We start from the raw sequence: 72,089 nt of genomic DNA on the forward strand, positions 1-72,089 counted from the left end.
TCAAGGGTAATCAAAGTAAATAAAGAGAAGGGATGAAGCTAAGAATCAGTTAATTAGTTATAAATAGGCGGTTAGAAATTTAATATTATGTTAAGTGAGTCAAGCCGGTTAAGTACAGCTAAGTAGTTGATATATCAGTATACTATATATAGAGGTATTGAGCTCTATGCTAGAAAGTAATACACATATTTTTTATGAATCTTTAGTGTGTGTTTGGATATGTTTTGGCAATCTTTATATTAGAATAGGTTATACTAAAATAAATATTATTTAGATTATACTACATATTTAAAATTATTTTTAGATAAAAAATTATTAAAAGAGATATTAATTTAAATAATTTTTTATATTATTCTATAAGTTTATTTTAAATATTTGAATAGAGATTAATTAATTTTATAATATAATTAATATTTACTTATTAATTAAAGTAACATATAAAAGTTGACAAAATATATTTTAATACATAAAAACACTAATAAATATTAAATTAAAAAATAAAATACTAATAAAATACATAAAAAATAGTATTTTATACAAAATTAGTACATAAGAACATTATTATTTTTACTACATATGAAATAAAAATCAAAATATAAAAGAGAATATTAAAAATAATAAAAAAATTAAAATATTTATTGAAACAAATTTAAAGATTTTGATGAAAAAAAAATTGAAATAAAAAATACAACGAACTACTATAAAAGTTATTTGGTTACTTATATCTTTTTAGAGAAGAAAATGAAGAGTAGGACTAATAGAAAATGAATAAATTTCTTACTTAATTTTTTAATGGTAATTAATCTTTTCCAACGTGAACGCAGAAACTACAATTTTTAGCTTTACGTGAAGATGCATTCAGAGGTAAAAGCACTTCTCTATTCAGAATTTTAAAAGGTTGCCAAATATAAAAATGAAACATTCAAGACACTCAAAGGAGCTTTTCTCTTCTCCAACGTAAACTCTCAAACACATCTATAAAAGTTGGTTAGGGTAGTAGTTATGATTGCAGTGTAAGGAAAGGAAGACACCTCATGTTGATTCACAATGATAATAAGCGTCTGGTTTTTGTTTTATTTTATTTTTTTTAAGGTTTTAAAATATTTGGCACTCAACTAACTAACTACCCGTAACAAACTTAAGCAAGTATAGGAGTTTTAAATTAAATTCCACTTATGTATATATAACAATTTATAAATGGACTTCGGATATATGAATTAATTTTTTACCTATATAGCGAGTTAGAAAATACTGTATAAAAAAATATGAATTACACTTATTTTCTCTATTAGAATTACATAGAATCACTATTACATGCATATAGTTAAACTAAGAGTATATAAATAAAAAGTTATATTAATTAAGTATATAAATAGCATTATTAATCAAATACATGAGGTGTCTTCCTTCCATGCATAGCAAAGATAATAAGGAGAATCAGGCACATAAGTACATGGTCCATATTTGAAGATTTCCCAAGTGCAAAGATCGCAATCTGCTTTATACTCCTCATTTTGATTGTATATATCAAACCAATTGCAAGCACCTGGCCACTGAAAGCTACAATAGAAAAGTGTGCCCCCAAAAATATTAGGTCGAAATTCAAACTCAAAAGTTTTGAGATGCTTCACATTTTGCTCCCCAAGATCATCATCTTTGGATTGGCAATGAAGTATTAGATCCTCTTTTCCTTCCAAACAATTTTGGATGCTCACACGTGTTCCTAATAAGAAAGTGTTGCCTAAAAGAAGAACTAATAGCATGACAAAACTTGTAGCAATACGACCCATATTATAGTACTAGCTTAGTAATGATCTAGAGATTATTATTGCAAAAGTTTGTTATATATATATAAGAGCAAATAAAAATAATAATATAGAGTGATATGGAGATTATTGAACTGAGAGGCTAAAAAACCTGCATAAACAATGTAAACAATCTTGCTGTATATGGCAACACACAAAGAAGTGCTAATCAGAGAGAATATTTAGGATTAAATAGCATAGAATGTCAGAATATAATTTTCAAGTTTCTTTACACAGGCGTTCATATTCTTACTAATAAAAATTTAAACAAGCAGGAGAGAAAGTATATAAATAATTTAATAAAGAAACGGATTAAGAATTCAAGATAAAAAATCAAGAAGAATTCGTTACTGCTGTAGCTAGTAGTTCGTAACAGATTAACATAGCTTCGCATTTTTATATATAATAAGAAAGCTAAGCTGACGTCACTACAACACTATAATCTCATATATGAATTTCAGTTTAGTTTCAATTCACAAATCTCATCCTTCTTCAAATTCACGCATCTCATACTTGAATCTCTTCATAGTGTCGAAGCTTCAAGTTGAGAATCCATGGCTGGTGCTCTTATTCCTCATCAATCACACACTACAACCAATTCTGGTTTTTACAACACCAATGTTAGATAAAATGGATGAAAACTCTTTCCAAACATGGCAACAACTTGCCTTACACGTTATCAATGGAAATGATTTGGGAGATCATCTTCTTCAATCAGAAGCTGCAAGGATTCAAGGCACAAAATCAAAAGCATACGGAGAATGAAAATTGAAGGATCATTAATTAGTGACACGGTTACTCTCTTTTATTCATTCCTCTTTCAAGAGTCGAATGTTAGAATGTAAATTTGATCACCAGGCTTGGACTACAATTCCAGATTATTTTTTTAAAATTTCCAAGATCAAGATTTCCATACTGAAAACACAGTTGAAGAACATAAAGCATTATATCCTGAGTTATGACCAAACCAGATTCAATCTCTCTTGTTCGTTGAAGTTGAAGCTTTGTTACTTGCTCATGAAGATTTGAATGAAAGATTCAGAAAAACAGACTTAGGATCTGTTCAAGCAAATTATACACAAGCACCTACCCAATAGTGTGAAAAAATTTGTACAAGATAATTCATGCTTTTTTGAATTCCATGATCATGAATGTTTTGTGAAATTTTGTGTCATTGGTACACGAAACTGGCACCGCACGTTTCGTACAGATAGACCGGCAAGTATATTGAGTCGTCTAAATAATACCTCCGGTGAGTGAAGGTATATTTCACGGAGATTGTTGGTTTGAGCAAGCAGTGGTTACCTTGCAGATCTTAGTTAGGCGGATAGAAATTATAGTATATCATGGAAAACGCATAAAACAAAATAAATAAATAAAACATTACTAGATAGGTGGGGGAATCAATGGTATGAGAACGGTTGATACTTCGGAGATGCTTTGTCTTTCTGGATTAACTTTTCTTATTGTCCACTTCAATAACTTTTTTATTCCTTCAATGACAGCCGTAAGTGATTAACTCATGTCCTCTCATCAAGTTAACCTCCTCCACTACAGCAATCCGCCATGTTGCAAGTGACTCATATCCTCTCATCAAGCCACCGCTAGGTTTTTCACTGTAGCAGAAGATGAAGCTCTAAACAATCCACTCCCCTTCATGATCCTACTCAAGGTGCCACAAACAAGACAGATCTTCCAGATCAGGGAACAATGCTTCTCAGACTCTAGCCTTAGCGCCACAGAGACCTCATTTACCCACGGTCAACGGGATTTCATATCACGTATCCAAAGTTGCCCAAGTACTCTATTGGAATCCGCAATGCAATCTCTAGCTTTGGTTCAACGTTATCCGGGTCAGGACTCGCACGAAACCCATATATAACAAGGGTGATTGTCACGGGTCACCCTCAATTCATAAGATGAAGAACGAGAATGCATAAGAGAATAGAATCAAACATATTGAACTAGAACAGTAATATTATTGAACCATGAAACTCAGCAGAGCTCCTAACCTTAACCTTAGGAGGTTAGTGACTCATGCTGACAGAGAAATACAATGGAAAACGTAAAAGTGGGCAAGAGTCCTCTAACAAGGGTGAACTCTTGTCTATATATACTATTATGTTAACTAAGAATTACAGAAATAAGATAAACTAGTCTTGCAGTGCAAAAATTCACTTTTGAGGTCCACTTGGTGAGTGTTTGGGTTGAGCTTGAGTGTCTCCCACGAGCTAGGACTCCTTAGGGGTGTTGAACGCTGGCTTGGGACTCCCTTTTGAGCGTTGGACGCCAACTACTCCCCTGTGGGCGCTGGACGCTAGGAATGGGGTTGGTGGCTGGCGTTGAACGCCAATTTTGAGCCTTCATTTCCAAAGCAAAGTATGGACTATTATATATTTCTAAAAAGCCTTGGATGTTAGTTTTTCATATCCATTGAGATTGCACCATTTGGACTTCTGTAGCTCCAGAAAAGCTCATTCAAGTGCACAGAGGTAAGATCCTAACAACATCTGTAGTCCCTTCTCTGTCTCTGAATCAGACTTTTGCTCAAACTCCTCAATTTCAGCCAGAAAATACCTGAAATAACCATAAAATACATCAACTCAAAGTAGAATCCAAAAATATGAATTTTACACTAAAACCTATAAAAATATAATAAAACTTAAACAAAACATAAGAAAAACTACATGAAAATGACGCCAAAAAGCGTATAAAATATCCGCTCATCAGTCACCAAGGAGATATTGCTCTAAGAAAAATCTAGGAATGGTGTTTATAAATTTGATCATGTTGTTGTTCTTAAATCAAATCTTGAGCTGACCTCTACTACTGATAAATTTGTTTCCAATGTATCACAACCTACCTCTTTTGCTCCTTTAGCCTTTAATTCTCAGGCAAATTTGTATAATCTTTGCCATCATAGACTTGGCCATTGTGCCACAAAAATTATAGTTTCTGTTATGAATATGTGTAATGCCCTCTTGCTACAAATTCAATAAAATCTGGTTTGTGTGACTCATGTTGCAAAGTTAAAATACATGATATTTTTTCTATCTTTAGATTTTTTTTTTTATTTTATAGCACCTTTGAAAATGATTTATTCTGATTTGTAGGGTTTTGCACCAATTTGTTCTGATCATGCCTTTAACTATTACATTTTATTTGTTGATGCTTTCACATGATTCACTTCAGTTTTCTTATTACATTCAAAAAGTCAAGCTTGTTATGCTTTTCTTCAGTTTCAAACAAACATTGAGAGACATACATGTTTAAAGATCAAATCACTTCAAACTAATAATGGCAGAGAGTATCTCTCTCATTCTTTTACTCAATACCTTGCTACTCACAACATTACTCATTGATCCTCTTGCCTTTACACCTATCAGCAAAATGGAAGGGTAACACATTATAGAGACTGCCTTGGCTATGCTACCTGCAGCTTCTCTACTCTTGCTTCATTGGGATGATGTTGTGCTACTTTACTTTGATCCCTCTCTATCCACTTGGAAATAGTCAAATTTTTCCCCAACAAACTTGCCGTCCCCACGCAGTTTCAAGCATAGTCGCCCACCGACCACCGTCGCATGGCCTCCTCCTCACATGTCACCGCCGTCCTTCATTGTGACTTCTTCATTGGACACGGCCGCCGCCGCCATGGGATCATCATCCCGATGCGTATCGCCGAACACCATCACGGTAAGCGATGGCAAACGGACCTAAATCTGTCGGACCAACCCGCGTAACTTGCCAAAAAAGGCAGATCGGGATGGAAAATTGAGACCTCCATGCATCAAAAGTCCGCCTAACCCGCACCGCTTAAACTTTGGGCTTTGGCAGGACGGGACGGCCTTCCCCACTGGGCTCAGGATTTTTTTGAAGATGTTCTAATTTAGTGTTTTGAATTATATTTTACGTTTGATTGATTATGTTTTAAATTCATAGATGTTTAATTATATGTTTTAGACAATATATATTTATTTTATTTTGGACAATGTTGGTTTTATTATTTTGTTTTAAAAAACTTGGTTTATGATTATGTTCATACATATTTGTAATTATAAAAACTTTAATGTTTATGAATTTAGAAATTATAATTTTTTGTATCTTTAGAAATTATAAATTTATTAAAATAGTTGTGAAATTATATATATTATTTAATACTTAATAGTAAAAAAGAGAAAATTTGGAGGGTTTGGCCCGTCAGCCTGCCAGCCCGCTGTTAGGCGAGGCGGGATGAGGTTTCAGGATCACCTCATTAGGCACACGGGCTTTTGGCAGGACGGGCTTCCCCACTTATCACCCCTAATCGCAGCCCCATCCGTGCCGCCAGGCAGAGCAGAATCTGCACCCCACGGCTCTCTATCAGTCGCAGTGCAGCCACCATCGGGCTTCCGTTCTTCTTCTGAGTTCTTGTTCTGCTTTTTATATTTTTTCATTTCGTTAATTCTGAATAAATTTGATATAAGTTCATGTGTTTTTAGATTTTTTAATTAATTTTTTATTCATCGAGGAATTTAGGATAGTTTTGAGTTCAAAATTTCAGATGTAGAGTTCTTCAGTTCTTCTTTTTCTGAGTTTTTGTTCTGCTTTTTTAATTTTTTTTTATTTTGTTAACTCTGAATAAATTTGATATAAATTCAATTTTGGGACTCTTGAACTTTAAATTTTGGTATATTGAATTTTGCTATATAAGTTCATTTTTGTTCTGTTGAATTCTGCTATATTGAATTTTGGTGAATTAACTGGATGAATTACTGAATTAATTACGTTGCATGCCGTATGAATGATATGTCATTTGTTGGCCGATCATTATGGATTTCTGGATTCTTGATTGTTTTTATTTTTAATTTAGATAGAACAACCACAAAATGATCAGCAACCACAATAAAATGCCGTTCAAGAAAATCACAAGGCGCAATAAACATGTATCTTTGTTCAATGTTGTTTCTTTTGGTTGTAAAATATTTTTTGTTTGACATTTATGTGCATTTTGATTTTCTTTAGTTATAATTTTTTATATTTGAAGTTGTTTATGATCTTTTAACCAGATATTATGGATAATTTATTTTGTAAAATTATCAAATTTTGAATTTTATTAGTTTAAAAATGATTGAATTTAAATATTTAAGATTATATATTGAATTTTTATAATTTTACTTTATATTTAATTAAACCAGTTTAACCACAGTTTAACTCTGGTTGAACCATTAAATTATTGAACCAGTTACTCGACCGATTCGATGACCGGTCTGATTCTCGCAACCTTGATCTTTGGCCTGCCGAATTAAGAAATCTGTAGAAAAAAATATTTGTCTTTAAAATAGATTAATTTTTCATTGTTAATAGCAATATTTATGAACTTTTGTCTTTGTTGAAATTTACTTGGGATAATTTTATTTGTTGGTATTGTATTTATTCTTGAAGTCAAAACAATATGATCAACATTGTTCCTTGTTAAAATTTAAAACTTCACATTTTATGACATGATTTTTAAATTTTTAAACTTATAAACTTATGTCATTATAAAATTTATTAGATTGATTAATATTTTTTTGGTAATATGGTGTACCGAAACACCATCGTTGAGTATTAATTAGTGTGAAAAAAATCAATAACAGCTTTTGTTATTTAATATATAATTTATCCTATTGAAAAATAAATTAGTATTTTATGAACTGGTAAATACATTTCTTTCTAATTTCTTACACCATTTTATTTGACAATATTTGTCATTGAAGAATAACAAATGACCACACTATCCTACAATATAATATACAAAGTAATTTCTTATCTTGAAATTAATTCTGGTTAGTGAGATAAAATTTGAAATATTTTTTTCTTACTCAAATTTAAATTTAACTTTAAATTTAGAATTGATTAACAACTTCTCCTTTTTGTAATTTCAATAACAAAAATAAAATTGATTAAGCGTAAAATATTCAGCATTTAATAATTTCAATCATTTAAATTTTAGTTACCAAAAATTGAGTTAAAAATTAATTATAATCTTTATAATCGATAATAGATATTATATTAGTACGTAAATACTAATATCCGATGTAATGTCTATTAGTCCTGTCAAAAATGTAAATAATTAATATATCAAATTGGTAAGTTAGATGTTGTGAAGTCGGAAGGAAAGTGTAGATGCTCATGCATTAACATAGAAAATTGCTTAATACAGACAGATTTACAGACAGATTTAGTCTTTATTACAGACGGATTTTCGGTTATCGACGAAATTACCGACGGATTTTGTCTCTCTGTAAAAGCCTCGTCAAAAATTATTTACCGACAGATTTTTACCAGTTACCGACAGATTTTTTCTTGGTAAATTCTTCCCTCCATTTCCCTGAAACGATGAATTTTCCAACGAATTTTCTGTCGGTAATTACAGACAGATTTTTCGAAGGACTTTCTGTCGGTAATTAGAGACAGATTTTCCGTCAGTAATTGGCAACACATTTTTCTACAGATTTTCCGTCGGTAATTGGAACCTTGGAAAACTAATCCAAACTCTGAATACAGACAGAAAATCCGTCTGTAAATCCATCACTAAGGTAATTTTTTTTAGATTTTTTCATTGCAAAATACACCTTTTTTCATATAAAATAAATATAAATTTAATAAATAAACAAGGAAGTCAATATAATTCAAAATTTTTTTATCTAATTTATATTCGAATATTTATAATATTTTAAAAAATAAACAAATTCATTGTATTATCAAACTAAAAGAAAAATATTATAAACAAGAAAGTCAATATAATTCAAAAAATAAACAAAGTGTACTGATACATCAACTATAATAATCAATAACAACTATACATCAACAAAGATACATCAACTATAATTCAAAACATAAACTCAGTGTATTGTTCTTATGGCATCATATAAATTTTGAATGCCAGCATCAGCTAAGAAGCCACCAAGGAGGCCAAGAAGGTTAAGAGTTCCCATAAAATTGGTTAATATTATAGCAGATTTAGCTAATGAAAGATTCAAAGTTCCAACCAAGAATGTCACCAAGTTCATAGATATTCTCATAACACATTCTTTCAGCTAGTTCAGTTCCTGCATAGTAAAAAAAAGTATGCAAATTTAGAATTCAAATTATGACTCAAATTTCTTTGGATTGAAAAAGAAAAAAAAGGGGTACCTAAGATGAGCCCTGCTGCTAGCCATCCTCCGGTTTTTGACTTATCTGTCAGGTAGCCTCGAAAATTGAGCGTCGGAATGCCTTCAGAACCTTCTTTCTCACCATGGTTTGTAGCAAGAACCTATCATAAGAAGTAGAAAGATGCAAAAAGATAGAAATTAAACCATCATGATTTTTTATGTTGTTTTTACTTGCTCAAAGTCTTTCAAAATTCTGCTTGATTTTCTTGCAAGGAGTGAATAGGGCATTTCCTTATGTGTCAAGCACTGAAGTTGATGACATTGTTGATGTTCAAACTCCAATTTTTTTCCAGTTGGTAAGTATATTCGAAAGTCTGCAATATTTTGCTGACAGATGTTGGAAGAGCATTTGTCATGAGTCATGGACCTTATTTTGATTCTTGGATATTGATAAAAGCTGAAAACCTGCAGGTTCATTCAAAAAGTTTGACACCAAAATTGAGCATTTGTCATCAGGTCACTTACTCAGTTACTCACTACCTAACCTTGATTCAATCTTTCCTTTAACACCAAAATTGACCTTTTTCATGAATTTGATTGGATCAATAATCAATCAATCTAAGATAGTTGTAAAGCACAAAAAACATGAGATCTATTTTAAGTCTTCAGAGTAATCATAAACTCCAAAAAAACTCACCAATACAGTAAATATAAAAAACAAAAGATAAAAAAGGAACAAGAAGAGCAGCAACATGCAAATAAGACCTTGAGGAAAAAGTTAATTACCTCAACTTCCTTCATCCAAGAAGTAGCCTTCTGAACCTGCTCATTCTCCTAGCCTTTAATGACAACATCTTCTCTCTTGAATCTGTTGTTAATCTTTGCAATCTTGTTGTTCTACTATGCTGATATCTTTGCATTAACCTCCTCCTTCTTCACCCTTTGCACTGAAACCTCTTCAACTACTTGATGATGATGATGTTGATGTTGATATTGATGATGACCACTACTAGAATATAAATTCATGAACATTGGCTCAGAAAAAAGATTGATTTTAGTAAATAAAAAGCACCTTGGGTATCTGCAAGATCATTATATATTGCTTGAAGGTGTTGAACAAGTCCTCAAGTGTCTAATCCATTTTCATGTTGTTCCATTTTGTCTTTATCCAAATCTTCTTCACTAGAATTACGCCTATCACGCGAGGAGAAACTATCCTAAACACTAAGTGTATAACATCCTTTGGTCCTATTGTTAAGATCGCAATAATTAAAAATCAACTTTAAGCTTAATGAATGACGAATTGAGTTGTGACGTCTTGTGTGGAGAGAGAGAGAATAGGTCCATATTTGGAACAAATGAGCATATTTAAAAATAGATAATTATCAAACAAAAAATAGCAGATAGACAAGTCCCAATAGCTTACGTGAAAATTTTTCACAGCCGTCGTCGGTAATATTGCATCTATTAAGATTCAAGTTTGACAAGAGAGGAAGATCTGGCAAGAAATAACAAGGAAAAATTAATCTATAATATATACTAATAAACATGATGGAAAATATTTTACAGCAGCAGTACACTGACAAATCTACATCTCTGAAGTTTTAATATAGAGCTAAGCTAACTGGAGAGTTTATTCTTTGCTTGGACTATAGGGTGCAGAAGTATCATTTTGGAGGGTGATGCAGAGTTTTTCAGAGAGACAACATCAAGAATTCACCCATACTCACAATGGCATCACTGCAGGATATCCTTAAATATGCTGGCTGGTTTATAAATTTAGTAGTTGTATAATTATATTGTTTCTAGGGAATATAATAAAGCGGCCAATTTTCTAGATCAGCAACATAATAAGCATAAAAGTATATCAAGCAATTAAATCAAGAGAATTTAAGCATGCAGTTGTTACAAGGCATCCTTCAAAAGTTTAGTAAAAAAAAGCTTTCACAATCCTAAAATGAACGAGGACATCATCGAAAATTAATGAAGCATAGATAATTATAAGTGAGTGTTTTATGATTAAAAGGATTACTGTAGAAGAAAAAGGTCAATGAAGAGACACATGGAGAAAATTGTAAGTCTCCATTTTTGACTTTGTAGAAGAATATCTTGTTATATCATACTTGATTGTACTAAATTTGCTTAGAATAAATTAAATAATAATGTGTATAGTTTGGTCTAAAGTATGGCAACAAGCATTTATATTCTCGTTTCCCCCACATCAAAATAATATAAATTAAAATGTAGAAGTTAACATTATATATAATATAATATTGCTTGTAGGAATTGTTGACTTTGATTTCAATTGTAAATTTTAATCAACCATGCATGATAAATAATTAAGATCGGCATTCAGATATTGGTGCTCACCTTCAAGACCAAGTCTTAAACCATTTAGCCTTCTCTTCAAGCATTGCTTCGTCAGGCTGAGGCACCGTAAAAGCTGGGATTTGATCCTGCAGTGAGAAAAATAGAAAATATAGATTATAATTGATGGATTTAGAAAGAAAGGACAGATAGAGAATTAAAAAGGCATTTAATTCATATTCAAAACTAAGAGAAAATATTTTAATCTAAATATACCTTAAATATACCAGCCTTCTCACCAGCAATTTCTCCAAGAGTATTTCCTGTTAACAGAATCCAATAGAAATAAACTGAATGAAAAATATCATTGGCGTTGCAATATCATTGATGATTTATCAGTGGCTAAGAGAAGGGGGAGTTGAATCTTAGCCTCTTTTCGCTTGATAACCCTTGCTATCCTTTTAGAACACTTGAGGAGATATTTCTTGTTTTTGTCTCGTGCTTAGTTAAGAGACATTTTCTTTTTGTCTCGTAACCAGCCAAGAGATATTTTTCAGTTTTGTCTCCTACGCAGCAGAAACAGAAATGAAATAGAGGAGAGAGAAAATCACACCAAGAGGTATCCTGGTTCAGCTGCTAAGTGCAATGCAGCCTACATACAGTCTCCATCACAACAATGATAGAATTTCACTATAATCATGATTACATACACCAATTCTCCCTAGGAACTACCCTTCCTATCCGGGACAAGTCCAGAATCTAATCCCTAATCCTAAACTTGACTTGGTCATTGCCAAGCTTTCAACTACTAAGTGCTAACCCAACTTGCAAGGAGATTCCCATAGAATCATGAAACACAACACAGATGTACAAATGACCTCTAAGGATATCTATTTCTTTTTCTTTTAATTTTGCACTCTCTGCCTTTTTTCGCTCTATGGCTTTTTCTTACAAACCTCACTGTTTGCCTTTTTTCATAAGACTCAAGACAGATAAAACTAAACAGAAAAATACAAAATGAAGAACATTGAAGGAGAAGAACTTCTGTTAGCTTGGGTAGCTATGAGAAATCTTTGCTTTCACTCACTTTCTCCTTGCTTCAAGCCCTGGCTGTTCTCCATTATTTATAGAAGGGGAAGCCTCCAAGGTTAAAACTCTTGAACCGAGCCAACTTCTTCTTCTTCATGCAAAAACTGGTTCAGCTAGAGAGAGAGAGGAGAGGAAACCGAATGCTATGACCAACATGCAATTACCTCTGTGTCTTCCTTTCACACCAAACTTCATCAATCTGGGCCTTCCATCTTGACTTGCACTCCAAGAAGGATTCCTAGCCCTTGATGAGTTCTTGATGATGACAGCTTCTTCTGCTCTAACTTCTGTCTCTTCCCCAACGTAGCTACAGTAGCTATCTCCTGTGGTGGTTGATCAAAAGCTGAGACAAGCCATCCCTCCAAGAATCTTCTTCCTCTGACCGAAGTGGATCTCCACTATTTTTGGTTATGGAGAGCTTGAAATCACCTCACCACATCTTACCTTTTGTGGTAAAGATCTTAACCACTCCATACATAGATTTTCTTTTTCTTACCGCCATCATCATCATGGCTTCATGCTTGCTTCTAGCTTCTTCTTTTTGCTTCTGATAGCTTGTGGTAACTTTCATGTTTTCTCTGTGAAGTGACTGAAAGGAAGAAGAGAGATGAAAGAGAAAAGAGAAGAAAAACTTTGGAAGTAATTAGTGTTATCAATTATAATCAATTAAAAATCAACTTCCCATGCTTTTGCCTTGCAACGTGCAAAGCTTCATTAAATGCCATCAAATCAATTTCAGAGTTTCATTTACCAAGGCATTTAAAGATATTTCATAAAAATTTGAATTCCATCAAAAGAGGGAGAGAGGTAACCGAACAAAGCATGCATATTTCCTTTCTTCTTTCTTTTCAATTCGGGCCAATCCCTTGTTGGTCTAGTAAAGAATTTTAATTTGGGATTTGATAACCAAAATCTGGCCCAACTAATGAAATAATAATTCAGCCACATTCTTTAAATCATTTTTGTAACCAAGGCTGAATTTTTTCAACATATTGGGCTTGCTAATTTTCTTTCTTTTGGCCCAATAATAAAATCTGCAAGTAATAAAATTATTAATTAGCAAATATGAATTAAAATTTAAATTAATAATTTTGCAACTAATTAAGTTAATAATGTTTAATCATCATCAATTTAATTTAGAGTTTTCCAAACTCATCAATCATATTAGATATATTCTGACAATTCATAAATTTTATAAGGTATTATCAAGAATACAAAGATTGAAAACTAACCAAGAATATCCATGTGGTCATTTAGGACTTTATATACTGCATGTAAACATATTGTTGTCACCTAATGTCACCATATTGCTGAATTGAGAACATATAAAAAACAGAATTAATAATTTGTATAGCACAAGTAATGGTAATTAAATAATCATGTACTGTTTTAATCTAAATATGTTTAACTTAAATTTCCAAAATCTACATGTCTTGTTCCACATAATTTTTTTCCTAAACAGTGACATGCCACAATAGAGCAGAGAAGATGATGAATTAAGAGAACTAACAAGTTGTATAATGAAAGATATAAAAGAAACTATTAGGGTTCTAATTATTAGCCAAGCTAGACATATGATTGCTTTCCACCATTAAGATTCTAATTATTAGGAAGATAAGCATAAAGGAGACATCTTAAAATTTGCCAATCTAGTATCAGTACTGAAAGATAAATGAACCTTACAAGGGATGTGTCTATATAATATCCACTAAAGAAAAAAGCTTGTACTTACAAGGGTCTGATTAAGGTTATGAACTACTAAACAAGTATACTGTATATACTGCATTATTCTATATGGTCCATGTATATCAAAACACCGGTTATCACTTACCATAACCCACCTTATCAAAAAACAGGTGAAACAAATAGCTGTGATAGATCCAAACTACAATATAATGTCACAACTAAATTGATATAAAAAAATTCTTCTGAGATTCACTTATTAAATGAGTAATTTATATATCACAAATTAAGGCTCAAGTCTTAATTTGTTGTGATTTAAGAAATAATTACAAGTATTTAAATGAGACAAGTATTTAAATAAGACAATGCATAAATCTCACCTTCCTCCATATAGCAAGAAGCCTAATGCAGCCATAAATGACACAACTGAGAAAAAGAAAAATCTCACTTTAGAAAATGTATATGCATAAACCAACCAATCATTCATACAGAAAGCTAACTTGCAATAAATATCTTTCCGATGAATATCACAAATGTTGTCATCTATCCAAAGGTATATCCAAATACAAACCTGAACAGACAGTCACATTTTAGTATACATTCCTTTCAGCTCAAAAATTGTAAAAGTATTTTACTAGCTTCACATAATTATGCAGAAAATACTTGAAAATAATAGAATGAGATAGGTACCTACCTGAATAAAATACAAGGCACCATTTATTGAAATATAAACTATATGACACATAAAATAGTTATAAAAAAGTAGTTAACGTAGCTGAAAGTAGAGTTCAAAACACATAAATCATCTCAACCTTTTAGTGCATCTGGAGGGAAGGAAACTGGCTCTGGTAAAGTAGAACAGTTGTTGGATTTCGGACCACAAATTAATGGATTTCCGACAATCCTGGAAGTAAATAATCAATCAAGAAATTAGTACACCATTTTTTTGTTAACTTGAATACAGAGCTAAAGTCAACATTTAACTAGAAACGCTAAATGATCTTACTTTAATGTTCTTGCTGGTATTCTTGGCAAGGAACCTCTCAGATTATTGTAGGAGAGGTCTCTACATATATTTTTCAATTCATTACAGTTAGTATTCAATTTTATACCTAGAAATCATTAGTTTTATAAGGAAAAGATAACATTAATGCCAAGGTAACAAAGACCTACACAAGTGTTAAACCTTCTATGTTGCTTAAAGACTGAGGACACGGTCCTGTAAGGCTATTATTATTCAACCGCCTAGCACCAACAAGAACACATTAAATGGAATAAGAAACCAAATTTCATAAGTCCAAATAGAAATAAGTATCAAACACAACACTTTGAACAGTTAGAATCTGTAATATAAGTAACTTACAAATAATTCAGGTTCTTGAGGCCTCCCAAAAAATTCGGTATCTCGCAACTGAAATTATTATTGGAGAGATCAAGTGTCTGGAGCTTTTCTAGGCTTCTAATTGCTATAGGCTTAAACAAAAATCCAGACAACTTACACAGATTGTAAGTTAGTAAGGTTTCCAACCCAAGGAGATAGAGTACCAGACAAGTTCTGAGTAGGCATTCCCTTGATATGAAAAGAAAAGATCTTTAAAAGAAAGAAAAAATAATTCAAACTACTCAAATTTGTTTGGTTCATTTTCTTATATAAATATCTTGAAACTTGTTTGCTACTTCCATAAAACACTTCAAAATCTAAACTTACAATACTGAAACAGAGCCATCAAGGTTACAAGTAATCATCCTCCAACTCCAAGGATCAACAGAATTACTATCCTAATTCTCCAGGACATTGTGAGGATCATTCAATTCATTTTTTTATCGCCATCAAAGCTAGAACTGTTCAGTGAAAAAACAGAAAGAAGGGTAAGAACTAAAACCTCCCATCAATTAATTCACTTGAGAATATGCCACTATGTAATAGGTAATTAGGAAGTACTTAAGAGTTAAGATTCTCAAGGCAAAAAAGAAAAGGAAATAACAAGTCACAGAATAGCATCATCATCAAATTTTCAGCTATCATTCCTAGTAATTTCCAGCATAATTAACTTGACCAAAGATCAAAATGAAAAAGGGAAGCGGGGAAGAAAATTAAAGAAAAGATTAACCTTCATAGTTTATGCCAGAAAGAGAAAGAACAGCAGCAGAAATCTCCATCATCAACAGAAGAAGTGAACATAACAGCCATGAAACAAATCTGCTTTGTTCCATGCTGTATTGTCAATTCAGTAACAATTCCTTCCTCCACACACAACAAAAAAAAACCACACAGATTACAAATTTTTTAACTATATGGACTTATTTGAAAATTGGTTACTATCGAAACCAAATATTATTCTATCGTATATATGCAGGAGGATTTAAGTAGAGACAAGCTTGCCTTGGTTAGCTTTATCATCAGTAACAAAATTTGCCTTTCTTCTGATGGCTTTATCATCAATAGAAAAATTACAGGTGATTCATTAGTAAGACATATGAAATAGAAGAATTGCAACTAACAGAGCTCTAAGCAGATCACTAAGTTCAGCCCTTGTAAAGCATAATCCATAATCATATTCTCTTAGAAGAATCACTATCACACTGCAGCAAGAAGCAGCAGCAAAAGAAAAAAGATAGTGCAGTGAAAGAGGAAACACCAAAAATTGAAAAACCATGAGGAAAAAAGTTTCAACATTAAATCAAACTAATTACTAAAATTAGAAAAAACAAATATAACTAAACCTAATCTAATCAAAACCTAAAAATCCACTAATCAGAAAACAAATCTAACTAAACTAATTACTAAAATCAAACTAACAAAACAAAATTAATTGAACTTAACAGAAATTAAAAGAATTTTGAAACCAAAACATGGAAGCATTGACTGGAGGAGATGATGGCTGCGGCGCTGAGAAGATATGCGAACCAGAACTGAGTGGGGATAAAAGGAGAGAGAGGTGCAGCGGCGGTGGGGATAGACGCTGCTACAGGTGGCGCCAGCGTGCTGGAGCTCACCTGAGACAAAGAGAATAGGAGCTTGAGCTTGATTTGTTCTGTGAACGAGAAAGAACGAGAGAGACAGGGGCTGTGTTCCACTAGTTCAGCGTTTAAAAGAGAGGAGAAGAAGGAGAAGGTAGCTGCGGTGGTTAGGGTGGTGGCGGTGGCACTGTGAGTGAGGAAAGGAGAAGAAGAAGCTCGTGCGACGGAGAAGCTCGTTGAAGGAGAGAGGAACAACTCGTTTGAGCTGTGATTTTTTGTGTGTGAAAGGAGCTCGATAGGGTGGGGGTGAAGTTATATTTAAATTAAAATTTTCTGACGGAAAATTTTAAATGACAGACGGATTTTTTATCTGTAATAATTTAATAAAATGCAGTATTTTTTATTTAATTACAGACGAATTTTCCGTCTGTAACCATTTCTCACAAAAAATTAATTTTTGCGACAGAATTATCGACGGATTCTTTTTTCTATCTGTAATTTATGCTAATTTATTTTTTATTTTTCGACAAAAAATCCCTCTGAAATTCTGTCTGTATTTTCGTGGGATAAAATCCGTCAAACATATCCGTCTGTAATAACTAATTTTTTAGTAGTGATAAGTGTAGATGCACAAACTATAAAGAGCTAAACATTATTAAAATGCATTTGTGGGAAAAAGGAGTTTATGCTAAATTATTGGATTTGGACAGAATATAGAGAGATTGACGACATAGAGATTAATCAGACATGATTAATTAGAGAGGATGGTAACATAATTTAAGTGACATTAGATCTTATTTAATAGACATCTATTTATGTAAAAAAAATTTATTTTGTATTTTATGTAAAATAGAAGAAGCAGTTGGGCCATACATCAACCCATGAAAAAGTCTTTAAGAAAATTTACACACTTAAAAGTGACAAATTTAAATGGGTAGACAAACATTCTCAAAATACTCATGTGAAATATAATATAAATATTAAATTATTAATTAATTAAATGTTATATAATGTATATATGTTACCTTGGATTCTAAAGAAATTTTTAGACACCTACCACCTTACTATGTCCTTGCTGATCTCAATAATCTCATCTTTATTAACTCACAACTAGAAAATGAATTAATACAGACAAATTTACAGACAGATTTAGTCTTTATTACAGACGGATTTTGTCCCTCTGTAAAAGTCCCGTCAGAAATTATTTACCGACGGATTTTTTTCCGTCGAAAAATTACAGACGGATTTTTACCAGTTATCGACGGATTTTTCCTCTATAAATTTTCTATCCATTTCCCAAAGGTGACGAACTTTCCAACGGATTTTCTGTTTGTAATTACAGACGGATTTTCCGACGGATTTTCTATCTGTGATTACAAACAGATTTTCCGACGAATTTTCCGTCTGTAATTTGAACCTTGGAAAATCATCTCACGCTATGATTACAGACAAAAAATGTCTGTAAATCTGTCGATAAAGTAAAATATAAATTTTTTTTAAATTTTTCCATTGCAAAATGAATACTTTTGGTTTATTTTTAAAATTTCCTCCATCAAACACATTGTAAATTAAAAAAAGAGGCCAAAAATCATATAGATAAACATAATATTCATTACATAATACCTATAAAATTGGATGTTATTTTTCAACATCATTGGCCAATATCTCACTATCTCAATTAAAAGATACCCAAAATATAAATCATTGACAGAACTATAACTATTTACATTACTCATTGACACTACTAGTTCCTTCATTTTCAACAATTTAAACAAACAAGATTTTATATTGATCCTATTCCTTTTAGATTGCATGATGGTGACTTGCTCAGAGCCATTGACAAATACACCTCCTGGATCTCCTTGTGGTTGTGTGTGGCCACTTCAAGTTAAACTCCACATCAGCATCGTAATATACAAGTTCTTCCCTTTGGTTTTCAAGCTAGCTGAGGGAATTGCAGCCAGTCTTTTGTTGAGTCGCAACCAGGTTCGCATTGTTGGAGCTAATGCAGCAAATCATCAACTAGAGAAAACCACTGTTCTCTTAAATTTGGTGCCTCAAGGAGTTAAGTTTGATGATACAACAGCATTCTTGATATACAAGAAATTCTGGCACAAAGAAATTCTCACTGATGCTTCCCTTTTTGGCACAAGAAATTCTGGCACAAAGAAAATCTAATGGCTTATTCAACCAGAAAAAGAATATATTTCAAGGTACCTAATTACTTTCATGGCTTATAAGGCAACTCGCGAAATCTTAAAAACCAGATCCTTGTGACATTGATTAATGGAAATACTGAGATAATATTCTATATATTCTATTTATTTTAATCAGCAAAGGGAAGAAAACACAGTTTGTATTGACACAGCTCTCTTCTTTATTTATAGAGTTTGCTGATATAGAAGCTGTCACAAAGCAGAGTTTCAAAAATTCATCCTTCTAAATGGTCTTCACACACACATCACAACTATACTAATATTTGGCAACTGAATTTGCCTTTCAATTGAAGGGCGTAATATAGATTTACCTCAACAAGGACCTTTGCCTTCTTTGACTTTAGCTTGGACAAAATAGCTTCATCTACTAAGAAATTGCCTTCTCAATCATCTCTGCTCCAATAAATTCTGTGATTCCAACAGTAGCAGCCATGTTTGATGTTTCTTCTCTGCTTTGCTTGCTTGGTTTCTTCAATTTCATCTTTCTTAGAAGTTAGAACCCTAGTTTCATTCAAAACAGTAGAATTCATCTAATGTTCACATGGCATTTGTTAATGAGACTATGTGATATTATAAGTCAGAAGAAGAATGAGGGAACTGGCCTAGAAAACACTTGCTTCTTAGAGTAAAAAACTATATACTCACCAAATGCTTATGCCATGTCATTCCTAAGAGGCCATCTCTGTCAGTGAATGTACGTTCAGCCATCATAAGTCTATCATTCACATCTCTCACTTTCATTTGGTACTCTTTCCATGTTCTCCAACCTTTACTTGCTTCTATTTCCTGAACAAAAAGAAAAACAAAAGAAAAGAAAAGAAAACACTTTATTATATGATAGTTGTTATTTTAAGAACTTGTGTTTGTTTTAAGTTTAAACTTGGCCAAATGATACCTTTCTCTGGTCATTTATCTTGATTGCTGCTTTCTCAAGCTCCTTGATTGACTTCAATATAGGAGACAAATTCATGTCTTTATTTGAAATCTCATCTTCCAAGTTCTTCACATTAAGCTGTGATTCAAACATTTTGGTTTCATGAATATCTTTATAAAATTCAGTTACAACGATCATTATCTCATAATGTGAGGTCGGCTAGCCATAATGCTACTAGACCCTAAACACTTGCAGCTGTTTTCCACAACAGAACCAATTGTCATTCAAGTGAATTAAGTATATGTAGTTACAGTTTCTCTTGTGGTTTCTATAGTTCTTTCACCTATTCTTTCGTCTAACGTATGAAATGACATAGATCTTGTTACCACTTGTTAGGATTTGATTCGATTCAATGCGGAGAAAAATTCTCGTATCAAATAAGGTCATGAAGTGTCAAACATGATAACAGAAGTTTCCCATTTGTAACACTGTGTATATATTGTGAATATACTAATTGCGGAAAAGTTAACATATTTTAACCTGTAGTTGTATATGTAATTATTAAATTCTTAACTCTTCAAGAAACATTTTGATATCATTAGAGTTAACTGAGATGGAGTTTAATGTGACATAAACTGAAAAAGGAAATTCAATGCCACCAACCTGCAACATGCCTATGAAACATAGGATCTCCAAATTTCTGCATCCAGATGAAATCATCATATAGTGAGTGGTATACTGGATAATCTGCAGAATTCACAAAGAAACAAAGCTTGAGAATACATTTCAAAAGGAAAGAAAAATCAAATGGCTGTAGAAGACAGGGAGAATGCACGGCATAACCATAGCCCCTAGGAGTGAAATCGCGAGACCAGTAGCACCGCTTCCTTTTAGTTCTGGCACAAAAAGACCCTTCAAAACTTCTTTAGCAACAGGTTTTGCATATCCAAGCTCAGCAAAAAAGCATGCAGCAATTGTAAATACTAGAAATGCGATCAAGAATTCAAGTTTTCTAACCTGTTTCAATAACAACATATAAACGGGCTCATATTGTTGTTATATAGATAGATAGTACCTAATATAACATACAATGACGACCATAAATTTGTTCAGGATACAAATAATTCCCTGTCGTATAATAGCAGAGAAGAATAGAACACAGAAAACTACCCCATATTGCTGTAAAGCTAAGAGGATCAATGTACTGAGTCCTGTCAGAAGAACACCAATCCAAACAGGTATGCTGAAAAGCATGTTCAATGCAAAGGCTGTCCCAATTACTGCACATGTAGAGTGAGGGATCAAGATTTCAAAACATGGAAATATATGGTTGCCAATCATGGATCTAACTTTTATGTTGGTGGTTGTGCATGTTTTAAAGTCATGGACTCTGTTGTATCCTATAAAACATGGTAATTATACAAATAAATGAGATAAAAGAGAATTGCTAGATGAATCTGAATACCTTCAGGAATGTCACAGGCGACTATGGCAATTTCAGCAATAAACCAAAGAATAAAGTTGGTAGCCCAAGGATATTCATTTCTACAATGCTCTGCTAAGTGCTTTCCTGCAAGCAGTAGAGAGTGAACAAAAAACAAGAGAAAATTGCTAGTTGCTTGCGTACCTGAAAAGTATCTATAAAATGAAATTGATTTAAGTACCAGTGACGACCCTAAGATTGGCTGCCATGGATTGAATTAATAGAGCAGCGCAGGATGCCAACAATATGATCCAAAGTAGCTGATAAAGGAAATGAAGGATAATTTTGATCAACCATAAATGCAGTCTCATTATACGACCTTAGAACAGTAACCACAGCCAAATCAACGATATCAATGACTCCAGGAGCCTCCAATTTTCTAGATTCAGGCCAAATCAAATGCAGAATTTTCACTACTCAGCAATAATTCAGCAAAGCTAGCAGCAGAAAATTCAATAATCACAAATCTCCAATTTTAGAATTCAGATTCAGAATATAAAATTGCAAAATTAGAGTCTACACCAGCAAAAGCTTCAAAATCAGCAAGGAATCCAAAACTTACAGAAGAAGTTCACATCAAAGGAGAAGAAGGAGACTCATCAGATTTCAATTTTACATTTTAACCTCAACAACAAACAAAATCAACAGAGCTGGCAGATCGAGCAATAATTCTGCATTCATCTTTGTCTATTTATGTAGAAAATGAAGAAGAAGCAACATATTTGGCTGAATAAGAAGAATTAGTTTTTAATTTTGAATTTCAACCAGTATAATCAAGAGCAATTTCAGTTCGAGTAGGATTCCAAAATTCAATTCCAAAACTGCAATCAAAATTAGCTCTCATTCCAGAACACACAAGAGAAGAACACCTGGATCTACATTTGGCGCATTTGAAGGAAACGGCTCGGGCCGAGCTGAGGAGGAAGTTGCCATCCAGGGTGGCGGAGTAGCAGCGGAGGGGTTGAATCGCCCACCGCCAAAGCCACCTTACTCGTTTACAAAGGCTGTGGTTGGCTGGGCGACAGACAGCGGCGCCGTCGCAAAGTTGGAGGGAGATGACACCGTGCATGAAGGAGGCGGATGGGCCTAGAGCGGTGAGAACGACGACGACGCGACTACCTCCGCGACCACCAGAGGCAGAGATCTTCCCTGAAGGATGAGTGCAGTGATTCCTGAACCGGTGGATGAGGATAACCAGCGAATGGCCGTTGCTGAGTTCAGTGATGAGATTGTGCGACGCGAGCAGTGGCAGCAGCGGTGAAAGAAGCTCGTGGACGGTGAGAGAGCGTGGACGGTGAGAGGAAGAAGCTCTTCACTAGCGTGGAGGGTGAATGGAGCTCGAGAGACTAGGGTGTAAGTTAGGGTTAGTTCAATGTCGAAATGACAGAAAATTTTATGTTCCAGAGGAATTTTTTCGTCTCTAATAATTTAATAAAATATACTATTTTATTTATTTAATTACAGACAAAAAATCTGTCTGTAACTATCTTTTATAAAAAAAAAATTAATTTTATCGATAAAATTATTGATGAATTTTATTTTTTGTCTGTAATTTATGTTAATTTATTTTTTTTTTTACAAAAAAAATTTTTTAAAATTCTATCTGTATTTTTGTGGGATAAAATTCATTGAAAATATTCATCTGTAATAACTAATTTTCTAGTAATGACTGATTATTAATAATATCCGTTTATCAAATCAAATCAAGTAGGAACAACATATTATAAACTTATTATAAACTAATAATTATGGATCTCACACAATTAGTGGATTGATTTGAGAGTGGAGAGCAAGAAGTGAAAAAAAAATGGTAAAAGAATATTAATTAAATGAGTAGAGAGATGATTGACATCAAAGAAAGAGAAGGTAATTGATTTCGTATCCCATAAGAGCAACTCCAATGCTAAGAAAAAGAGTTCCTCTTTTAATATATGGGGACTCAATTACTATTGGAGTGAAAAAGGAAGGAGGGCTCTTCACATGGATCAAGGTTGAGAATCTCTAAACAGGGACTTGCAACAACTAATAAAATCATGCCATGTGATAAATTAATTAAAAAAATATATATTAAATATATATATTAAATAATTAAATTATAATTAATTTATTAATAATTATAATAATTTATTATATTAAATACTTATATCTCTATTTAATTAATTATTTATATTAATTATTTAATAATTAGTTATATTAAATTATAATTAATATAAATAATTATGTTAAATCATAATTAATTAAATTTATTTTACATAAAAAATAAATTTAATTTTTACATATTATAAAATAATTTTTAGTTGGATTATTTATTTTTATTTATAAAATTTAAAATACTAACCAAATTTAAGTTATTTATTTTAATATTTTATAATATTAAATTATTTTAAATTTATAAATTTAAATAATATTATTATAAAAAATAATAATTATATTAATTTTAATTACTTTAATTAATTAATTAAGTGGGACCACAATAGGAACTAAAGTTAGTTCCTTCTAATGGAGAAGAGAGATTCTTTGAGTTCCTATTTACTGGTAATGATGCAAAAGCTGATGTGAAGTTACTTTTTATGACAGGTGGGCCATAAATAGGGACTAGAATGAGTTCCCTACTAGAGATGGTCTAATAAAACCTATCTTCTTCTGAATTCGATGTAATTTTTGTTTCAGCGAATTGTATTTAATATATGCATAGAAATATACATATTTATGGTTTATCTCATGCTGTATTGTACTAAATCTAAATTGATAATAAAAATATTTAAATAATTTTTTAGTAGATATAATAGAATTTATTCGGTTTAATCATTTTATCTCTCATTCAATAAATATTTTTAGATTGAAATCATCAAGTCAAAATTACCATATTATTGTGAAATAGTATACTATATTGTTTGAAGCTTGATTTATATAATTGATATAATCATTGTGTAACAAGAGAAGTTTATAAAAAAATTGGTAGAAGTTCGAGCCCAATATGCCGAGGCTTGAGCACAGGAAATGGAGTTACTACTGTAAGATCCCAAATTTTTAAAAATTATTAATAAATTATTTATGATCTATTATATTTATTTAAGATTATATTTTTAGAAATTTTTTATATAAATTAAGTAATTTCTTATTTATTTTTTAGAGTTCTTATAATTGAAAAATAGTGAATATTTTTATATGCCTTAATTTTAAATATTTAGATTTTTAATCTTATTTTATAAATAAAGAAGAATTAATCTAGTTATCATCAATTTTCATTGAATTAGTATTTATTCGAAAATAAATTTCAACTTGATAATAAAATGGTATTTCAAAGATGATTATTACATATTTAATTTGAATTTAGATTATTACTCTATACTTTATTTTTATTAAAAACTACTACCTTATCTTAATCCCTAAAATTTCCAATTTCATTACACAACACAAATCCTAATTTACCTTCATTAACCTAAACTCTAACCCACTCACCTCTACCACCCCACACCCCACACTCTACACAGACACAACACACAAAACACACACACACACAAACCAACCCAACACACACACACACACGGTTCCTGTAAGGAAAGAAAGAAAGAAAAGAAAAGAAAAAAGAAAGAAGGGGAAGGGAGAAGAAGGAGATCCGAGAAAGGAAGGGAGTGCCGGTGGAAAGGGAAGATGCGCCGGTGCTGGTGGGCCGCGCCACCGCTGTCGCCGTGCCCTGCCTACTTGATGCCGCCGCTGCTGTCCGCGAGGTTGTCTCCGTCACGAATCAGAACTGAGGTGAGAGAGAGAGACTGACGGGAGGGCGTTGATGAACAGACTCTTGCTAGTAAAGAATTTCATAAAAATAATCACGTTGTAAGTATAATTTCTAAACCAACAAAAATTCTTTCGTACAAAAGTTTTGGTTGTCACTTAAGCAAACCCAATAAAATTTATAACCGAAGTATTTAAACCTCGGGTCGTCTCTCAAGAAATTGTAGAGAAGTATGATTTATTATTGGTTATGAAAAAAGTATTTTTGTTTTGGGTTTTTGAAATAAGGAACAAGTAATTTAAATGACGAGAAAAATAATTTATTAATTAGAAAATCTCTTGACAGTGTATGAGAACTGGAAATCCCATCCTAGTTATTCTTATCAGGTGTGATGAGAATTGTTTATTGCTCCCACTTAGTTAACCCTTACTAAATAAAGGAAAGTCAAGTGGACCAATCAACTTGATTCCTCAAGTCCTAGTCAACTCCTATGGAAAGACTAGCTTTAGAGGGATCCAAATCAATTAGCAAACTCCAATTTTCAATCAACAGCCGAGTTTGACAACTCAAGTGTCACCAATTACTCAACCAAAGCCAAAAGAGAAAAAATCCAAATTATTTATATAATAAATAGAAGAAAGTAATCATAAATCTAAAATACCTCAATGTGTATTAAATAAGAAAATCAAATCTAACATGGAGTTTATAAGCCAATTTGGCAACATAAGTAATTAACAAGAGAAATAGATAAGCCAAAGTACTAGAATAAATAAAGTAGAAGAGAAATTAAATTAAAGGGACATTGAACCTGGAATGAAGAAACAATCCTAAAACTAAGAGAAATCCTAATCCTAAAACCTAAGAGAGATAAGAGAGCCTCTCTCTCTAGAAAAACTACATCTAAAACTAAAATTGTGAATAATGAATGTTATGTCTATGTTCTCTCCTTGAATGGATGCATTCTTCCACTTTATAGCCTCTAATATGTATTTTCTGGGCTTGGATTTGGGCCGAAAAGGAGTCCAGAAATCACTTGGGACATTTTCAGCAACTTTCTGCACGTGGCGTCCGTCACGCGTGCGTGTGGGTCACGCGTACGCGTCGCTCGTGTTTTGCGCTAGCCATGCGTTCGCGTCATCCACGCGTGCGCGTCGCTTGGGTTCTGCGCGAGTCACGCGTACGCGTCGTCCATGCGTGCGCGTCGCTGCCATTTCTGTCAAAACTTCATTTTCGCGCGTTCCTTCCACTTTTGCATGTTTCCTTTCTGTTCTCTAAGCCATTCCTGACCTATAAAGTCTGAATACACTCAACATACATATCACGGCATCGAATGGTAATAAGAGGGTATTAAACATAGAAAATTTAGAGCCAAAGAAACATATTTTCAATCATAGAACAAATTCTGGGAAGGGATTGTAAAACCATGCAAATAATATGAATAAGTGTGAGACTAGTGGATAAAATTCACTTAATTAAGCACAAGATGTACCACGAAATAGTGGTGCATCAGGCGTGCACACAAGAAGGGGGAAGGCATCACGAGGAGCGTCGTGCTACCGCTGCTGTCCGTGCCGTCGCCATCGCTGTTGGTCCACCTTGGAGTCGCCGTTGAAGTTGAGCCACGGAGAGAGAGGGTTCACGAGTGAGAGAGGGCAGTGAGGCTGGAACCGCCACGTCCAGCCACTGCCGCTTGCTCTGTCACTGCTCTTGGAGGTGGGTGGCTGAACCTCTGCCGCCGGAGCTCCACGTCACCTCTGCCGCCCAAAACCCCACTGCCATCGCCAGAAAACACTGCCGGTAAGGTTTTAAGTATTGGGTCGAGTTTCTTTCGAGTTATGGAAATGTTACAATCACTGCATGTTGGTTTCAGTTGCTGTTGCCAGAATCCGGTCACCGTTGCCGCATGAGGTTGCTGCCGGGGCCACTGCCAAACAGGTTCAAAGACCGCCGCTACTTTGTTTTCGTATTACAGTAATTATTTCTGTTTTGGAGACCCGTGTTAGTGTTTTGTTGCGTGTATTAAAGTCTTTGTGACATTGATGTTTTTAGGAATTAGAAATCGAGTTTGCATGTTGCGTTTGGGGATGTTCTGTTATTGAGAAAGCAAGCGGAGCTGAGTTTTTGGTTGCCGTTGATTTCGGGCTAAGCGAAAAGAGTCGAATTGACACATCTGGGTTATGGTTTTGCTTATCGAGGTAGGGTGATGAGCGGATATTTTATACGCTTTTGGGGGTAATTTCATGTAGATTTTAGCATGTTTTAATTAGTTTTTAGTAGAATATTATTAGTTTTTAGGCAAAAATCATATTTCTGGACTTTACTATGAGTTTGTGTATTTTTCTGTGATTTCAGGTATTTTCTGGCTGAAATTGAGGGAGCTGAGCAAAAATCTGAGTTAGGCTGAAAAAGGACTGCTGATGCTGCTGGATTCTGACCTCCCTGCACTCGAAATAAATTTTCTGGAGCTACAGAGATCCAATTGGCGCGCTCTCAATGGCGTTGGAAAGTAGACATTCAGGGCTTTCCAGCAATATATAATAGTTCATACTTTGCGCGAAGATAGACGACGTAAACTGGCGTTCAACGCCAGTATCATGCTGCTGTCTAGCGTCCAGCGCCAGAAACAGGTTACAAGCTGGAGTTCAACGCCAGAAACAGGTTACAACCTGGCGTTGAACGCCCAAAACAGCTCCAAGCACGTGAGAAGCTTAAGTCTCAGCCCCAGCACACACCAAGTGGGCCCCAGAAGTGGATTTCTGCACTATCTATCATAGTTTACTCATTTTCTGTAAACCTAGGTTACTAGTTTACTATTTAAACAACTTTTAGAGATTTACTTTGTACCTCATGACATTTTAGATCAAAAATTTGTACCTTTTGGCAGCATGAGTCTCTAAACTCCATTATTGGGGGTGAGGAGCTCTGCAGCGTCTCGATGAATTAATACAATTACCTTTGTTTTCCATTTAAACACGCTTGTTCCTATCTAAGATGTTCAGTTGCGTTTAAACATGAAGAAGGTGATGATCCGTGACACTCATCACCTTCCTCAGATCCATGAACGTGTGCCTGACAACCACCTCCGTTCTACATCAGACTGAATGAGCTTCTCTTAGATTCTTTAATCAGAATCTTCGTGGTATAAGCTAGAATTGATGGCGGCCACTCTTGAGGATCCGGAAAGTCTAAACCTTGTCTGTGGTATTCCGAGTAGGATTCAAGGATTGAATGGCTGTGACGAACTTCAAACTCGCGATTGCTGGGCGTGATGACAAACGCAAAAGGATCAATGGATCCTATTCCAACATGATCGAGAACCAACAGCTAATTAGCCGTGCTGTGACAGAGCATCTGGACCATTTTCACTGAGAGGATGGGAGGTAACCACTGACAATGGTGACACCCTACATACAGCTTGCCATGGAAGGAACCTTGCGTGTGGAAAAGGATTTCAAGGAAGAGTTGTAGTTCAGAGGACAAAGCATCTCCAAAACCCCAACACGTTCTTCATTAATAAAGTAACTATTATTTATTCCAAACACTTTTACCTCTTACAATTAAATTCAAATAACCTTATTGACATCCTGACTAAGATTAATAAAATAAATATAGATTACTTCAAACCAATAATCTCTGTGGGATCGACCCTTACTCACGTAAGGTATTACTTGGATGACCCAGTGCACTTGCTGGTTAGTTGTATGGATTGCAAATTCGTGCACCATAGGGCCTTTTTCAAAAACTAAACTTTATATTTCAGAGTTACTATATATGGATTTTGATGTGAGAAATGTGCTTTTAGTGATTGTATAAGTCTTATATATTGTTTGGTTGTCTTGGATGGATATGAATGCTTGTTTGACCGGATTGTTGTTGGGTCTTGTGAAATTGACTATTTTTGAAATGTTTCTTTAAAGTTATTTCTTCTAAAGTTTTGAAATCAAGTTTAATCCATTGGAGATTGATTTGAGTTTGAGTTGGTTTTCTAGAAATATGAAAATGGTATGCACTTTTGGATTCAGCTTAATTTTGAACTGATTTGGTTTTGAACCCATTAAAGAAGGTTGCGAAATGGTTTGGTTGGGATCCGAAAAGTGTGGCAAAGTCCAAGTTTTAGGGGAGATGCTGCCGAATTTTTATGAAATTTAAGATTCTTTTTTAAAATGTGATTTAGAAAAGGAATGAATTTGAGAAGTTCTTGTAACTCCCTAACTACCAAAGCTCACGCTTCCGGCTGCGTGACTCTGATAGCTCGGACATTACGACGACACTTATACTATTTAATACTAAAATATGAGCCTGTTTAAAACTTTAAACCGCAAAACCGCTCCCAAAAATACTTTTGCTATACAACGTACATCCATACATACCATACAACTTACAAAAACTCATAAAGGGTACATCCATATATATACATATATGTTTGTAAATATTACAAGCATTAACCAATACAATCCCTATCTCTCTTAAAGAGTATATCAAGATAAAGGCGAGGGTACAATAAACAATAATCTATAGAAATACAGAGCATTTCAACAACAACTAAATAAATTCTTCGTGACTTCTGCACCCATATCCTGAAAGGGGAAAAATGTAGGGGGGTGAGAATATCATCCTCGAAAGGGTTCTCAGTAGGGAATTTTTGGGAATTACTGTAATAGGATACGTGAAGATAAACCGTACCAGTGATTAATAACCGGCTTATGCCTCTTTTCAAAAACAACAGTTTATAATAAAAGTAAAGTCGGAAATCTTTTCTGAAAGAGGAACCGTTCAATTCTCAAAAACATCAAAAGCCTTTCAAAAAGGTTTATCTATGCTGAACCAAAATAGCCTTTCATATTTTTCCAAACCAGGAACACCAAACCAAAACCAACCATCGGTCCATCTCAATTCAACCACGGCCCTAGGCCCAAACAATCCAATCCAACAACCAATCACCACAAACCAACAGAGTCCGTGATACAAACACATAAAGGAAGTTCAAGCACAAACAAACAGTTATTGCAAGTAGGACAATTAGCAATTAATCACATAGACAAACCAAGTATAATATGCACACTCAAACATTGTCACATAGATGCATATGATGCATGCCTGTCCCTAGTGGCTGATGATATCATCTGTCGGTTATAGAGCCAACCCGACAAGTCCTGGTAGCTAAACATTGGACTGTCCTTCTGTCGTGTCTCCCCAACTCGAGTTATACTCAATATAAACTTGATCATAATCATGATCCATATCCATCACCCTCACTGGTGAATATTTATGGGGGTGAGCTCATCCGGGAGTTTCACAGTGCCCGGCCACCCTGACGACATAGGGTCAAAAGAGCTTCGAGTCTCAACCTGGAGCACGTGGTGGCTAGCCACTGCTTTCTCCCAGGAAAACTCTTATCTCCGATAGTGGAAGTGCAATTTCACAACTTATCAATATCTCAGCATATATGCTTTCATTCTCAGCCATGGATCAACATCCATCTCATCCAACCGGCTCACGGTTCAATCCAGAACCAGCCAATATTCATATCATTCAAAGCCATTCTAGTTCACGGTTCAATCCAGAATCAGCCAATACTCATAATCATACCCATCCATTCCGGCTCACAACAAAATAGCACTTCCAATTCAACATCATCAAATTCATAAAACCGACATTTAAGCCATAAATCACTTTTTCTCAAATCGTTTCACTTTGAAATCAAGTTTCAACTCTTTTCAGCCTTGGCTTTAGAAATCTCGTTTCTCAAATCATCTTAGGCTCAAAAGCCAAATTTACTCAAAGCGAGTTTCCTTTTTAAAACAAAGCCATTCTTGGCATTCTCTTTTCAAAACTTCCAAAACCATGGAAAGTCAAAGATTTATTTCAAAGTATTCAAAATCACCCATCCAACAATGGGATTTTATAACAAAATTTCTTGGCAGAGTCCCAAGTCTTTTGGGAAGGTCAACCTATATCAATTCGTTAAAATTCATTGAAACTCTTAAAGTCATAGATTCTCGGTTCAAGTAAATAAAACGGAATTTATTATGAAACCGACCATACAAAAATCATAAGTTCCAACCCGGTCCAAAAATCAACTCATTTGAAACGGAACCGATTCATTTGAATCAGACCACTTTCAGGTTTCTTTTGGAACCCAATTTTCTAACTCTTCCAAAATGCCTCAAACTTAATTACTCATTCAAAAGTCTAGTAAAAATCAGTAAAAGCTCATTTTTATATCGAAATCAATATTAGAGCATCATTCTTTCCTTCAGTGATTCAAACGGTAAAAATAGTTCATTTCTATACTTGGAACAGCATGGTCATTCATACTGTCTAGGAAAAACTTTTAAGTTTTGATACAAAAGGTTTTGGGTTTTGAAGAATAAATGGATTTCTCTTTTAAAAAGGATTTCAGATTTTTAAATGTAAACCTTTGGTTTTTGAAACGATACATACATAAGGCGAACAACGGTCACTGTACTCGGAAAACAGATTTATTTCATGTATCTTATTATAGCCATTCTCTAACCTTATAGTGAGAATCCTTTCGAGGATGATGTTCTCACTCCCTTACAGGTCTTTTCCTTTTTTAGGTCCTGGACGATGAAGTTCGGAAGAGCTTATATTTTCTGTTTAATCGATGTTTTATGTTGTATTAGTTACTTTTTTCCTCGCCTTTACTTTTACAAGTTTTTACAAGAGGGATAGGACTTTGATTATGTAATGCTTGTAAATTAGTAATATGTATATATATGTATTCTTTATGAGTATTGTAGTTTGTATTTTAAATACGGATGTATGTCTTGAAAATTTGATTTAAGTTTTTTTAAATTGGCTCATATTTCAGTATTAAATAGTTTAAGAGTCGTCGTAATACCCGAGCTATCAGAGTGGCGCATTCGGAAGCGTGAAATTTTGATAGTTATGGTATTACAACCACCAATTGATGAATACTTGATTTGGGAGGAAGTGTGTGGTGGATAAAAGAAGAATTAAGTTTACAAAAAGGGGACATTCTTTTCTAGTTCTATCAAGTCTAGAACTACTTCTGCTAATTCTGTATCTCGAAGAGCATCTAGAAATCAAAATTTCACTCCTGATTTGCGAGAACAGATTCATAATCTCAATGAAGAGCTTTTTCAGTGTGTTACTCAACAAACAAATGAGCGTATTAGTAAGTTGTTAGATGCATGCTTGACTCTTTTGGATAAGACTCAAAATAAGTTAAAAAGGTTAGAACAGGCAATTGGAAAGGTCAAGAAGGAAAAGCTGAAACATAAGAGATAGAATGAGGCTTATGTTAGCTATTACGAGAAGGTTAGAACATCAAATAGTTCCAGTGCTGTTCCACTACCACCGCTACCGCCGCCACCCTCAATCTCTTCGAGTGAGGACTATGATAATGATGAGGATGAAGATGACACTGAAGACTATAGCTGATAGTTTTAGTATGGTTGAACAATACTGAGAATTATAGCTGATGTATCAATACACTTCGTTTATGTTTTGAATTATATTGACTTGCTTGTTTATAAACTTTTTTTTAGTTTGATAATACGATGAATTTGTTTATTTTTTGAAATATTATAAATATTCGAATACAAATTTGATAAAAATTTGTATTTATTAATTTTATATTTATTTTGTATAAAAACATGTTTATTTTGCAATAGAAAAATCTGAAAAAAAAATTCTATTTTACCTTACAGACGGATTTTCAGTCTGTATTCAGAGTTTGGAATGGTTTTCCAAGGTTCCAATTACCGACGAAAAATCTGTCAGAAAATCTGTCTCTAATTATCGACGAAAAATCCTTCAGAATATCTGTCTCTAAATACCGATGGAAAATCCGTCGAAAAATTTGTCTCTAATTACCGACAAAAAATCCGTCGAAAAGTTTGACGTTCTAGGAAAATGGAGGAGAGAATTTACCGAGAAAAAATCTATCAATAACTGGTAAAAATCTGTCGGTAAATTACTGACGAGACTTTTACTAAAAGACAAAATCTGTCGGTAACCAAAAATCCGTCGGTAATAAAGACCAAATCTGTATGTAAATCTATCTGTATTAAGCATTTTTTTAGTTGTATAAGTGAAAAAACCTGATTTTTATATAATAGAAGAGATAATAAATAATAGAATAGATGAGAATATGATATGTGACATATTTTAATCATAAAATTGATAATATATAATAGATTTTTTTATGAATTTTTATTGCCTGTTAGCTGTTAATTTTTATGTTATTGCTTAATAATTTTTACTTATGAAACTATCAACATCCTAATATTATAGTTTAGTTAATAAGAATGATGACGTTAATATTTCTCCCTAAGTCTTGTTATTATTTATAATTAGAAAAGAATCCTAAATAAATTTATTTTTTTAAATGAATGCTAATTTTGTTGTGTAAGACCCAAAAATTTCGAAAAATCTTATTAAAAACTAATTTCGACTTATTTACTCGTTAAGTAATTTAATCTCAAAAAATTATTTTATTAAAGATAATTAAAACAAATTTTGATTGATTGAGTTAAAAATAATTTAAGGTTTTATTTGATTTTATAACTATCGAATTATTTTCTATATTTAAATTATAAAGTTTAGCAAATTGATAATCAAATAATATTTCAAAGTAATTTTATGGAATTAAATTAGATTTTTAATTAATACTTTATACCCTAATTTAATTAAAATTACCAAATTCTAATCTACTAAAAAATTTCTAATTTCACATTTTTCCCAAAAGCAAATCCTAATTCCCAAATTGAAAACCCTAACCCTAACCTCCTTATCCCCACCGCCATGCCTCCACAGCTGCCATTCACCCATCCCTTTTACCCTTTCTCCTTCAATACACACAAACACACCCACACCCTCCTATGTTTCCTTTAGCAGCCGCCATCCCATTTCTCGTTCCCCCTCCCCCTCTTCACTGAGTGCACATACATCACCATCGAGAGAGAGATTCGGAGAAGAAGCAGCGCTGGCGAGGAACCCGCGCTACCATCGCACCGCCCCACGCCCTGGAGCTCGCCATCGAACCACGTGTTGCTGTTATGGGCTCGCCGCCGCCGAAGTTCCGTCGCCAACCATGGAGCCGCGGGGTACATCTCCATAGAGAGAGAGAGAGAGAGAGAGAGAGAGAGAGAGAGAGAGAGCGAGCATCACGCTGAGAGAGAACCAATCGGAGAAAGGGAGAGGGGTCGTGTCTACTGCGAGTCTGCTGTTGCCATCGTCACCCTCACCGCGACCTGTCACCATCGCTGGAGCCAGCCACCTTCATCGCCGTTCATGCCGTCACTGTTTCTCGCCATTGCCGAGCCATCGTCGGGCTGTGCACCGCCACGTAGGGCCGTTTCCAGTTGGCGCCGTGGCTGGTGGTTGCCTCGGCTTTCGGTGTAAGCACCCCGTCGGAGCTCAGTCACCATTCTACTCTCCGGAAGTTGTCACCGGAGCTGCGGCTGCTCCGCTCTTGGTTTCTTGTTATGCAGTAAGTTGTTTCAGCTCCGAAAACCTCTTTGCCTTTGTCGTTGTTCTATTATAGATTATTGAGTTTTATGAGGCGTTAATGTCTTAGGGTTGAGCTACGGTCCTTGCGTGCTGTGTTTAGAGGATGTGGCTGTTGCGAGGATGGTCGGATTTGACGCTGTCGATATGAATAAAAGTTTTAAGGGTTTTCTCGCGTAGTTAGTTGCGAATGAGGTAGGGGTCTTTTTCAAAAAACTATACTTTATAAATTGAAATTATTATATATGGATATTTATGTGAGAAATGTACTTCTAGTGATGGTATATGTCTTATGTATTGCTTGATTGACTTGGATGGATATGACTACTTGTTTGATTGGATTACTGTTTGGTTTGTGAAATGGACAGTTCTTGAAGCGTTTCTTTAAAGTTGTTTCTTTACAGTTTTGAAATTGAGTTTAATCCATTGAAAAATGAAGTCGTTTCTTGAAATATGAATTTTTAGAATTAGTCTGATTTTAAACTGATTTGGTTTTGAGCCGTGGAAGGGGCTACGGAATGGTTTGGTTGGGACTCGAAAAGGGTGGCAAAGTCCAAGTTTTAGGGGAGATGCTGCCAAATTTTCATGAAAATTAAGATTCTGTTTTAAAATGTGATTTAGAAAAAGAATGAATTTGAGAGGTTCCATTGCTTGGTTTTTGATTTATTAAGAAATAGATGTTTCGAGTTTAATCTATTTTACGGGAAGTTTATGTTTTAAGATTGATTTAAATATGAAAGAACCTATGTTTTGAAGTTTGATTAAAGAAGTACTTTTGGAAGAATTTTTAGTGAATTTTAAAAGAAATTGAACTTTGATTAATTAAGTCCACTTTGCTTTTAAAGTACTCTTTAAATTTTGATTTAGCAAGACTAAACGATTCTGGACCTTTGGGAAGGTTACCGATTTAAGAATGAAATAGAATTGATTTGGAACTTAGTGTTTTAAACATGCTTTGGTTTTTGTTTTAAGTCTATCTCAATTGACTTCAAATTAAGTAACTATAATTTCGGGGATTTCTAAAGAATTTAAGAAATGAGGTAGGCTATTCTAAGTCTTGAGTCTTTGCTAAGGTTGTTAATTAATAACTCTGATTTAAAATAGTTAAACGAATGATTTAAAAAGTAAAGGATTTGAGTTTTTTCAAAAAAGATTCCCATTTGATATGATTTTTTTAAGAAAATGTGGATTATAAACTTGTAATAATTTGAGACATGAGGATTTTAGAGTTAAGACTGAGATGGATTGACTTTGGTTTCAAAATAAAGAGATTTGAGAAAAAGTGACTTAAGGCATGAATGATGATTGATTTGATATGAATTGTAATGAAGTCCGAAAATGATAATGAATAAATGAATATGTGGCCCTTGCACTTCTTTTATCTGAGATACGAATTTTTTTGGGTAAAGTACCGTGGCTCGCCACCACGTGTTTCAGGTTGAAACTTGATATTCTGTTGACCCTACGATGTAAGGGTGGCCGGACATGTATAAATTTCCAGGAATAGTACCCCCATTGAGCGATTTGATATATATATATATATGTATGTATGTATGTATGAGAAAAAGCTATGCATAGACTCATGGGGATGCGCATCGGGGGACAGTCCAAGGGTTTAGCAAACCGGACTTGTCGGGTTGGCTTGATAACCGACAGATGAGACTCATCAGCCATAGGGCAGACATTCATCATATGTATCTATGCGACATTGCTTGGGTGTGCATATTGTAATTGGTTTGCCAATGTGATTATGTTTAATTGCTAATTACTCTACTTGATGTAACTGCTTGATTGTGATTGAACATTCCTACTTGTGTTTGTGACTGAAAATGGGTTGGATTGGCTGTTGTTTAAGTTGTTTGGGTCTAGGGCCATGGTTGGTTATAAGATGGGCCAAAGACCGTGCTTGGTTTGTGTTTTTGGTTTAGAAAAGTATGAAAACTTAAACTGGTTCAGCATAAACTTAATGAACCTATACTTGGAACAACTTGGTCATTTATGCTATCTAGGAAAAACTTTAAAAAGGCCTTTGGATTTTATTTTTAGAATTAACAGCTTTCTATTTTAAAAAGGATTCCGGATTTTGTTTGAATATAAATCTTGGGTTCTGTAAAGATACATATATAAGGCGGTTATTAATCACTGTTTTTTAAAAATGGTTTTATTTTTCACGTATCCTATTATAATAATTCTGTAACCCTATGGTGAGAACCCTTTCGAGGTTGATGTTCTCACTTCCCTACAGATCTTTCCTTTTCAGGTCATGGGCGACGAAGTTTGGAAGAGCTTATTTACTTATCTTTTGTTTTTAAACGATGTTTGTGTTGTATTAGTTACTTTTTTTCTTGCCTTTTATCTTTACGAGTTTTTATAAGAGGGATAGGTATTTGATTATATAATTCTTGTAAAATTAATAATATGTATATATATGTATCCTTTGTAAGTATTGATATTTGTATGGATGTAAGTTATCTATTTAAAAGTCTTTTGAGCAATAATTCAATTTAATTTTTTATATAGACTCATTATAGTATTAAATATTTTTAAGAGTCGTCGTAATACCCGAGCAATCAGAGTGGCGCATCCGAAAGCGTGACATTTTGATAGTTAGGGTGTTACATGTTGTGAAATTTTATATTACCTTTAAAATTTTAACGTAATTGAGTCTAATTCTTACATTTTAAAAGGAATTTATTCGAGAAAATTAAAATATAAATCACATTATTATTACAAAATTACTTTATTAACATAATTAGTGGTGCTTACTTGAACAATTAAATTTAGCTTCTAATGATATTAAAAACATATTTTATTGTCTTATACCTTCAAAGAATTCACGAGACTATCATAAAAATCGAACAATTAAGAAATAAAATTTATTATAATCGGTATATTCATTTTAATAGATATTTTTCTATCCAATACTATAAAAAATACACTTGCTATCTTGAATTATTACATGTTTAATTTCTATCGATAGTGGTAGAATGCCTAAATTAAGATCATTTTGGATTATAGTATTCGTCAAAACAATCAATGAAACACTCATCCGTGCTTTCTCATTTTGAGTATATTTATATATAAAAGAAATTCTACATAAAGAAAAAAAGAAGAAGAAAAGAATAGTTAAAATAGCAAGAGCGATAAAAATGATACTTTTTATAATTTTGTGTGGCCATATATATATATATATATATAGTAAATTGAAAGACCATGGTTATTTAACGAAATTAATTTGTAGATAAGTAATTTGTATTTATTGAATTCAATTTGAATAAGTAAAAAATTATTTTAGTTTAGTTTAGTCTTTAATTCACATGATTTGAATTTGGCTTAATATATATAATTTGCTTTGATTTAATTTAATTATTAGTTGAAAATATTCTGATTGCCTATGTTATTCATAGATTTATTATTTTAATGACTAATAAATTAATTAAATTAATTAATACACATAATAAATTTGATTTAATAAATTAAAAAATAAATTAAAAAATACTAATAAAATATTAAAAAAATAAATTAAAAAATACTATTAAATCAAATTAATATAAATTATAATAATTATGTGGAATAAAACGTGAAATATTTTTATTAATTATGATTCCTTTTTTGAATGAAAAATAAAACGTGGAATATTTTTATTAATTATGATTCCTTTTTTAAAATATTAATTGTATATGTTTTTTTAATTATGTTATAGTTTTTATAATTACGTGAAATCTAATTATTTTGATTTATTTATTAGATATGTTTTAATAAAAATTAAAGACAATAAATATAAATATAATTAATGGCTATTAAATGTGATTCGAACCCAACATTTATTTCAACAGATTAATAAACTAACTATTAGAGTAACCCAACTTGATTTTTTTAATAATTAATACTTCAATTATATATACATATATACACAACAATGATTTCAGAGAGAGAGAGAGTGATATAATTATCCAAACATCAATGGATCTTTGTGCTAGAAGCATTTTCATGCCATGGCTTCTTCTTCTTCTTATGGTTCAACTATTATTATCTTGCAGCGGCGCAATAACACCAAAAATACATGTGGGCATAACACAAAAAATACACGTGACCATCCAAAATTATTTGGAAGGGCATCAAGACTTAACAGTTCATTGCAAATCCAAAAATGATGATCTTGGAGCGAAGCTTGTGAAGTATATGGATACATATGAGTTTAATTTCAGTCTTAATTTATTAGGTGGCACACTTTTCTTTTGTAGTTTTCAATGGCCAGGTGTGTGTCATCGGTTCGACATATATGATCAAGAGAGAGATCAGGGAAACTGTAAACAATGTATTTATAAAATACATGAAAATGAACCTTCTAGATATGCACCAAATAATAATACATATATAAGGTTTCCATGGAAACCAGATGGATGTTGATTTTCTTGTAAATATTTTGAATGATGGATTATAAGAACATCATTACCTTTGATAAATAAATTTCTATTGAAATAAAATTGATGTTGAAATAAGTGGTATTATTTTATTTACTTTTTATTTTGTCTTTTTTTTAAGTTTTGGTTTAGATTCAGTGATGGTTTTTTCTATTCTTCTTAAGGTAACTTTTAGTTTTATTTGATAAAGAATTACTTTTTTAATTACATTTATTTAACAAGAATAATATAAGATTAAATGATTAATGTTAAATACAAATTCAAAATTATCACGAGTGTATTATTTATGATTTTTAAACAAATAGAGATGATAACGAAACGGATAAGAATAGAATTTTGTGTTACTCAACCCGCCACATCTTATAATAATCTGTATAGAATCCGCTCCATTCTTATTTGCGAATAATAAAAAATTGAATCATAACCTATTCTCGTGGATACCCTATTTGGTATCCATCCCTAAAACAAACTTTCACTGAAAATGATAAATCAATAAAAATTACAACATTAAAAAATATATAAATTAAAACAAAATTATTTAAAATCAAAATAAGATTTGGCTCTAGTTAAGATGCATGATAATCTCTTAAAAGGATGAGTTTGGATTTATTCTAATTTTTTTAATTATTTTTATTTGAAAAGAAAATTTTGAATTTAAAATTATAAAAAAAATTAAAAATAAATAATTAATTTAAAAATAAACAATTAAAAACAAATAATTAATTAAAAAATAATTAATTAATTAAATTTTCTTTTTTAAAAAGTAACGTATTGCTTACTTAAAATAATTTTTTTAACAAAATTCAAACGGGCATTGAATATCCATGTTTCCTATTGTGCTTAAAAGTTTTATGGAATTTACGTTTTATTATTATTATGTTAGATTGTTGGATAGGTTATCAACTCTATAAATTAAGTTATTATTTTTTTATTTAAAAAATTGCGGATTCAAACCGATCCAAACCGCTTGTAATCGGATCGGATCGGATCGAATTTCCAAAAAAAATTCATCCAATTCAAATCGCACCGCACATAAATTACACGTTCGGATCGGATGACTTTTTTCCTTAAAACCGATCCAAACCGCACCGCGAACACCCCTACTTAAAACCATATTTTCTACCTAACTCCATAATTAGAACTATAGAGATAAGAGTAAAAGTATGGTAACCAAACTTAGGGAACCAAAATCAACCAAAACCTTCTATTTTTAGCTTTATTTAATAAGATAAACAAATTTAGTTATTATTCTTTGACGCGCTTATTTGTTTTATTGCAATATTTATTATATATAAAAGCATTAATTGCATGTATTAAATAGCATATTATAAGCACATATCTTATCAATTTACATTCTTATTAAATGAATATACATAATTTATATTATGATATTTAATTTATATTATAATAACAAAATCACATTTTTTATTTATTATGTAACATCTATATATTCATACGCACATAATTTTCATAATTAATATATTTTTACAATTAATATTATATAATTTTAAATTATTTCACATATGCACTAATGATATCATGATTCAAAATATTTTATTTTTTTCTTTTGAAGACATTATACATTTCAAATTATACATAATTTTCATAATGAATATATTTTTACAATTAATATTATGCAATTCTAAATTTTATTTTATTATATATTTCAAATTATTTTACATATGTACTAATAAATTATGATTCAAAATATTTTAATTTTTCTTTTTAAAGACATTATACATTTAAATTAACGTATAATTTTTTATTAAATAACTGTCTTTGATTGATAATTTAAAATTTTATTTCTTATTTTTCAAAGTGAAATAATTTATTTTGATTTACATATATTTTTAAATTTTACTATAATTATTAGATTTGAAAAAAAAAAGGTCAAATACTTAAATTAATTTATTATTTAATTAACAAATTTACTCATAACATCCATAAGTTCATACACATAACATCCATAGTTAGATAAGGTACACATAACATCCAAAATTTTATATTAATAACATCTATAATTTCATACTCATAACATTTATAATTTTATATATATAATATTTATAATTAACAAATTTTTACAATTAATATTACTAAAATTTAAACTATGTGTCTTGTTATTTTAAATTATCTTATATGTACACTAAAGGATCATAATTTTAATATTTTTATTTAATATTCATGCGTATGCTTATTTATTGATTTTAATATGATGAGTTAATAATTATTTTTAAAATTTTATTTCTTAATTTTTGTTGATATTTTATTTTTTATTTCTTATTATAATAGTCTATATGTAAAATATGAATTGTATAACAGAAGTTGTTAAATTTTCTAATTTAACATCCATATTTTTATACGTATATATTTATAATTTTATATACATGATATCCATAATCAATAAATTGGTGCTAATTTTATTATTATTTATTATTTTATTTTGTAGGTTATAAATCAATAATTTTGGATGTTTATCATTTTCAATAAATAGAAACCGATCAAATTTAAGATGCTTTTATTTTTTATGAAATGTGTTGAGGTAATTTGAGATTTTTTAAAAATAAAAAATATAAGAATTTGAAATTTTTATTTAGGAGGAAAAATATTATAGAATTATAAATGCATGTAATAATAATGAGGGAGAGATTTTTAGAATTTGATTCACATTAAATTTGAAATTAACTTTTAGTATAATTAAATGAGGAAAGATAATTAATTATAGAAAGAAATTAATTGTGTCAATTAAATTAGGAGAGTGATTTACACTCTCTTACAAACGCAAATGTTATTAATCATATATTTTTATTTATTGTCTATAATATTTTGACTACGTAGCATTATTGTGATGGAATTAACTATTTTAAGAAATTTTCATCATTAATTAATTAATTAATTAATTGCAGGTTATGAAAATGACAAAACAAAGTCACTTCAGCCTACCTCTTCTGCTCTTGTAGCCTTTAATTCTTTATGCAAATTCGTATAATCTTTGCCATCATAGACTTGGCCATTGTGCCACTAGTTTCTGTTATGAATAAGTGTAATGTCCCTGTTGCTATAAATTCAATAAAATCTAGTTTGTGTGACTCATGTTGCAAAGCTAAAATGCATGATCTTCCTTTTTCTTTAGATTCTTTTAATTTTATAGCACCTTTGAAAATGATTTATTCTGATGTGTGGGGTCTTGCACCAATTTGTTCTTATCATGGCTTTAACTATTTGTTGATGCTTTCACCAGATTCACTTCAGTTTTGTTATTACATTCAAAAAGTCAAGCTTTTCTTCAATTTCAAACAAACATTGGGACACATACAGGTTTAAAAATCAAATCACTTCAAAGCGATCATGGCAGAGAGTACCTCTCTCATTCATTACTCATCGATTTTCATGCCTTTACACCCATCAGCAAAATGGCAGCATCTTGAAGTATAAGGTTCACCTTGTTACAAAGAGAAATCATCAGATTGAGGGAGTGGATTATGACCAATAGTGTTTGCACCTGTTCTTAAACTTATTACCATTAGAGTTCTTATTACTTTAGCAATGACTTATAAGTGAAAAATTTGTCAATTTGACTTCAATAATGCTTTAATTCGTGTACATCTATTCAGGTTTATCAACTTCAAAAATTTTCTTATGGTTTAAAACACTAGATACCTTTAGTTTTGTGAAAATTAAATCTGATCATTGCTTGTTTATGAAACATGATGGCAATCTAAAATTATATATTCTAGTATATGTAGATGATATTTTGATTACATGAAGTGATCCAAATCCCATTCTCCATAGTCGCACAAAGCATTTTGAGCTTGATCTCAATTTCATTTATGAAAGGGTTACCCAACAAAAGTTGAATGTGGCGCTTATATCTCTGATGACCAAGTTGCTCATATATTCACTAAGGCTTTGTCAATGATCAACTTTAAAAAATTCAGAACAAAACTTAATAAAATAACTCTAAAGAAGTGACTTTAAGTTTGAGGGAGACTAATAGAGCAAATGATTAAAGAATTCAAGATCAAAGATCAAGAAGGATTTGTTACTGCTGTAGCTAGTAGTTTGTAACAGATTAACAGCTTTGCATTTCTATATATAGTACTTGATATAGTTACGAGAAAGATAAGCTTACATCACTACAACACTATATATAATCCCATATATGAATTTCAATTTAGTTTTTGATCCATACCGAAATACTCGGCTTCCAGAAGCTTTGACCGAGCTTAACCACAAACAGAAAATGTCGGATTCGAATTCTCCAAACTAACCGATAATAGCTGAATCTTCCAAACTTACCGAGATATAAGGGCACAACAGAAAATATCCATAACAGCCCTACTATCAAGGTCGGCATAACGGCGGAATCACTAAGCTTTTACGTCTATATAAGTCACCTCCTAACCCTATTAGGGGACACGATTCTGATCCCATCTCATCTGAGCACTGAAGAATAAAGCACTTCAACACACATAAGACACCTATTTTATTTTCTTTTAAAGTATTTTTCGTTATCTTAGAATAGTACTGACTTGGTCGTCGGAGTCCCTTTTGTAGGTTCTATGCCGACCTCATCCCGGTTCCAAGGAGGACATTCCGAGTAATAGAAGGACCTCTCAATCTGACCGTAGCTGAGTTATAAGTTAGAAGCCACACTCCAGAGCGGAACATTTTGGCGCCCACCGTGGGGCCCGAATTATAAGCAATTAACCCCACATTTCTCCTCTACTTTCCTCCCTTTCTTTGTTTTCCAGGGCTCTCATACCCTATATGGCGGACAACGGGGTAAATCAACACACGCAGGCAGAACTATTGGCCATGATAGCCAAGCTTCAGGCTGAGGTCAGGAAAGTGGCGGAGCAATCCTCTAAAAATACTACCGAGAATGGCTCAAACAAAAAAGGAGCTGACCCGTCGAGCATAACGCCGCCCAAGGAAAGGCTCACGATTGACAACCCTTTCTCACAGGAGGTCATGAGCGTTCAGATGCCGAAAAACTTCATGCTCCCAATCGGGCTAAAACCATACGAAGGAATCGGAGACCCTTAGGTGTACATAAAAAAATTTCAATCCATGATGTTTTTTAATGGTGCTTCTGACCCAATGCTTTGCCATTCTTTTCCTGCTTATTTAGATGGTGTAGCTTTACTTTGGTTTTCCAAGATTCCTGCAGGTTCAATCTCCAGCTTCGAGGACCTGGCAAGGTCCTTCATTGACTATTTTGCAGCTTCCCGAATATATGTCCACGGATCTGACTTTCTCAGCACCATCAAGCAAGGACAACACGAGAGTCTGAAGGAATACATGACAAGATTCGCCAAGGCAACAGTGGAGATACCTGACCTCGATCCAAACGTGCACCTCCACGCACTCAAAAGCGGTCTCAGACCAGGCAAATTCCAGGAGACAATAGCTGTAACCAAACCTAAAACTATGGAGGAGTTTCGCAAAAAAGTGGCAGGACAAATGGAAATCGAAGAGCTCAGGGAAGCCCGGAGGACAGACAAACCTCAAGCTCGCCGAGAAGACGAAAGGCATAACAGAACCCCCAATCAGAGAGATAACAGAAAGCCTTTTAAACTAACACCCAAGTATGACACCTACACTCAGTTCAACACAAAGACTGAAGACATAATCAAGGAAATACTGAGTGCAAAAATAATCAAACCACCCAGCCGAGCAGGAGCCTACCAAGACCAAAGATATGTCGACAAGTTAAAGCATTGCGGGTTCCATAAAAAATTTGGCCACACAACCGATGAATGCGTCATCGCCAAGTACCTCCTTGAACGGCTAGCCAGACAAGGACACCTTAACAAATACATCGGCGGCAGAATGAAGCCAGCTCGGCAAAATACCAACAATCCACAAACTGAACAAAGGTCAACCGAAAAAGCCAAACCTCCACCACCACCAACCAGAGGAGTCATAAACTGCATCTCCGGAGGATTTGCAGGAGGAGGACACACAAACTCGGCCAGAAAGTGCAACTACAGAACCATGTTAATGGTACAGGCAACAAAGGGAACAGCCACACCCCAACAATCTTCACCTCGCATTACCTTCGAACAATCCGATTATCAAGCACCAACACCAAACCTAGACGACCCAGTGGTTATTTCGGTCCAGGCAGGAGATCTCCTCGTCAAGAAAGTGTTGCTCGACCCAGGCAGCAGCGCAGACGTGCTTTTCTATTCTACATTCCAAAAAATGAAAATCAACACAAATATGTTACAGCCATACATGGGGGAACTGGTCGGTTTCTCAGGAGAACGAGTCTCTATCTTAGGAAGCGTCTAGTTGAAGATAACCTTAGGAGAACACCCACTTTGCCAAACACAAGATGTGCAATTCCTAGTAGTCGAATGCCCCAGTCCATACAATATGATCTTGGGTAGACCGTCTTTAAATTCCTTTTGTGCTATAGTTTCAACTGTCCACCTTTGTGTAAAATTTCAGGTATCCAGTAGTACAACGGTGACAATACATTCTGATCAAACACAAGCTCGCAGGTGCTATAATGAGAGCCTAAAGAACGAGCCAACAAGCAGCTATAAGAATAACAAATCAGAGGAACCTCATCAAGTGGCTAACATCTCACCAATGGCCGAGTTAGATCCTCGGGAAGACCAACAAAACAGACCTTCACCAACCGATGACCTCGAACAGGTACATTTAGACAATAATCATAGCCAAATAACTTACATCAGTCACTCACTTCCCGCAGGCACCAAGCAAAAAATCATCAGCATACTTCGAAAAATGCTGACCTCTTCGCATGGACCCCAGCAGATATGCCTGGCATCGATCCTGACCTAATATGCCACAAACTACAATAGACCCAAAGATCCGACCTATAGCTCAGAAAAAGAGAATCATGAGCAATGAAAAAAGGTCGACCTGTCAAGAGAAAACACAGAAGCTACTTCAAGCAGGATTCATACGAGAGCTCAGATTTACAACATGGCTCTCAAATATGGTAATGGTAAGAAAACCCTCAGGTAAATGGCGCATGTGTGTCGATTTCACAAATCTAAATAAAGCATGTCCAAAGGATGCATACCCCATCCCTTGCATTGATAAATTAGTTGATAATGCATCAGGATACAGTACTCTAAGTTTTTTAGATGCATACTCAGGGTATAATCAAATACTAATGCACCATAAAGACCAAGATAAAACGGCATTTATAACTGAATTGGGAAATTACTGTTATAAGGTTATGCCTTTCAGCCTTAAGAATGCAGGTGCCACGTATCAACAACTAATGGACAAAGTGTTCAAAGACCAAATTAGAAGAAATTTAGAAGTCTACGTTGACGATATGGTTGTAAAAACAGAACAGCAACAACATCACGAAAATGACTTGGAAGAAATGTTCGAACAAGTCAGAAAGAACAACATGCGACTCAACCCGGAAAAATGCGCATTCGGAGTAACCGAGGAAAGTTCCTTGGGTTCTTGCTAACATACAGAGGCATCGAAGCAAACCCAGAAAAGTGCAAGGCAATAATACAAATGCGAAGTCCCCAAACAGTAAAGGAAGTCCAGCAGTTAAATGGCAGACTAGCCGCATTGTCCAAATTCCTCCCTTCAATCTCAAGTTCTCAACACAATCTCAACACTTTTGCAATATACTTAAGAAACAAACAAGGTTCAACTGGAACAACGAGTGTGAAACAGCTTTTCAGAAGCTAAAAGCAACCCTATCCTCTCCTCCAGTCTTACAAAAACCCAACCCAGGTAAGCCCCTATTAATATATTTATCTGTTACTACTAACGCCATAAGCTCGGCATTAATGACAGAAATAAACGGAAAATAAGAGCCAGTGTATTTTGTGAGCAAAACACTACAAAATGCCGAACTAAGATATTCTTCAATGGAAAAGCTAGCATACATAATGGTAATCTCAGCAAGAAGGCTAAGGCACTATTTTCAAAGCAACAAAATATAGTAAAAACTAATCAGCCTCTACGTCAAATCCTAACACGACCAGAGGTATTCGGAAGACTAGTCAAGTGGTCCATCGAACTCTCCGAGTTCGACATTGACTATGAACCAAGAACAGCCATGAAAGTGCAAATATTAGCCGACTTTGTGGCCGAGCTATTAGAACAACAGAAGCAACAACATACATGGGAGCTATATGTCGACGGCGCTTCCAATAACGAAGGTTCTGGAGCAGGGGTATTACTCACCAACAAGGAGGACTTACAAGTCGAGCAATCCATCAGATTCACATTCCAGACAAGCAATAATCAAGCTGAATACGAAGCACTACTCACCTGACTAAGGCTGACGCAATCTCTTAACATTACCCACCTACAAGTATACTGCGACTTGCAACTCGTAGTGCAGCAGGTAACATGCCACTTTCAGGTAAAAGATCAGCTACTAGAAAAATACCACAGCTCAGTAAATGAGCTCCTCACACACTTTCATTTTATACAAATCACACACATAACTCGGGAGCATAACACCCGAGCAGATGCACTCTCAAAATTAGCAACAACCAGAAAGCTTGTAACTGATTCTGTTATATCTCAACTAACACTCACCAATCCAAGCTTTAGTAGCAAATCAATATTTTCAGTAGCCGAGGAAGAAGACTGGAGGGTGCCATACAAGCAATACATACAATCAGGAAGGATCCCTCCAATAACACCAGATACCAAAACATTTAAAAGACGTGCAGCATCCTTCACTATGATTGTAAACGAGTTATACAGAAGAGGGTTCTCCCAACCCCTTTTAAAATGTATAAACAAAGAAGAGGCCGAAGATGCTATGAACGAAGCCCACGAAGGGGTATGTGGCAACCACATAGGAGGCCTAAGCCTAGCATCCAAAATAGCAAGAGCAGGATTTTACTGGCCATCCATGAAAAAAGATTGCATCAATAAAGTCAAAAAATGCGACAGCTGCCAAAAGCATAGCTCGGCCATCCACAGCCCGGCAGAGCAATTGCACACCTCGGAGGTAAGCTGGCCCTTCCAAAAATGGGGGCTAGATATCCTCGGTCCTTTTCCAAAAGCACCAGGACAGGTAAAATACTTACTTATAGCAATAGATTACTTCTCCAAATGGATAGAGGCAACTCCATTAGCAAAAATAGGAGCTTATAAAGTAAGATCTTTCATTTGGAAACACATCATTTGTCGCTTTGGTATACCACATCATATTATCACTGACAATGGTCGGCAGTTCACCGACCAAAGTTTAGCTTCTTTTTTAAATGAATTCCAGAAAAAATACTATTTTTCATCAGTGGAACACCCACAGACCAACGGGCTCGCAGAGGCCGCCAACAAGGTCATCCTCAACTCTCTTAAGAAAAAACTCGGCAATGCAAAAGGAGAATGGGCCAAGTTAATACCAGAGGTACTCTGGGGTTATAACACAACAATTCAATCCACAACACAAGAAATACCGTTCAGACTGGTATATGGAGCAGATGCCATGATCCCAGTTAAGGTCTCAATAACGTCAACACATAGAAATCAAATATCGACCGAACAAAATGACAACATCAGACGGACAGAGCTCGACACGATCGACAAAGACAGAGAGAAAGCCCGAATAAAACAACTCGCAATGCAACAAATAATTAGAAGAAAATATAACAAGAAAGTACAACCAAGAGCATTCCACGAACAGGACCTCGTCCTCATAAAAACAGAGGAAGCAAGAAGACAACATGCACATGGAAAACTAGCAGCTTCATGAGAAGGACCCTACCGACTTCTCAAAGTACTCGAAAAAGGAGCATACAAACTACAGACACTAGAAGGCGAAGAAGTCCCAGGAATCTGGAACATTTCCTCTTTGAAGTCTTACTTATTATAGAAATGATATGGACAAGAGGAGATACTCTTTTTCCTACCCCCAGGATTTTCCCACATAGGGTTTTGTCTGGGGGAGGTTTTAATGAGGTCCCTCACACCCATATCAACAACATGTACAAACCATTCATATATATAACAAAACAACATTGTCAAATCCATTCATTCAAAACTCAAACAAAAGTACAAACATGGTCTACCAAACCATAACAAAGTCAACCACACATTATCCAGTGTTCCAAAAGAAAGCAAAAAGCTTTACAAAAAACAAACTAAAACATAATAACTTCTTCAATCTACTTTCCCAACAGAAGCACTCCCGTCCCCCTTATCGGACAGAGCTTCATCATCGAGCAACTGACCATTACTAACAATTTTTGTAACATCTAATTTACTAACATCAAAAGAGGGAGATAATACTCCTATCTGAGCTACAGCACGATCAAACCCAAGAGTAAAGGTTGACAAAACCTCCTCCTGCAGCTCAGGAATCCGAGCATTCGCCTTTTCAGCCTCTTCAACTTTTGACTCAAGATCTCACCTAACTTTCTGAAGCTCAGACTCAACATTCTTTATCTTCTCCTTCAAATCCCTAACTTCAGTTTTTAACTTCTCAGCCCGAGCATCCCTCTCCTCCAAAGACTCTTTCAGCTTCTTAATTGCAGCAACCTGATCACCCTCCAAGATAGCATCCAACTCCGAAGTCCGACCAATAGAAAGAAGCCTAGCCCCAATCACCTACAGAAAAAGGAATCATCACAAACCAGTATTTACAATAGCAAAAGACAAAGCACACTAGAAAACATACCTGCAAATAGCGAGCAACCCCAACCTTTCCTGCATCATGAATTATCTTAACATCAGAATCCACCTGAGCAACCTCGTCAGCCACGGCCATAAAAGGATATCCAGAGGACCACAGAGAGTTACGAGGACCTTCCCTATAACCATGAAGAACCACCTGACTCTCATAAGCAGCACTTATCTCCTCAGGAGTAAAAATGGCAGAACCATCTCTCGTAGCAGTAAGGTCAACAATTTTTGGTGAACCATCACCTCTCTTCCTCTTAAAGCTTCCGTCAAGCTTCCCAACACCTCCCTCACCTTCTTTAACTACATTGGTAGAGGATCCCTCCTTTTCTTTCTTTCTGTTCTTCGAAACAAAAGCTTTCAAATTCGCCGTAGTGAGCGTGGAAGTTTTCTCACCTACACAAAAAACACAGAAACCATATAAGATAAAAATACCAAACCCAAACCATAGCTCAAACCACACAACCTACAGGTTACCTAGATACTCCTCCAACGCTTCCTTATCCCCTTCAAGCTCCAGAAGAGTAGACGTAGAAAGTAAAGAAGATGACGACATTGCAGACATCAAAAAATTTAACAATAAATCTTCGCTAGAAACCCTATTTTCGCAATCTAAAACCTGTTTGGGCTCGGGAGACCAAAAAACCGGAAATCTCTCCTCAAGCAACGAGTCCAAGAAGAAGGGATAAAACCCTTCAACAATCTGAACTTTAACAAACATTTCTTTAAAATCTTTGAAAGATTGTTTGTATAAAGTGAAAATCCCACGACCGGGATGACCACTCAAATTCACCCACCCACCCCTACGAACACCCTTAGCTTGGAACAAAGAGAAAAATAAACCAAGTGAAGGATAACATTCCAAATAATCCATCAGACATTCGAAAGCTCTAACGAACGCCCAGGAATTTGGGTGCAATTGTGTCGGAACACAGTTTAACTGGTGTAAAACTCCACACTCGAAGTTAGTAAAAGGAAAGCGTTTACCAAGTTCAGTCAACAAACACGTATACATATAGAAGTAGCTCCAGTCAGACCTTTTCTCACAAACCCTGTCATTCTCACTACATGGCAGAAACCTAACCTCAAAATCATGCCCACGCCTTACCCAGTTAGCCTCATTCAGTTGTTTCACAAGCTCATCATTACAAAACACAGATACACGACCCCTAACATCACTATCAACCCAGCTATAGACATCACCCTCATCAATAGCAACAGTACCTTTTTTCCTCATTTTAACAAAGAAACGAAAGAAAACCAACAGACAATAACAATTTACTAACCTTTTTTAGTCATGACGCGTTCCAAGAACAATGTAATGAACTCCAACGCGAACACAGCAGCCAGTTGAAGAGACAACCCCAACTCCCAAGACACCCACTACCCCATGTTTCCTAAAACCACTAAAGGAAGTAGGAACGAACATCACACTTCGCATAAAAGCCCAACACATAATAGCCCAAAAAAAGGTTGAACTTGGGGGCTCCATTACGGTCAACAAAGCTTCAAAAGCCGAAAACATAAAAAGCTCAACTTGTTTTTTCATAGGCCAAGCTTGGGGGCTGTGATCCATACCGAAATACTTGGCTTCCAGAAGCTTTGCCCGAACTTAACCACAAACAGAAAATGTCGGATTTGAATTCTCCAAACTAACCGATAATAGCTGAATCTTTCAAACTTTCCGAGATATAAGGGCACAACAGAAAATATCCATAACAGCCCTACTATCAAGGTCGGCATAACGGCGGAATCACTAAGCTTTCCCGTCTATATAAGTCACCTCCTAACCTCACTAGGGGACACGATTCTGATCCCATCTCATCTGAGCACTGAAGAATAAAGCACTTCAGCACACATAAGACACCTATTTTATTTTCTTTTAAAGTATTTTTCGTTATCTTAGAATATTACTGACTTGGGCGTCGGAGTCCCTTTTGCAGGTTCCACGCCGACCTCATCCCAGTTCTAAGGAGGACGTTCCGAGTAATAGAAGGACCTCTCAGTCTGACCGTAGCTGAGTTATAAGTTGGAAGCCACACTCCAGAGCAGAACAGTTTCAATTCACAAATGTCATCACTCTTCAATCTTCTCATCTCATACTTAAATCTCTTCATAATGTGTCTTTTATTTTTGAGTTTGCGTAAATTTTATTTATATTTTTTTTAATTTATTTTTTAATATGATATTATATCATAAAATTATTTAATTTAAATATTTAAATAAAAAAAAAGAAATAAATAAATCATTATATATCTACTAATATCACGTCCGTTAAGTTTGCATAATTTGCTTTGTGCCTAGCCATTTTTTTCTTTTTATTTTTTTATACTAAAATTATTTTTTTTTCAAAAATAACAAAAATCAAATTCTAAAATTTTTTATCATAAAAATTTTAATATCATATCATGAAATTATGTATACTAAAAATTTAAATTGATAATTAATAAAAATATATAAATAATTATATTTTTAACATTCATAATTTACTAATTAATTGCACGCACTCATTATGGCATGCAGCCAAATAATTATATGAACTGATGTTATATTATGAATAATACAGATATCAGGTATGATAGTTATAATTGAATAAATACATCAATAAAAAAAATATAAGTTTGAATCTCTTTATCTTTGATAAAAGAAAAAAATTGAATAAATACCATGATAGTATATATATACCAATTTCGAAGTGGCAATTTTTTAATATAAAAACCTTATAAAACCATTTTTAATAAGCTTTGCGATTCTTTTAAAATTTTATATAAATAGACTAATTAATTATATATGATTTTTTATTTTTTTAAAAATAGATTCTAAGATCAAATTACATTATACAATATATTATCGTTATCACCGCTAATCGAATATTTATTGTTTTAATTTTATTATTTTATTTATTTTGATTTTGTAATTACTTTATTTATTTTAATTTTGTATCTAATATTTTAAATATATTTTCGTTATACCGTTATTTGGGACTAATGTAGAGCATAAAATTAAAATATGAGGCCATAATGAGTGCAATACTAAAATTAAGAAACTAAGGAAAAATAATTTAAAGTCCAATTATAAAATTAAAAATAATACTAAAATTAAAAGTGAAATAAAATATAAACACTGAACAAAAAATAGTTTTTCATTATTGATATTCTCTCCTTTTATGAAAGAATGTAATTTATTAAATAAAAAAAATCTTAAGTTGAATCATGTGAGAGAAAATTAATAGTCAAAATTAATCACTCTCTTGTCTTAATTGTCTATTTTTACACTTTGTGTAGTTATAAATTGGATAATATGAATAGTTTTGTGTAATTATATACCTCATGTATATCTACTATTAACACCAGAAAATTATCCTGTATATTTAAAATGCATTAAAAAATTAACCATATATTTTTGAAAAACAAAATCAATAATTCAAAAGTTAATGCAATAACCCAAAAAATAGCAAACTAAAAGGAAATGCTAACTCTTTTAGAGAAATCACTGCTATCAATATACAATTTTTTAAAATTTGTTGTAACAGAGTCAAATAATTTTTTAAAATTCAGATATAATATAAGATTAACCTCTTACAATATCTTGAAATAATGCATTTAAAATATACAGTAACTCTCATAGAGTAGTGTAATTTAATTTTCTCCACATTTATCAATGAAGAATTAATATATTATTCAAACAAGTAGTCACAAAAAAAAATATTATTCAAACAAGTAGTCAATTAATTATTGACTCTTTATCTTTTATCTTCTTAGAGTCAAATAATTCTATTTTAAATTAATACTTAACAAATTTATCTATTTTGTGTTAATTATAAATTAAATTTTTTTATTAAAAATATAAATTTAAATTTTTAATATATTTATTTTATATCTATTAAATAAAAAATTTAAAACTTTTTATTAATAATAAATTTATTATGTGTCCTAATTAATTCTAAAACTTAAAATAAAAATAGTCAAAATTACTCATCATTATAGTTTTCAAACTATGAACACAAATTAATTTCACGATTTAGGATGTTTTAAATTGCATTATTAGAAATAAATTATCCGTCTCTTTAACTTATGTGGATTTAAACTTCCGATAAAAACATAGGTATATATATATCTATACACAACAATTATAATTCGTCAAGAGTGAAACAAAAAGGGAGAGAGTAAGAGAGAGATAATTATTCAAACATCAATAGCTCTGTGTTAGTAGAAATATTTTCATGCTATGGCTTCTTGTTCTTCTTGTTCAATTATTATTATGCAGCAACGAATTGATGCCAAAAATACATGTGACTATCCAAAATTACATGGAAGGGCATGAAAGCTTGATAGTTCATTGCAAATCCAAAGAAGATGATCTTGGAGCGAGGTTTGTAAAGTATATAGATACATATGAGTTTGAATTTAGAGTTAATTTTTTTGGTGGTACACTTTTCTTTTGTAATTTCCGATGGCCAGGTGTGTGTCATTGGTTCGAAATATATAATGGAAATAGATATTGAAAAAAGTGTAATAATGTATTTATAGAATATTTAAAAAAAGGCCTTTTAGATGTGTATAAGATAATACAGATATTTGGTATCCATGAAATCCAGATGAATGTTAATTTTTTTTATTTTATATATTTTGGGTGATGAATTTTCAAGAATACCACCAATTGTTCCTGTAATCATTAAAATAAATTCTGTTGAAATAAATTTGACATTGATGATGATGATATATGTGTTAGAAAACCTTCTTTGTGCCTTTAAAATAAAGCCGGTAATTTCCTATATAAGTACCTTGTTTGTCCTTTAATTATCTATTTATTTTATAAGCAAAATTTATTTATCTCTTAATTCTCTTTTCTGGTCTTGATTTTAATTTGTGATGATTTCTCTCTTCTTCCTAAATTTTACCGTGTGAAATTTGACAATAATGTGCGTTGAGAGAAAGTTTTAATTAAGAATATACGCACAAATTAGTTTTAAAAAATCTTGAATTGAAAGCATTGGTTCTTAATAAACTTTTACTTTTTATAAATTCTCAAGAATTGAAATTTATTTGAGTATTAACAGGATTAGATCTAAAAATTTAGTAGAGGAGTCTAAAATTATACTATTATATAATCAAGTATATATTATATATAATCATGATTAATATTTTTTAATTAAAAAATACTAATAAATACTTGTTATATAAAAAAATTATTTTAATTTTTATAATTTTTTTATTTTGAATTCGATAAAATAAAAAAATTATCTTTTTTTAGTTAGTTTATTTTGTTGAGTATTATTGTGATAGTAAGTTATATTTTTATATTTTATATCATAAAAAATATTATAAAATAATATAAATAAATTATTCTAATAATTTTGTTATATGCATTTAAAACATATTCATAAATGAAATATATACAATATTAATCTTTTTACTGAATTTTTACTTAATGTTATAACTTTAATATTATAAAAAATAATAAATTTTAAAATAACTTACTTTTATGTATGTACTATAATATATAAAGATTTTTCTAGTTATTATAAATATTAAAATATTTTTTTATGGTAGTAGGTGTAAAAATTAAGAAAAAAATATTTTAAAAAAAGTTTAAATTTTTAAAAATTTAAAAATTTATTTAATTAAAAAGTGATTGACAATAATATCTCTCAATTTAAAGATTGTAATTTATTTTTGAGTTTAATAATTTAATTATTTATATAAGACAATTACTTATTCTATTTTTAAATAAAAAACAAAATTATATAATATATAATAAGTTTTTATACTTAAAATTAGAGTAAAGTATCGATTTTTTCTCTAATAATTGTCTTATATATCTCTAACACGTCAATTGCACATCATGAGCTTTAATTAGAGTTTTGAGAATATCTTCTTGAAATTAGAACACAAATATCTGGATAGAATCGATGATTCATTCCGAATAATAGCTCATCAAAAGTTGAAATTAATTCCTGTAGCATTTACATAATTTACTTTTTTAGAGACATAATTGAACATGAACACAATACAAATAGTGGGTACAATATTAAAATCAAACATATTCAAATGAGACATAATCGATGAATACATTTAAGTGAAAATAATTAAAATTGTCAATAAAAAATTATAAAATAAGACAATAAAATTTTTTGTGTAATTATTATTCACTAATAAACTTAAAAAGGATATATTAAGTCTACTAGACTACTACTCATAATTTTTTTAAAAGAGAAATTACATTATTTCAATTCTTGAAAAGCTCCTTTTAAGTTATATTCATAATTTTACAAAGACATGATATTCGTATTACACTTGTGAACAAAATAGAGAAAGAAAATGCTTTAGAATTAAAGTAAAATTTATAATTAACTGTAAATAATAAGAAAACAAAATTCTATAATTAAATCTTAAAAAAATTATACTTGAAAGGTGTACTACTAGTAGAGTGCAGCATTCGGAAGTGTTTTTTTGTCCTAGAAATGATGATAACGGTAGAAGATAGGGGTGTTCATAGATCGAATCTAATTTGTATATTTATGGTGTTTATCTGAATTTAATTCAAAAATTACGGATATCGATCTAATCTACAAAGTTATTAAATTGGATCGGATTTTATCTACAAGGTTATTGGATTGAATTCGGATTTCATGTAGGTACTGCATATCCGATCCGCATATCTGCGGATTCGGAAAAATAAATAAATAAATAAGTATTTTTTTTATGTTTTATTTCAACAAATAATTATCATATATGCTGTATTATTTAAGAAATGTATGTTTAATAATATCTTAAGAGTAAACATATTTAAAAGAGTAAAAAATAGTATTTTATTAATATTTTTTAAATAAAAATAAGTTTTTTAAAATATTTATATATTTTGCAGATATATCCGAGATCCGATCTGATATGCAAATGTGCGGATCGGATCCAAATTTAAAAATTGTAGATATTGGATTCAATCCGATAATTTTAGTGCGAATCAGATCAAAATTTTGGTCATATCCGATCCGATCCGCATTCATTCCGGTAGAAGATACTGAGAGAATATATAAATATAAATGTGAAAAAAATTAGAATTTCAAGAAAAAATTGAGGCTAAAAATATAAATTATAAATTATAATTACTAATTAAAATAAAGGATATTTTTGTTAAAAAATTTTAAAACTTCTTTTACTTCTAGTTTTTAAAGCAAAAGATTGTTAATTAATTTTAAAAAATAAATAAATATTTTTTATAAAAATAAAATTTTTTTAAAAGATGTGTCTAAATATATTTAAAATTAAAAAATACCTTTTTGATAAAAAATACATCTTTTAATGAAAAAGTATTTTTGTTATTTTTTCAAAAAAAAAAAAAACAAACAAAGAGATGATTTAGTTAAAATTGTAATTTCTATATATTATATATAAATCCCATCACTTTTTATTTCTCCCTTTAGAAGAGTTTAATTTGATCATAAGTAGTAAAAATTATCATACACTTATAAATTAAAGACTATCCATTGTCATTTAAAACAATGCAGAATTTAATATAAACATATACAATCCATATATATTATCACATTTTTAAGGATAAAGTCTACTCTTTTCCCTTAACTTTTTTAAAAAATTTTAAATACATTGAATATGTAATTTGTTTCAATATAATTTTATCCTTTGCATTTTTTATAAATTGCAATTGTATTCCTACCATTAACTTTTATACTCAATATATGCAGTCATTAAGTTTTTTTCCAATTTTAACCCTTCTTTCGTATAATCTCTCCGTTATCATGATCATATATGCCTCGTCTCCCTCTTCATTTTTTTAACCGTAAATAACTAAATTCTTACTTCATCCCACTGCCCCTCTAGAGAGGTGCCAACCCATCCCTCACCACTACTACTTTACCTTCTTGAAAATTGCTCAAAAACACAATTAAAGAGATTTAATTATATTAAAAAAAACTTTTAATAGCAAAACACAGTTATTTCAGACAAAAGATATACAAGTAGGAACAGATAAGGCATTTAGACAGATAACAAGTAATATGCAGTCAAATAGGCAAATCTCAATCAATTCACATAGTATGCATATGATGAATGCCTGTCCCTAATGGCTGATAATATCATCTGTCGGTTATAGAGCCAACCCGACAAGTCCTGGTAGCTAACCATTGGACTGTCCTTCTGTCGCGCATCCCCAACTCGAGTTATACTCATCATAATCTTGATCATAATCATGATCCATATCCATCACCCTCACTGGTGAATATTTACGGGAGCAAGCTCATCCGGGACTTTCACAGTGCCCGGCCACACTTACGACATAGGGTCAAAAGAGCTTCGAGTCTCAACCTGAAGCACGTGGTGGCTAGCCACTGCTTTCTCCCAGGGAAACTCTCATCTCCAATAGTGGAAGTGCAAACATTCACAATTCATTCAACATCATATATGCATTTACACTTAGCCATAATCATGGCCCCGCCGTAACACGGCAATAATCTAGCCATTCGGCTCACGGTTAAATTCATAACTAGCCAATTCATTAACAATTACGGCCCATCGGCCCATGGCATAACAAGCACTTCCACTGCCATCCTCCGCCTCTCACATAATCATCTTTGATCCTCATTGATCATTCATTTTTCCCTTGCTTCACTCGCAAGTTACCACATTCACTAGCTCCTTTCCTCGTTGCTAGGCATATCATAATGTTTTAAGACACAAGTGGTGAGATCAGAGGCTTAAAAGTGTGAAATTTGGCTTTTAAAACTCAAAAATCAACTTTGGGATGAAAACAGGGCCACGCGTACGCGCACTCCACGCGTACGCGCACTCCACGCGTACGCGTGGATGGCCACAAAAGCTCATCGGCGCGCAAGCGTCATACACGCGGACGCGTGGGTTGAAAATTAGCCAAACGACGCGTACTCGTCAGCCACGCGCACTCGCGGGTACATTTGTGCCCCAGGCACAAAACTGGCACAACTTTGGCACAGCTCTCGGGAAAATGACTAGGCATTGGGTGCATCACATCGACGCGCACGCGCACGCCATGCGCACGCGTGGATGGTGCCTTTTTGAAAAATGGCGTGTACGCGCCAAGTGCGCCTACGCGCGGAGGTTCATTCTGCTAAAAATTTTTTAAGTAAAAGCTGCAGAATTCACAAATTCAACCCCCAATCTTCCGATGGACATAACTTTCTCATTTTAAAATGTTTTTTGCCCGTTCTTCGAACGGCATAGATATCCCGGATCCAATTTCAATTCTAAACAAGTTTGGTACAAAACGGAGATCCATAGTCCAAGTTATGTCCTGTCAAAGTATGCCCAAAAATCATGTTTTCATACAAAACCACAAAGTGCCATTTTCAAAACAAGCCATTTTCAACTCTTTTCAAAATCAACCAAAACATGCCAATTTCACTCCTTTTTGAAATCAATCAAAATGTATCAAAATCAACATCAAGCCTCCTCAACTCACACATTAACACTTCACCACAATTCACAAAGCATCATCCCACTAATTTAACACTTCTCAATTAAATGGCTAAGAGACAACACATAAACATGTCATACATACTTTCTCATTCTAATTTCCAATAACACCATTTCCAGTTAACCATCATTACACATACTCAATATCATACTCACCATCAACATGGTGTCACCCACAATCCAACCTCAATTACTCATCAAGCATATATCACAACATGCATATTTCTCATACATCATACCATCAAGACATCAATAATCATCATCACATAAATGACCACATCATATATCTCAACCATTCAATAACATCAACAATTCAATGCCTATCTTAGGGCCTCTAGCCTAAGTATTTCCTACCACATTACATATTAGATACGAGAAACCGAGACCATACCTTAGCCGATTGCCCAAGCTCAACTGGAGCACTTCCAAACCACTTGTCCACAAGCCCTCTAGGTCTCAACACCTCCAAGCACAGATTTTTACCACCAAAAATTTCTTTTCAAACTTTCCAAGGTCTCAATCAAGCCCCAACATTCACATACACACAACCTAAGCCACAATCATCATACCCATACACAACATCTCAATACCCAAACATCATAGAACAATAAATTACACTAGGGTTGAGAATCTTACCACACCCAAGGTCCATGGAGACAAGATTAATCTTCTCCTTCAAGAGAGTTGGGTCCTATAACATCAAAGAGACCAAAATCTCAACATTTTTGCTCATAAAACTTGAAAATAAGGCTGGAAATTCGAAGAAAAAAACGTGGCTTACCTCAAGATTGATTGTATGGGTTTTGTAGATCTCCCCGTGGTGAATACGTGGCTGCAAACGGAGCGGCAATCAGAGCTCTAAATCAAAAGTTATGGTGGTTTGAAGATCAAGGGAGAGATAGAACTTGAGAGAGTGTTCTTCCCCCCTTCTTTCTAATTTTCAGCGTGAATGAGAGTGTGAGGAGGAGAGAGAGTGCTGAAAACTAGGGTTTTGGTTTAGTTTAGTTGGGCCAAGGGCCCACTTTGGGTCCGGTTGGCCCAGTTTGGCCCGTTTGGTCCAATCTTAGTCCGATTTCTATTAAATTGGTACCGAAATTCTCGTCTCAATCTCCTCTATCATATTAAGCCATAAAAATTACATTCTTGGCTTTCTAGAGTAAATTTTTATTTATGAATTAATTAGCCATTAATTAACCGGGTCTTACAATCAAGACTAAGGGAATGAAATCGAGGTGTATCGAGCCGTTTGAAGTATTAATACGGATTGGTGGCCAACGCGTATCAAATAGTTTTACTACCATATCAGTTGAATTAGAAGAAGATTTAACATTTCAAGTACTTTCAATTAGAATGCACGATACCAACGTTGAGCGACTACGCGGAAGAGTAGTACCATTAGTAAAGGTTTTTTTGTAGTCGAGCTGGAATTGAGGAACTAACACACTTGAGAGCCTGAAATCCGGAATGGGAAGTGACTCCCACACCTATTATCAGGTAACTGGATCTAAATTTTTGGGACAAAATTCTTAATTAGGTGGGTAGGATGTTGTAACACCCTAACTTTTAGCACCTCATGATCGTACTAAAAGCTCAGGCATCACTTACCTCTATTCCTTTAATTATATACTATGTTTATTTAATATTGAGCCTTCGTAAATACGAACCGAAACTTTCACCAAGAAAACAAAGAGTCGGTACTTTAAATCATTTAATCACAAAATTATATATAGCCACGTAGCATTATTTACATAGACTTATTTCAAGATACTTAAATACAAGTCTTATCCCCTCTAAAAAACCAAAACAATAAACGATGAGGGAAAAATAAAATCTAAGAACTTAACTTGTAAACAGAATCTTCTACGCTCCTGTAGCTCCGCACTAAACCTTCGCACCTGTAGTTAAAAGGGGTGGAGATAGAGAGTAAGAACTGGGGAGTTCTTAGTAGGGTCGGGGTGTAGAGTTATATTTATTTTATATATATTTGGTTCGCAATAAAAGTCAACAAAGTAGAATCCAATTCAACAATTATAGAACACAGAATTCAATCACAAGCACACACAATCATAGAAGACACAATCACAACAAGTATGCGCAAACAAGTATGATGCATGTCTATCGCTAGTGCATGTAATGAGCTCATCTGTCGGTTTCGACCCGTTCCCGACGTAACTCAGCAACCTTTGTCTGAGTTTAGTTTCCAGTGTCATAATCTCTGTAAGCAACCTCTGTCTTAAAGGTGCGACTCTCTTGAGCCGATGTATGCAAACATAACCTCTGTTTTACAGGTGGGGCTCTCTCTAGCCAATATATGTAGCAATAACATCTGTAAGCAACCTCTGTCTTACATGTGCGACCATCCCCTGGATTGGCCGATGTATCTCTGGAGAGCAAATCTCGGTGGACTCACCACCATATCTCTGCTCATTTTCACCAGGTAAACAATCATCTCTGTTTCTCTCCTTTTCTTTTCGTTCTTTCTTTCTTTTAAAACCAAAAACCACCTCTTTATGCATTCTCTAAAACCTTTAAAATAATTTCACTTAAACCAATTCTTCTTTCAAAAGACAAAAGAAAACTATTTATTAGTTAAACCCGTCAGCAAGGCCTCTAGACTTTAGGGGAGCGACAACCAATCTCATTTTCTTGAGTTCATTATAAATCCTTAACAATCATTATTTTCTTAAACGAAATTTAATCAAATACAGTTTCTAAATCAAATCATACAAATTAGAAGTTCCGAACCAATTTCAAAACCAAAACCAATCCCAACTAATTCTTTTCAAAATAAATCAAACTCAAAACATATACTTTTCTTAAATGAATTAAACTAAAAAATATAACTATTTTCTTAATAAATAAAAAATTAAATAATACAACTTCTCAAATCCAATCTTTTTTTAAATAACATTTCAAACAAAGTCTTAAATTTTATAACAAAATTTCGCCAGCATCTCCCATAAAACTCGGACTTTGCCACCCTTCTTGGGTCCCATTCAAACCATTTCTCAAACTCTTTCTAATTGCTTCCAATAAATCAAAACTATTTCTAACATCAAAATATTTATAAAATCAATCTAATTAGAAATCCAACCGCTTTCAAAATAAAACCATTTTCATATCTCAAATCATGTCATTAATTTATCAATTTATTTCTTATTAAATCTCAATGTCTTCATCAAATCTCACCAATTCCACTTGATCACCAACAACATTTCAGCCCCGAATTCATCAAAATAATTCGATGCTTGGCTGCACTTAAACCGACAAACCCCAAACCAATCACAAATATCAATATATCACAAAAATTCAACATAACTTCAGTCAAATTTAATTAATAATCAATCAAACGAACAATTCACTTATCAAATTTACATTCAATTATTATAAAATTACCAAACCTTATCTCCGTACGAAATTAAAACCACGGAAGCTCTGAAGAAGCCTTTTGACCGAGCTTCCAAAGAAGAAAACGTCGGAAATCGTCTGTGCCTCTTAGAAGTCTAATTGGCCGAACTCAAGGGGAAGAGGAGATACACCACCATCAATGACAAACAGATTTCTGCCAGTAAAGAAAGTCACAAATATAATCACGTTGTAAGTATATTTTCTAAACCAACAGAGAATCCTTTCGTACAAAAGTTTTGGTTGTTACTTAAGCAAATCCAATAAAATTTATAACCGAAGTATTTAAACCTCGGGTCATATCTCAAGGAATTGCAGAGAAGTATGATTTATTATTGGTTATAAAATTGTATATTTTTGTTTTGGGTTTTTGAAATAGGGAACAAGTAGAATAAATTAGCAATAAAGTAAATTAATTACTAGAAAAATTCTTGGTAATGTATGAGAACTGGAAATTTCATCCTAGTTATCCTTATCAGGTGTAATGAGAATTGTTTATTGCTCCCACTTAGTTAATACTTACTAAATAAAGGAAAGTCAAGTGGACTAATCAATTTGATTCCTCAAGTCCTAGTCAACTCCTATGGAAAGACTAGCTTTAAAGGGATCCAAATCAATCAGCAATTTCTAATTTTCAATCAACCCTGAGTTTGATAACTCAAGTGTCACCAATTACTCAACCAAAGCAAAGGGAGAAAATCTAAATTAAATTAAAAGCATCAATAACATGAATTTGAAGAAAGCAATCTTAAATCTGAAATACCTCAATGTGTATTAAATAAGAAAATCAAATCTAACATGAAGAGTTCATAAACCAAATTGGGAAGATAAACAAACTAAAGTAATAGAATAAATAAAAGTAGAAGAGAAAATTAAATTAAAAGAAATATTGAACCGGTAATTGAAAAGACGAAGATATCCTAATCCTAAATCCTAAGAGAGAGGAGAGAGCCTCTCTCTCTAAAAACTACATCTAAAACCTAAAATTCTGTGTATGAAAGTTGCATGAATTGTTAATGAATGGATGTATTCTCCCACTTTATAGCCTCTAATATGTGTTTTCTGGGTCGAGAACTGGGTCAAAAATAGCCCAGAAATTGCTAGGGGCGAAATCTGCCAAGCTGGTTTTTCGTCACTGCAACGCGTCCGCGTGGAGCACGCGTTCGCATCACCTAGCTGTACGGCCACTATAGGAAATTATATATCATTTCGAAGCTACGGATGTTAGCTTTCCAATGTGATTGAAACCGCGTCATTTGGATCTCTGTAGCTCAAGTTATGATTGATTTAGTGTGAGAGGGTCAGGCTGACAGCTTTGCAGTTCCTTCAATTTCTTGTATTCCTTCCACTTTTGCATGCTTCCTTTTCATCCTCTGAGCCATTCTTGCCTTGTAATCTCTGAAATCACTTAACACACATATCACAGCATTGAATTGTATAAAGGGAGGATTAAAATTAATAAAATTAAGGTCAAAGAAACATGTTTTCAATCATAGCACAAAATCAGGAAGGAAAATATAAAACATGCGAATTGTATGAATAAGTGTGAGAATAACGGATAAAATCCACTGGATTAAGCATAGGATAAACCCTAAAATAGTGGTTTATCAACCTTCCCACACTTAAACATTAGCATGTCCTCATGCTAAGCTCAAGAGAAGCTATAAAAGTGAAGAGGAATGGTAAAACTCATGAAATGCAACCTATCTATATGAATGTAGCTAAATGCAAAATGCTTTTACCTATTTGGTGAAAATTAAATAAATCTTTCAAGAACAAATATGAATTAGATTTCACTAATTCAAATCATAAAAATGAAGTACAAATAGACTTGCAAGAAGAAAATAGCTCGTGAAAGCCGGGAACAAAGAATCGAGCATCGAACCCTCTCTGGAAGTGTATATCACTCTTAATCGCTCAGGTGTTTGAGGTTCGATTCTCTCAATTTTCTACTAATCTTGCTTTCTAAGGCTTGCTTTTCATCTAACAATCAACAAAAATTTAATGCACAAAATACACATATCAAGAGGTCTTTTAAGGGTTGTAATGGGGTTAGGGTCAAGGTAGGATTGTATTTGTCCAAGTGGACTAAAATCTGAATCCTTAATTAACTTAAACTTCTCACCTAACTTAGGACAATCCATATATCATAATATAAAGCCTAACTACCCCTTAATTATATTTTCCACATATTCATGCATCCGAATTTGAGTACAACTCATATGCATTGCTTTCACTATTTATTTTGGGGCATTTTGTCCCCTTTTTATTGTTTGCTCTTTTTTCTTTTCTTTTTCTCTTTTTTTTTTGTCTTTTTTTCTATTTTTATTTTCTTAATAAATATTTATTTATTTATTTATTTATTTATTTATTTATTTTCTTTGCATATGATTGAGGTATTGAATGCATAAACATGTTCTTAACATTCTTATTCATATTTTCTCAAGAATACACAACACCCAATTCTCAAACCAAATATTGGCAAACTCAATTTTTCCACACTTAATTCGTGAGCACTGTCACTAGTCTAAACTAACCAAGGATTCAAATTAAGGACATTATTATTTTTCGCTTAGAGTTAATGATGTGCTAAAGTAAAGAACAAAGGGGTAAAATTGGTTTGCAAGGATAATAAAAGGTAAGGCCATATGGGTGCATATGATTGAGGTATTGAATGCATAAACATGTTCTTAACATTCTTATTCATATTTTCTCAAGAATACACAACACCCAATTCTCAAACCAAATATTGGCAAACTCAATTTTTCCACACTTAATTCGTGAGCACTGTCACTAGTCTAAACTAACCAAGGATTCAAATTAAGGACATTATTATTTTTCGCTTAGAGTTAATGATGTGCTAAAGTAAAGAACAAAGGGGTAAAATTGGTTTGCAAGGGATAATAAAAGGTAAGGCCATATGGGTATGTAAGCTTAGTGAAACAAAGGCCTCAATTATATAAGTGCATGCATACATCAAACAATGGAAAAATAGAATTAAGCAAGACAAAGATCACAATTTTAGAGAGAATAACACACACCAAAAATAAAATATATTGGTTGATAAAATGCAACCAATCAAATAGGCTCAAAATCTCACTGGTTTTGTGTGTTCGAGTTCTAAACCATGTTCCAAAATAAAATTTTTTCAAACAAGTTTTTCAAAAAAATTTATTCAAATTAGTGAAATACTATAGAAATTTTCTTAAAAAGAAAATATTACTTCAACCAAGTGGTAAAATATATACAAAATCAAGCAAACATGCTAATGCAACAACTAATTATAAAGAAAATTTAAACATTGGTGTTGGGACAGGAAGGTACTAACCCACGGAGATCGGTATCGACCTCCCCACACTTAAAGATTGCACCGTTCTCGGTGCATGCTGAGATGTGCAAGTAGACGGGCTGCTACAACTGATGCTTTTCTCCAAAAGATTGTGCAGATGGACTTGTCAGTTGTCCCATTGAGAAGCTTTCTCTTTCCTTTTCTCGGTGGCCAGCCTGAAAGAAGAGGAAAAAGAAGAAAAAGTAACCCAGAAATAAAGATAAGAAAATAAATAAAGTATGGGTGGGTTAATGCCAAATAATGAGGGTCTCAATTACATGGTAACTACAACATGCAAGTGAGAAAATAATAGAAGCACATGGCATACCAGTGGTGCAAAAGTTGCAACAATGGAGAAGAGAGTGTGGGTAATGTAAGATAGTGTAAGTTCATGTCAATGCAAGATAATACAAGTATCATAAAGGAGTAGCATTGACTTATGAAGAATAATACCCAGTCAGAGTAAAACAAGTCATGAAGCACCAGAATAATTCAAGAAAAGATGCAACAGTTGAAGAAAAAAACTTAACACCAATGAAAAAATAATAAATTTAGAAAAGAAAATAAAAATATGCGCAAAATTAAAATACAATGAATGAAAATATGCAAATAAATTAAATAAAAGATAGAAGAAAGAAATAAGAAAGGGAAAGAAAAAATTTGGATTTGGGGAAGAAAAGATAAGATATTTCGCGCTGTAAGTATAATTTCTAAACCAACAGAGAATCTTTTCGTACAAAAGTTTTGGTTGTCACTTAAGCAAACCCAATAAAATTTATAACCGAAGTATTTAAACCACGAGTCGTATCTCAAGGAATTGCAGGAAAGTATGATTTATTATTGGTTATGAAATTGTATATTTTTATTTTGGGTTTTTGAAATAAGGAACAAGTAGAATAAATTAGCAATAAAGTAAATTAATTACTAGAAAAACTCTTGGTAATGTATGAGAACTGGAAATCCCATCCTAGTTATCCTTATCAGGTGTGATGAGAATTATTTATTGCTCCCACTTAGTTAACCCTTACTAAATAAAGGAAAGTCAAGTGGACTAATCAATTTGATTCCTCAAGTCCTAGTCAACTCCTATGGAAAGACTAGCTTTAAAGGAATCCAAATCAATCAGCAATTTTTAATTTTCAATCAACCAATGAGTTTGACAACTCAAGTGTCACCAATTACTCAACCGAAGCAAAGGGGGATAAATCTAAATTAAATTAAAAGCATCAATAACATGAATTTGAAGAAAGCAATCTTAAATATGAAATACCTTAATGTGTATTAAATAAGAAAATCAAATCTAACATGAAGAGTTCATAAACCAAATTGGGAAGATAAACAAACTAAAGTAATAGAATAAATAAAAGTAGAAGAGAAAATTAAATTAAAAGAAACATTGAACCTGTAATTGAAAAGACGAAGATATCCTAATCCTAAATCCTAAGAGAGAGGAGAGAGTCTTTATCTTTAAAAACTACATCTAAAACCTAAAATTCTGTGTATGAAAGTTGTATGAATTGTTAATGAATGGATGCATTCTCCCACTTTATAACCTCTAATATGTGTTTTCTAGGTCGAGAACTGGGTCAAAAATAGCCCAGAAATCGCTGGGGGCGAAATCTGCCACGCTGGTTTTTCATCACTACGACGTGTCCGCGTGGAGGATGCGTTTGTGTCGCCTAGCTGTATGGCCACTATAGCAAATTATATATCATTTCAAAGCCCCAGACGTTAGCTTTCCAACGCAATTGAAACCGCATCATTTGGACCTTTGTAGCTCAAGTTATGATCGATTTAGTGCAAGAGGGTCAGGCTGACAGCTTTGCAGTTCCTTCAATTTCTTGTATTCCTTCCACTTTTGCATGCTTCCTTTTCATCTTTTGAGTCATTCCTGTCGTGTAATCTCTGAAATCACTTAACGCACATATCACGATATCGAATGGTATAAAGGGAGGATTAAAATTAATAAAATTAAGGTCAAAGAAACATATTTTCAATTATAGCACAAAATCAAGAAGAAAAATATAAAACATGCGAATTGTATGAATAAGTTTGAGAATAATAAATAAAATCCACTGAATTAAACACATGATAAATCTTAAAATAGTGATTTATCAATCAATTTTTACCGAATAAAAATAATACTAACGTAAAAAAAAAAAATACAAATACTTTTATCGAATTAAATTTTTTATTAGAATTACACGTAGTAAAAAATCGAAACCAGAATTTTAGTAGAGGTTACGGTTTCTTCAATGAAAGCTTTGATCTCTCTCACCCACGGTCATTTCTCTCCCCTTTTTTTTCCCAATAAAACCGCTGGTGATAATGACTAAGCATGATAATAATAGTTGGATTAGTTTGGTGACACATGAGGTGATTTACGTGTCATTGATTTTATAGATATACACATACATATAAAGCCTTAGTAAACCACATTCCATTTTTTGTTCTTTCATTTTCCTAAGGACTTTCGGTCAACAACAACAACAACAACAATAATAATAATAATAATAATAATAATAATTTAATATTATTGACAGTCTAACCATCGATTTTGACCGTCAATATTAACGATATTTTTTTATAATAAAATATGTTTTTCAAATTTTTAGTATCCAAGTTTAAACCTCAAATTTATTTTATTTGTCTTTAATAATTTCGTAATATATTCTATCTTTATAATACAATAAAACACACTTTTTTATAATATTAAAAATAAAAAATACATTTTTCACAATAAAAAATAAATATGTCTGTATGAATATTTATTTGACGAATTGATTTAATTTTATTTTTAATGTTTTATTTATTTTGATGTTGTATTAAATATTTTTAATATATTTTAGTTATATATAGTATTTGCATTTATAACCTTTTTAAATTTATTTATTCTTTATTTGATCAATTGACTTTTAACCTCTATAAATATATAACCATCAGTTTAAAAGAAAAAAAACAAAAGATCAGAACAAAAAACATTACTGAAAATGTCTGCCAGAGTGAAATGTATTATGTTCTTATTCTTATTGGTTGTGCTACAACCACTTTCTTTCGCCAAGACAGCGGTTATCGTAAAAAATACTGTAGAGGGCAACTTGGATCTCACCATTCACTGTAAATCTAAGGATGATGATCTTGGACCAGTGGTTCTCAGCCCAAATCAATCCTATCAATTTACTTTTAAACCTAATATCTTCCGCACAACATTATTCTTTTGCACTTTTCGTTGGACAGGTTCATGTCATTGGTTTGATATATATATATATGACAGAGATGTAACAGTTTGTGATGATCAATGTGCTTGGATTATAAAGAAAGGTGGACCATGCCGAGATTTACCTAATTCGCATGATTGTTTTTCATGGAATCCAGACACGTGTGTTTAAAAATACTTTTATGTAATAGTGTTATGTACATATAATCATGGGGGATTAGGGAATCAATAAATAAATTGATCAATGTTGATCATAGGAGACAACAAATGTACTTCAAAAAAATATGTGAACTCTACAAATAAAATAAATAAATTCACGAATCACAAACAATTTAGAAAAGTTTCTAATGATCTTTTTGTTATTTTTTTTATAGCTGTTTCTGATCTTTGATAAAGAACAAAAAATTTATTTTATATTTAATTATTTTATCGATCTTTATAATTTTATAAAATTTACAATTAAATTCTTATATTATTTTTTTTAATTGGATCCACTGAATATTTTTTTGTAAATTGGATATATAGAGAATTAAAACCAAATTAGATTGATTATATATTATTTGAAAAAAATATTCAGCTAATTTTAATATTTTTGACGTGAAAATAATTTAATTATAAAATTAAAAATATTATAGACACTTAATTATTAAAAAATAAAAATTTTATTGTAAATTTGATGATAAAATTATAAAGACTAATAAAATAATTAAAATTTTATTTTATATATTTAGGAGTAAACTAATATTTCTTATCATAAAAAGTTTGAATAATAGTAATCTTAATAAAATAGGATAGAATGTAGTTTAATTTTTGTTTCTAATTTTTTCAAAAAAATTTAAAACTTTTAATATTAAAATTGTTCTGATTTTATCTCTACTATTTTTGATAAATTTTAATTTTATTCTAAATTTCAAATTTTTTATAATCGATTTGTGATTAATATTGTTTTTACTTTATCCTGTTTTCTCGTCATCGTCATGACTGCTCTCTCCTAAATGCCAACATTCCAACTCTATTTTCATCGCAACTTATTAATATATATTTTTCTTTTAACCTCAAAAACTTTAAGATCGTTATTAATATATATAAGTGTAATAATGCGTGCATAATAAGATTGAAATTATAATTTTAAATTATTTTATTAAAATTAATTTAAATTATAATAATTTAAATAATAAAAAAATAATATATTATGTATTATTCATTTTTTTTAATTTAGTGTTAAGTGTATTAACTCTAAATAGTTATTAATGAATTTTAATAATTTATCTTTTTTTAATAAATTAGACATAAATATTCAATATGACTACAAATAACTTAGTAATACCAACAAATTTTTATATGTTATTTTACTGTAAAGTAAGAACATATCAAAATCAGCATAAAATGAAAAATAAATAATTATTAGAGAATTCTAATACACAAAGTTCTCTAATAAACAATAAATAATTTAAACCCACTAAAAAATAATTCAACACTCTCATTTGATGCCTGAAAAATATATATTTGAAACAATATTATATCAATATTAGTATACAAAATTATATGATTAATGTATTTTTAAAATAGTTTATCAAGAGAATAAAATAATACAGATTTTTATGATAATTTTAATATTCTCAAGTTATAAATGTAAAATAAGAACGTGTTGTCCATTAGTATCTAGAATTTGTCAATTTTTTTAATTAATAGTAATAAATTTTAATAAATCAGGTTAAGAGATTTAAATTCTTTTTCCATTATAAGCTCTCAAAAACTTTTCTATATATCATATTTATCATACAGTTATCTTCCAAGTGTGTGATCTTGCAATAGCACTCGCAGACTATCTTTACTCTTTACTCTTGCTAACGCAACATATAATTGATCATGAATGAAAATTGACTTTAAAAAGTATATTCCAATTTTTGATAGAGTTTATCTCTAAGACTTATTTATTGTCATTACATATAAAATAATAATTGAAAATTGTCTTTGCTGTGTTTGTGTTTAGGGCTAAACTATGGTGCGGGTCAATTTGTCTGGATTGTGTCCCGTCCAAAAAAAATAGAAAAAACTCTTTTGTAAGTAAGCACTAAATGACCTGAAATAAAAAAGTATCCAAATAATTTAGTTAGGTACATAGTACAACATAGTAGAATATGTATTTATTTTTTGTAATATCTATTTAGATTATTTTTTTATCATAAGCTACAATTATTTTTAAAATATTTATTTAATACATCATATGCTAATACTAATAATATTTTTTAAAAAGATATATTCGTAAAAATAAATATAATATAATTACAAATATAACATAAACAAATATGTTAAAAAAATGCTTTTGTTAAAATTTTTAAATTAGAGAATAAGTATGTTTTCAGTTGCTTGGTGATTATATAAATAATTGAATAATTGGGTTGCCGTTTAATTTCACAGTGTGCACCTTATTTTTTTATTTCTAAATAAAAATAAAAATTAAGAGAAATAAATAGTAATATATTATGAAAAAGATAAAAGATTTTGCATATGAATAGATAATTGTTACAAAACAAAATCTCATTGTGAAATATTAAAATTTTACATACTGCAAATTATGAAAATCAACCACAATGTAATGGTCACTTCTTCTTATTTTTTACCATGATATAAGTTTTTATTTTTCAGTCAAGAGTCCAATAACATTTAATTGAAAAAATTGAATTAAAAGTATCAAATTAAAGACAAATAAATGAATAACATAATAAATTACTTATAAATTAAAGAGATTTTATCAATTTATTTTATATTAAATGATAAAACTAACAATATATTAATAAAAGGATATACCTTTAAAAAAATCGCAATAC

At 32.3% G+C, this 72,089-nt stretch overlaps 1 protein-coding gene and 2 long non-coding RNA genes across 6 annotated transcripts; 1 reads left to right on the forward strand and 2 right to left on the reverse strand.

The window, feature by feature from the left end:
* Positions 1-8,588: 8,588 nt before the first annotated feature.
* On the reverse strand, positions 8,589-17,239 carry LOC130977149 (uncharacterized). 2 transcript variants are annotated; one of them, XR_009084860.1, is made up of 14 exons: positions 16,114-17,239; positions 15,711-15,844; positions 15,366-15,572; positions 15,176-15,247; positions 15,009-15,068; positions 14,815-14,906; positions 14,383-14,428; positions 13,552-13,629; positions 11,507-13,353; positions 11,294-11,379; positions 10,350-10,421; positions 9,710-9,929; positions 8,964-9,388; positions 8,589-8,878 (listed from the first exon to the last, which is right to left on the reverse strand). It is a non-coding gene; the product is annotated as an uncharacterized LOC130977149 (long non-coding RNA). The 2 variants fall into 2 exon arrangements; XR_009084861.1 differs by having other exon boundaries at positions 9,710-9,932.
* A 1,323-nt stretch (positions 17,240-18,562) lies between these two features.
* Positions 18,563-22,922, reverse strand: LOC130977008 (metal transporter Nramp1-like). 3 transcript variants are annotated; one of them, XM_057901996.1, is made up of 10 exons: positions 22,406-22,922; positions 21,718-21,915; positions 21,519-21,623; positions 21,224-21,333; positions 20,897-21,070; positions 20,717-20,800; positions 20,075-20,191; positions 19,825-19,965; positions 19,491-19,680; positions 18,563-19,121 (listed from the first exon to the last, which is right to left on the reverse strand). In XM_057901996.1, exons 2-9 carry the CDS (start codon positions 21,845-21,847, stop codon positions 19,666-19,668), a joined length of 876 nt encoding a protein of 291 aa, XP_057757979.1. In that variant the 5' UTR covers positions 21,848-21,915; positions 22,406-22,922; the 3' UTR covers positions 18,563-19,121; positions 19,491-19,665. The 3 variants fall into 3 exon arrangements, with proteins under 3 accessions (XP_057757979.1, XP_057757978.1, XP_057757980.1); XM_057901997.1 differs by having other exon boundaries at positions 18,564-19,121; positions 21,718-21,796; XM_057901995.1 differs by having other exon boundaries at positions 21,718-22,922.
* An 11,071-nt stretch (positions 22,923-33,993) lies between these two features.
* On the forward strand, positions 33,994-37,434 carry LOC130973807 (uncharacterized). Its single transcript, XR_009084302.1, has 3 exons — positions 33,994-34,753; positions 34,841-34,965; positions 37,016-37,434. It is a non-coding gene; the product is annotated as an uncharacterized LOC130973807 (long non-coding RNA).
* The last annotated feature ends 34,655 nt before the right edge of the window (positions 37,435-72,089 follow it).

Source organism: Arachis stenosperma, chromosome 4, assembly GCF_014773155.1.
Source record: "Arachis stenosperma cultivar V10309 chromosome 4, arast.V10309.gnm1.PFL2, whole genome shotgun sequence".
NCBI lineage: Eukaryota > Viridiplantae > Streptophyta > Magnoliopsida > Fabales > Fabaceae > Arachis > Arachis stenosperma.

Excerpts from the sequence above, each read along its gene's own strand:
- LOC130977008 (XM_057901996.1), bottom strand. The coding sequence starts at position 21,847 with ATGAGACTGCATTTATGGTTGATCAAAATTATCCTTCATTTCCTTTAT. Across the intron at positions 21,334-21,518 it reads CGCCTGTGACATTCCTGAAG|TAATTGGGACAGCCTTTGCA; the intron begins GTATTCAGATTC and ends CTACATGTGCAG. Across the intron at positions 19,966-20,074 it reads AGATAAATGACCAGAGAAAG|GAAATAGAAGCAAGTAAAGG; the intron begins GTATCATTTGGC and ends CTTTTTGTTCAG.